Below are 60,948 nucleotides of genomic sequence, written 5' to 3' on the forward strand. Positions count from 1 at the left end.
TTCCTTTTTGACTTCCCGGATTTGCACAATCATTGTCAACATGAACCGCAACTTCTCGTTCGATTGAGCCTATATATCATCATATCACTGATCCACTTTTCTAACTTACTAATTTCTTTAACCGTTTTACTTCCACTCACCTTTAACCCTCTTTAACAATTCTTTCAAAAATATGATGATATTATTGCCTTTTGAATATGAAATGTTGCCTTTAATGAAGATTACAGTCTTGGTTCATTCACTTAGGTTTACTTGTTCACTTTTACATATTCAGTGCAACCTCATGATTGCTCTTTGATAATTGTATCCTGAACATGCCTTCTTTGTTACATGCTAAATGTTTTATATATTCTATCATATTTTTCAGGATGTCGGATAAAGGAAAAGCTATAGCCTCTACTTCCAAAAAAAGGAAGCGCTCTAAGACCTCTACACCCCCACCATCTGCTAACTATGCGAGGAATCCGCTGAATGAGGAGGAGAAAGAAAATCAGTTACTCCCGTCCACTGATCCAACCAAATTTCCAAATCTCTACTGCGAGCTACGCCTTTCCCGTTATGCAAAGAAGAATCTGAATATTGAGAAGAAGCTGAATCTTCCCAATGATGTGAGGCGTGCCATAAACGCCCGTATTTCTGAGCTGGGCTTGGATTTCGTCGATAGGGACTTGGGACGGATTAACATCTTATGGGTCAAGGAATTTTACTGCAATTTCTTTCGACCGGGCTTGGATTCAGTATTCTTGAGGGGCAGAGAGATCATGATCACTGAGGATGCCTTGAGGGATGCACTGCTCTGCAGAGTTGGCACTCCTGAGACTTGTGCCTACCAGCAGGCAGAGGTAGCTCTCCTCTCCATGACTTTCGACTATGAGGCACTTAGGCGTGTGATTGCTACACCAGATGCTTCTTGGGTAATGGATTCGAGCAACACAAAGCCCAAGGGCATGCTATTTGCACATCTGACTAGGGAGGCTAGGACTTGGCAACAAATATTTGCCCACTATGTCTTCCCTACCACTCACTTTTCGGAGATTCCGATGGATATGCTGGTCTTGATTGGGTGTGTCATGGAGGGGAAGAAAGTCTATTTTCCCCGACTGATTAGGCATAGCATGTGGAGAGCTCATATTCGCGGCTTGTTACCGTTTCCGACACTGGTTACTAGCTTAGCTGAGCTAGCTGATGTCCCGTGGGAGGACGATGACGTGACACCACCACCTCCAGATGACGACGACAAGGAAGTTACTATTCCCTGGGGTGTGTGGGTGCACGAGAGGCCCCCGACCAGCCGCCGTTCTTGAGCTAGAGCGGCAGTCGAGGCAGCTACACCATCTTCTTTGCCAGCAGCCCCACCTCCTTCAGCACCCGAGCCCACTTACCTACTAGTTCAGCGTCTGTTTCGGTTCTTGGAGCGCGAGAGGCTTCATGTCAGACGCCGACTGGATCGGATGGATCAGGCACTCATCTCCCTTGGCGCTGAGTTACCTCCGCTTCAAGACTCTCCGACCTCCGATGAGTAGGATCATCAGGAGGAGGACGCGGAGGCACCGGTTCAGCAGGATGGCCCTGACACTACAGAGCCGCCACAGACTCAGGAGGAGCCGGTCCCACAGCCACAGTCAGAGCCAGAGCCTATCGTTGTACCTCCCACTGATCCTCCGGTTTAGCATCGAGGACGATGCTTGGTTTTAAGTGTGGGGAGGGCACCGGTAGCATTATTTGGGAACCGGTGAACTTTTCGGCCTAGTTATCTCATTTTGCACATCTTTGTATATATTTTGACGCATTTCTAGTTTGCTTTGGATATTTTTATTGCTTATTTTGGATTTTAGATATTTTGATGCTTTTGGATATTTTTAGATGTTTTGGATGATAGATTCCGTACTTTTAGTTTGATTCTTCTTTATACATTTTGTTTATCTTTGTTTTTAGTTTGTAGTTGTGATTAGAAATCATACTTTGGATTGCAAATATTGAGTCACCCTTTTTGCATAATATATTGGCTCTAAGTGAAAAAGGAAAGGGTGAACTAAGAAAATTTTTGAACTTTTCAATCACAACAATGCTTAGTCAAACATTGAGATTTTTCAAGAAGTTTAAATATAGGGCATTGACCCAATTGATTGAAAGAGAATTTTTTTTTTTGAAACTTGCTTGAATTTCATACCTTGTGAAGCATGTATTGAATTGAGAACACAAGCTTGTGAGACTTGAGCCTATTGATGTGGTTACATTTTATAACCACTTATTTTCCATTCTTGTGTGAAATTGTTCTCTTTCCATGATTGTGATCCTTGATTTGCTTGATTCTATATATCCGTTTATTTCTTGTGTTTGTGCATTTATATGATTGAGGCCATTCTTTCATTAGCCACTTACCCAAATAGCCAACCTTTTACTCTCCATTGTTAGCCAATTTTGAGCCTATGCTTAACCAACTCATTCTTATTTTAGCACATTACAAGCCTAAAGCGGAAAACCAACGAAAAGTCCTTGTTTGGATCTTTGATTGACCTAGGCTAGTGAGAGTGTTTTATTATTCAAAGTTGGTGAGGCTTGGGAACATTGGATGGGATAAAAAGGGGCAGTACACTTTTATGTTTTGCATTGAATTTAGAGTATTTTGATAACCTTTTGTCACATTTAGCCTAGGAATTAGCATGATTTTGTTGTCTCTCCCATATTTGTGCTTAAGTGTAAAAACATGTTTTTTTTTAAGCCTTATTTTGATGAATTCTAGTTCTTCTTTGATTCCATAAGATGCCTTGATGTGTTTGCTAGTAATTCCAGGATTGAAATAGGCTAGGCATGGATCAAAGGAAGCAAGGAAGGAAGCATACAAGTGGAGAGAAGCATAAAAAGTCAAAGAAGCAAAGTCAGCCATGCACGCGCACGCGCACAAGGCGCTCGCGCGCACATCGCAGAATTAGCCAGGGACGCGCACGCGTACCGTGCGCGCACGCGTCGATGAGGGCACATGACCTCACTAATGCAACACGTGCCTGGCGATTTGAGAGGGTTCTGAACCCATTTTTGGCGCCAAATTGCTAAGGGAAAGGAATAAAATGATGAAGGATTAAGGGGAAGGGGGATCATCATTTTTTTGGACTTATCATTATCATCACCTTTTGACCAATAATCACTTTTAGTTTAGAGTTTTAGAGAGAGAAGCTCTCTCTTCTCTCTAGAATTAGGATTAGGAATTAGGGTTAGATTAGGATCTCATAGTTCTAGGTTTAATTCAAGTCTCCTTCTACTTCTACCTTCGATTGATGATTGCTACACTTTGGTTCTTCTCTCTATCCCTGTTCTCTTGTTGTAATTTCTCTTATTTTGTTTCTAGGTTTTGTAATTGAGATACTCTTGTTCTCTTTATTTCCTTTCAATAATGCAATTTGAGGTAATTCATGATAATTGTGATTTCCTTGGTTGTTGTTGTTGATCCTTTGTATTCAATTGTAGTTAGAATTCATTCTTGTTGTGATTGACTATACTTTTCTTTTGTGCCTTCCAAGTGTTTGATGAAATGCTAGGTTGGATTTTCGTATAGATTTTGTCCCTCTTGGCCTAGGTAGAGTGATTAGTGACTCTTGAGTTATCTAATTCCTTTGTTGATTGATAATTAGAGATTGCTAATTGATTTGAATGCCTCTAAAGCTAGTCCCTCCTTTAGGAGTTAATTAGGACTTGAGGAATCAAATTGATTCATCCACTTGACTTTCCTCCATGGTTAGGGGTTAACTAAGTGGTAGCAATGAACAATTCTCATCACAATTGAGAAGGATAACTAGGATAGGACTTCTAGTTCTCACACCTTGCCAAGAGCCGTTTATAGTTGTTAGTTTATTTTCATTGCCATTTACTTTTCATGCTTCTTATCCAAAACCCCAAAATAACTCATAACCAATAACAAGACACTTTATTGTAATTCCTAGGGAGAACGACCCGAGGTCCAATACTTCGGTTTATAAATTTTAGGGGTTTGTACTAGTGACAAACAACTTTTTGTATGAAAGGATTAGTGATTGGTTTAGAAAGTATACTTGCAACGAGAATTCATTTGTGAAATTCTATACCGTCAAAAATCCATTCGTCAAAATGACGCCGTTGCCGGGGATTTGCAATGGTTTTATGTTATTGGTTATTGTATATATGTGAATAGTGTGAATATGTTTGCTTTTGTTAGCCCTTGCTAGTTTAGGATTTAATTTTCTTGCTTCTTATTTGATTTTGTTTTCATTTTCTTCTTGCTATCATGAATTCTCACCTTGGCTATGAGTTTGGTTATCAACATGTTGTAGGAGATGAGGACTATAATGAAGATGTGTATCGAGAATGGGATGACCAAAGGTGGGAGGAGCCATATGCATATGATCAATCCTCATGGCAACAACCTCCACCAATGCACTATGAAGAAGAGCCATTCTATGATGCATACCAATCCAATGGCTATGGTGGCTCACCTTGTGACTTCCAAGCACCGCCACCATATGCCTATGACTCTCACCCTCAATATGAACCTCAACCATTCTCACAAGCCTTCCCATACCAAGCACCTTCCTATGATCCCTACCCCTCATATAACCAACCACCCCTATCATATTCTTATGACCATTATGAGCAAGAGCCCTTAGAACCACCACCCTATCAAGATCACTACCAAGAACCACCTCAATACACGCAATCTCCACAACCTTACCAAAAAGAACCACCTTCCTATTATGAACTCTCTCTCCAATACAACGAACCTTCCTACTCACCACAAGCCTCAATAGACGATCCTCTCACTTTGTTACTCCAAGGACAAGAAGCCATGAAGCGGGATACACTTGAGTTTGTGACCAATTTGACCAAGGTGGTGCACACTTTAGCCCACCAATGCTTGAATACTCAAGGTACTTCCGTGACCACATGTGAAAAGTCAAAAGAAGAGCAAAGTATGAAGGTGAAATTGGAAAATTCGGTGGAGAAAGAGGAGTCAAATTTTGTATTGGAGCAACTAGGGGAACTTATAATCATTGAAGAAAAGGAAGAAGTGGTTGAAGATTTAGGAGATGTTGAAAGTCCAAGGGAATGTAGTCTCATGGAGCACTCTTCCAAGGAGCTTGATATTGAAGTTGAAGAAGGTGCGCAACCTCCAAGGCATATCATCGTTGGAGACTTGGAAGAGGCTTATCAAGAGATGGATTCAATCATGGATGAATTTCTCTCTACAATGGAATCCTCTCCCATTGGACATGGAGTTGAAAGTATAAAAGAGTGTGCACAACCTCCCATACCCTTGGTGAGCAATGAGAAAGAGAGCTACCAAGAGGAAAACGTTGGCATGGTGTATATTGAAATTGAAGAATATGAAGAGGTTGATCAAGAGATGACCTCGTTCATCAATGAATTTCTATCCAAAATTGAATCGCCTCTCATTAAACAAGATGAAGTTCTTGAAGATAACACCAAGCCACGTAACAAAGAGGATGAGGTTGAAAGTGAAGAGAATTGTGAAGAGGTGGAAACAACTAAAGAAGAGCACAAGGAAGTAGACCTTGCATTGTCTAAGTGTGGGGAGGTCTCCCTTCCCGAGTCACCATCCAACACAACATTCAAGTGGGTAAAATTCTTATCCATAAGCTTTACTTTCTCGCTTGAATATGGTTTGATTGAAACGGATGGACAACTTAGAGCTCTTTGTGGACTTAAAGGAAAAAGAGAATTGTGTAGTGGTTGCAAGTTAGGAATTAGGCTCATTAAGGTCAAGGTTTCAAGGCATAGGAACGATGATTGAAAGAATACCACTTTGCATGGGTTTCAATGGAAGGCTTGGTATGTTAAAGAGAATTCTATATGTCAACCACCCGGAAAGAGAGAGTATGAAGACCAAATCGAAGACGGGTGCGAAAACAAGATATGGGATCCCGGTTCGCTATGTAAAGACCAACTATGGGGACTCATATCTTGGGTAGCACTGTGCCCGAACTTGATGAATATGGTTGGAAATTCTGTCAACCAATTGAGAAGTAAAGATCCTTGGAGATTCAAGGATGAGTACAAACATAAGCCACCATGACAATAAGCATCTCAAAATGTCCAACTTAAGGACTTAAACTAAAAGTGCTAGGTGGGAGACACCCCACCATGGTAAACTCTTTCCACTCTTTTAAATTTACTTGATAAGTGATTTGAGTTACCATTATAGGTAGATGTTTCATACAAATTTGTTTGTACAACTTAATTGTTAGCTTAGTCACATGCATGTTGTGTTTAGTAGTAGATGAATAATATCAAATATTGCATTTTTGTGAATTGTATGATGGTTGAGTGAATAAGAGTTGTGAACACTAAGGGGAGCACCCAGCAATTTTTTCTTCTGAAAAAAAAAAAAAGGGCGTGGACGCGCGCGCACAACGTACGCGTACGCGTCCCGGTGCGCATGCACCACGAGCCACACTCCCGAGAGTTGGGCCTCTCTTGGGCAAACATTGTGCCTTGAGCCCAACCTGACCCACGCGGACGCGCACTACGTGCGGGCGCGCCGACTATTAGAACATGGAAGTTCGCGGAGACGCGCACCTGCCGCGTCCGCGCCGATCTGCTGCTGCAAATGATTGAGCCAAACCCCAGAGAGTTAAGCCATTTCTGGGTTAGCTTTAGGCCCCAGGCCCAACCCGATCCGCGCGAGCGCATGCATTGCGCCAGCGCGCCATTTCACAATTCGTCAATGTACGCGGACGCGCATTTACCGCGCGCGCGTCCTTGTGTGTTGCCACCAATCCAGGCCACGAACCCGAGAGTCGGGCGTGCCTCAAGCCCATTCTAAGCCTCAGGCGCAATCTCATGTACGCGTGCGTGCACCGTATGCGCACGCGCCCCTGCTTAATATACCACCCCACGTTAGCGCGCACTGCCCGCTCACGCATGAATCTCCCTTTCCCTCAAATGTGCGCGGACGCGTACATACCGCGTGCGCTCAGGTCTGGTGCGCGACCCCCAGGCCAGTCTCCAGAGAGTTAGGCCTAAGTTAGGCCAACTCTAAGCCCCTAGCCCAACTCCATGCACGCGTGCGCGCACAGTACGCGCACGCGCCCTTTCCTATTTTGCTCATCCCCGCTTAAGCGCGTTGTACGCGCACGCGTAGGGTCCACGTTCTCTCAATGGACGCGGACGCGCAAGGTGCGCGCGCGCGCCGATTCAAAAATAGGGATAACCCTAGCTCGCGAAGCACACTGCGCAGTCGCGCAACCCTTTCCCCAACCTCCACCCTCTTCTTCTTCTTCTCTCCCCCAACTGCCGTCGCAGCAGCAGCGCCGGTCGCCGCCGCACGACCTACCTCCGTCACCGTCCTTGGCCATCAATTTTCTTCCCCTCTCACCGCCACCCGTCCTCTCTCTCTCCCTCTCACTCCTCTCACCCATTCCACCGTAATCAACCCATCACCGCCGATACCACCCATCACCGTCGGCGACAATCACCGGCAACCCCTCTCTCTTTCTCCATCAACACTTTCTTCTTCACTCTCTCCATCTCTCAAATCCCCTTCATCTACCTTCACTCTGCCCTCTGCCCCGCCAACCATCTGCCACTCACCGCCGTAACCGCCACCAACCGCGGCGGCGCTCTGCCCAGTCCAATCCCTCTGCTTCCATACCCCCCCTGCCCTACTTCCACTTCCCATCCTCACTCTGCTCCCAGGTTCCTGCTACAACTTCTGTTAAAAATTTTGATTACTGTTAGCTTACTGTTAGTTAGCTGAATTCAAATTTTGTATGTTAGGATAGATAGATATAATTGCTGTTAGGTAGCTAGGGCTGGATAGAGGATTTTAGGCCTGATAATTGCTCCGTATGTGCATATCTGCTGCTTGCTTCCTTGGGTACGGAATGTTGGTTTTGGGTTGATATTCCATGCAATATGTGTTGCCAGATAATATCTGTTTGCTGCTGTGCGTGATTGATGTTATTTTTTTGTGCTAATTGTGCTATTTTGCTATCCGGGAACGTCCAATTTTAAGCCGGAATGCTGCCCAATTTTCAAGGAAATTAGTTTCATTTTGATCTTTATTTCAGTTTTGGGCAAATTTCTGTTTCCTTTTTGACTTCCCGGATTTGCACAATCATTGTCAACATGAACCGCAACTTCTCGTTCGATTGAGCCTATATATCATCATATCACTGATCCACTTTTCTAACTTACTAATTTCTTTAACCGTTTTACTTCCACTCACCTTTAACCCTCTTTAACAATTCTTTCAAAAATATGATGATATTATTGCCTTTTGAATATGAAATGTTGCCTTTAATGAAGATTACAGTCTTGGTTCATTCACTTAGGTTTACTTGTTCACTTTTACATATTCAGTGCAACCTCATGATTGCTCTTTGATAATTGTATCCTGAACATGCCTTCTTTGTTACATGCTAAATGTTTTATATATTCTATCATATTTTTCAGGATGTCGGATAAAGGAAAAGCTATAGCCTCTACTTCCAAAAAAAGGAAGCGCTCTAAGACCTCTACACCCCCACCATCTGCTAACTATGCGAGGAATCCGCTGAATGAGGAGGAGAAAGAAAATCAGTTACTCCCGTCCACTGATCCAACCAAATTTCCAAATCTCTACTGCGAGCTACGCCTTTCCCGTTATGCAAAGAAGAATCTGAATATTGAGAAGAAGCTGAATCTTCCCAATGATGTGAGGCGTGCCATAAACGCCCGTATTTCTGAGCTGGGCTTGGATTTCGTCGATAGGGACTTGGGACGGATTAACATCTTATGGGTCAAGGAATTTTACTGCAATTTCTTTCGACCGGGCTTGGATTCAGTATTCTTGAGGGGCAGAGAGATCATGATCACTGAGGATGCCTTGAGGGATGCACTGCTCTGCAGAGTTGGCACTCCTGAGACTTGTGCCTACCAGCAGGCAGAGGTAGCTCTCCTCTCCATGACTTTCGACTATGAGGCACTTAGGCGCGTGATTGCTACACCAGATGCTTCTTGGGTAATGGATTCGAGCAACACAAAGCCCAAGGGCATGCTATTTGCACATCTGACTAGGGAGGCTAGGACTTGGCAACAAATATTTGCCCACTATGTCTTCCCTACCACTCACTTTTCGGAGATTCCGATGGATATGCTGGTCTTGATTGGGTGTGTCATGGAGGGGAAGAAAGTCTATTTTCCCCGACTGATTAGGCATAGCATGTGGAGAGCTCATATTCGCGGCTTGTTACCGTTTCCGACACTGGTTACTAGCTTAGCTGAGCTAGCTGATGTCCCGTGGGAGGACGATGACGTGACACCACCACCTCCAGATGACGACGACAAGGAAGTTACTATTCCCTGGGGTGTGTGGGTGCACGAGAGGCCCCCGACCAGCCGCCGTTCTTGAGCTAGAGCGGCAGTCGAGGCAGCTACACCATCTTCTTTGCCAGCAGCCCCACCTCCTTCAGCACCCGAGCCCACTTACCTACTGGTTCAGCGTCTGTTTCGGTTCTTGGAGCGCGAGAGGCTTCATGTCAGACGCCGACTGGATCGGATGGATCAGGCACTCATCTCCCTTGGCGCTGAGTTACCTCCGCTTCAAGACTCTCCGACCTCCGATGAGTAGGATCATCAGGAGGAGGACGCGGAGGCACCGGTTCAGCAGGATGGCCCTGACACTACAGAGCCGCCACAGACTCAGGAGGAGCCGGTCCCACAGCCACAGTCAGAGCCAGAGCCTATCGTTGTACCTCCCACTGATCCTCCGGTTTAGCATCGAGGACGATGCTTGGTTTTAAGTGTGGGGAGGGCACCGGTAGCATTATTTGGGAACCGGTGAACTTTTCGGCCTAGTTATCTCATTTTGCACATCTTTGTATATATTTTGACGCATTTCTAGTTTGCTTTGGATATTTTTATTGCTTATTTTGGATTTTAGATATTTTGATGCTTTTGGATATTTTTAGATGTTTTGGATGATAGATTCCGTACTTTTAGTTTGATTCTTCTTTATACATTTTGTTTATCTTTGTTTTTAGTTTGTAGTTGTGATTAGAAATCATACTTTGGATTGCAAATATTGAGTCACCCTTTTTGCATAATATATTGGCTCTAAGTGAAAAAGGAAAGGGTGAACTAAGAAAATTTTTGAACTTTTCAATCACAACAATGCTTAGTCAAACATTGAGATTTTTCAAGAAGTTTAAATATAGGGCATTGACCCAATTGATTGAAAGAGAATTTTTTTTTTTTGAAACTTGCTTGAATTTCATACCTTGTGAAGCATGTATTGAATTGAGAACACAAGCTTGTGAGACTTGAGCCTATTGATGTGGTTACATTTTATAACCACTTATTTTCCATTCTTGTGTGAAATTGTTCTCTTTCCATGATTGTGATCCTTGATTTGCTTGATTCTATATATCCGTTTATTTCTTGTGTTTGTGCATTTATATGATTGAGGCCATTCTTTCATTAGCCACTTACCCAAATAGCCAACCTTTTACTCTCCATTGTTAGCCAATTTTGAGCCTATGCTTAACCAACTCATTCTTATTTTAGCACATTACAAGCCTAAAGCGGAAAACCAACGAAAAGTCCTTGTTTGGATCTTTGATTGACCTAGGCTAGTGAGAGTGTTTTATTATTCAAAGTTGGTGAGGCTTGGGAACATTGGATGGGATAAAAAGGGGCAGTACACTTTTATGTTTTGCATTGAATTTAGAGTATTTTGATAACCTTTTGTCACATTTAGCCTAGGAATTAGCATGATTTTGTTGTCTCTCCCATATTTGTGCTTAAGTGTAAAAACATGTTTTTTTTTAAGCCTTATTTTGATGAATTCTAGTTCTTCTTTGATTCCATAAGATGCCTTGATGTGTTTGCTAGTAATTCCAGGATTGAAATAGGCTAGGCATGGATCAAAGGAAGCAAGGAAGGAAGCATACAAGTGGAGAGAAGCATAAAAAGTCAAAGAAGCAAAGTCAGCCATGCACGCGCACGCGCACAAGGCGCTCGCGCGCACATCGCAGAATTAGCCAGGGACGCGCACGCGTACCGTGCGCGCACGCGTCGATGAGGGCACATGACCTCACTAATGCAACACGTGCCTGGCGATTTGAGAGGGTTCTGAACCCATTTTTGGCGCCAAATTGCTAAGGGAAAGGAATAAAATGATGAAGGATTAAGGGGAAGGGGGATCATCATTTTTTTGGACTTATCATTATCATCACCTTTTGACCAATAATCACTTTTAGTTTAGAGTTTTAGAGAGAGAAGCTCTCTCTTCTCTCTAGAATTAGGATTAGGAATTAGGGTTAGATTAGGATCTCATAGTTCTAGGTTTAATTCAAGTCTCCTTCTACTTCTACCTTCGATTGATGATTGCTACACTTTGGTTCTTCTCTCTATCCCTGTTCTCTTGTTGTAATTTCTCTTATTTTGTTTCTAGGTTTTGTAATTGAGATACTCTTGTTCTCTTTATTTCCTTTCAATAATGCAATTTGAGGTAATTCATGATAATTGTGATTTCCTTGGTTGTTGTTGTTGATCCTTTGTATTCAATTGTAGTTAGAATTCATTCTTGTTGTGATTGACTATACTTTTCTTTTGTGCCTTCCAAGTGTTTGATGAAATGCTAGGTTGGATTTTCGTATAGATTTTGTCCCTCTTGGCCTAGGTAGAGTGATTAGTGACTCTTGAGTTATCTAATTCCTTTGTTGATTGATAATTAGAGATTGCTAATTGATTTGAATGCCTCTAAAGCTAGTCCCTCCTTTAGGAGTTAATTAGGACTTGAGGAATCAAATTGATTCATCCACTTGACTTTCCTCCATGGTTAGGGGTTAACTAAGTGGTAGCAATGAACAATTCTCATCACAATTGAGAAGGATAACTAGGATAGGACTTCTAGTTCTCACACCTTGCCAAGAGCCGTTTATAGTTGTTAGTTTATTTTCATTGCCATTTACTTTTCATGCTTCTTATCCAAAACCCCAAAATAACTCATAACCAATAATAAGACACTTTATTGTAATTCCTAGGGAGAACGACCCGAGGTCCAATACTTCGGTTTATAAATTTTAGGGGTTTGTACTAGTGACAAACAACTTTTTGTATGAAAGGATTAGTGATTGGTTTAGAAACTATACTTGCAACGAGAATTCATTTGTGAAATTCTATACCGTCAAAAATCCATTCGTCAAAATGACGCCGTTGCCGGGGATTTGCAATGGTTTTATGTTATTGGTTATTGTATATATGTGAATAGTGTGAATATGTTTGCTTTTGTTAGCCCTTGCTAGTTTAGGATTTAATTTTCTTGCTTCTTATTTGATTTTGTTTTCATTTTCTTCTTGCTATCATGAATTCTCACCTTGGCTATGAGTTTGGTTATCAACATGTTGTAGGAGATGAGGACTATAATGAAGATGTGTATCGAGAATGGGATGACCAAAGGTGGGAGGAGCCATATGCATATGATCAATCCTCATGGCAACAACCTCCACCAATGCACTATGAAGAAGAGCCATTCTATGATGCATACCAATCCAATGGCTATGGTGGCTCACCTTGTGACTTCTAAGCACCGCCACCATATGCCTATGACTCTCACCCTCAATATGAACCTCAACCATTCTCACAAGCCTTCCCATACCAAGCACCTTCCTATGATCCCTACCCCTCATATAACCAACCACCCCTATCATATTCTTATGACCATTATGAGCAAGAGCCCTTAGAACCACCACCCTATCAAGATCACTACCAAGAACCACCTCAATACACGCAATCTCCACAACCTTACCAAAAAGAACCACCTTCCTATTATGAACTCTCTCTCCAATACAACGAACCTTCCTACCCACCACAAGCCTCAATAGACGATCCTCTCACTTTGTTACTCCAAGGACAAGAAGCCATGAAGCGGGATACACTTGAGTTTGTGACCAATTTGACCAAGGTGGTGCACACTTTAGCCCACCAATGCTTGAATACTCAAGGTACTTCCGTGACCACATGTGAAAAGTCAAAAGAAGAGCAAAGTATGAAGGTGAAATTGGAAAATTCGGTGGAGAAAGAGGAGTCAAATTTTGTATTGGAGCAACTAGGGGAACTTATAATCATTGAAGAAAAGGAAGAAGTGGTTGAAGATTTAGGAGATGTTGAAAGTCCAAGGGAATGTAGTCTCATGGAGCACTCTTCCAAGGAGCTTGATATTGAAGTTGAAGAAGGTGCGCAACCTCCAAGGCATATCATCGTTGGAGACTTGGAAGAGGCTTATCAAGAGATGGATTCAATCATGGATGAATTTCTCTCTACAATGGAATCCTCTCCCATTGGACATGGAGTTGAAAGTATAAAAGAGTGTGCACAACCTCCCATACCCTTGGTGAGCAATGAGAAAGAGAGCTACCAAGAGGAAAACGTTGGCATGGTGTATATTGAAATTGAAGAATATGAAGAGGTTGATCAAGAGATGACCTCGTTCATCAATGAATTTCTATCCAAAATTGAATCGCCTCTCATTAAACAAGATGAAGTTCTTGAAGATAACACCAAGCCACGTAACAAAGAGGATGAGGTTGAAAGTGAAGAGAATTGTGAAGAAGTGGAAACAACTAAAGAAGAGCACAAGGAAGTAGACCTTGCATTGTCTAAGTGTGGGGAGGTCTCCCTTCCCGAGTCACCATCCAACACAACATTCAAGTGGGTAAAATTCTTATCCATAAGCTTTACTTTCTCGCTTGAATATGGTTTGATTGAAACGGATGGACAACTTAGAGCTCTTTGTGGACTTAAAGGAAAAAGAGAATTGTGTAGTGGTTGCAAGTTAGGAATTAGGCTCATTAAGGTCAAGGTTTCAAGGCATAGGAACGATGATTGGAAGAATACCACTTTGCATGGGTTTCAATGGAAGGCTTGGTATGTTAAAGAGAATTCTATATGTCAACCACCCGGAAAGAGAGAGTATGAAGACCAAATCGAAGACGGGTGCGAAAACAAGATATGGGATCCCGGTTCGCTATGTAAAGACCAACTATGGGGACTCATATCTTGGGTAGCACTGTGCCCGAACTTGATGAATATGGTTGGAAATTCTGTCAACCAATTGAGAAGTAAAGATCCTTGGAGATTCAAGGATGAGTACAAACATAAGCCACCATGACAATAAGCATCTCAAAATGTCCAACTTAAGGACTTAAACTAAAAGTGCTAGGTGGGAGACACCCCACCATGGTAAACTCTTTCCACTCTTTTAAATTTACTTGATAAGTGATTTGAGTTACCATTATAGGTAGATGTTTCATACAAATTTGTTTGTACAACTTAATTGTTAGCTTAGTCACATGCATGTTGTGTTTAGTAGTAGATGAATAATATCAAATATTGCATTTTTGTGAATTGTATGATGGTTGAGTGAATAAGAGTTGTGAACACTAAGGGGAGCACCCAGCAATTTTTTCTTCTGAAAAAAAAAAAAAGGGCGTGGACGCGCGCGCACAACGTACGCGTACGCGTCCCGGTGCGCATGCACCACGAGCCACACTCTCGAGAGTTGGGCCTCTCTTGGGCAAACATTGTGCCTTGAGCCCAACCTGACCCACGCGGACGCGCACTACGTGCGGGCGCGCCGACTATTAGAACATGGAAGTTCGCGCAGACGCGCACCTGCCGCGTCCGCGCCGATCTGCTGCTGCAAATGATTGAGCCAAACCCCAGAGAGTTAAGCCATTTCTGGGTTAGCTTTAGGCCCCAGGCCCAACCCGATCCGCGCGAGCGCATGCATTGCGCCAGCGCGCCATTTCACAATTCGTCAATGTACGCGGACGCGCATTTACCGCGCGCGCGTCCTTGTGTGTTGCCACCAATCCAGGCCACGAACCCGAGAGTCGGGCGTGCCTCAAGCCCATTCTAAGCCTCAGGCGCAATCTCATGTACGCGTGCGTGCACCGTACGCGCACGCGCCCCTGCTTAATATACCACCCCACGTTAGCGCGCACTGCCCGCTCACGCATGAATCTCCCTTTCCCTCAAATGTGCGCGGACGCGTACATACCGCGTGCGCTCAGGTCTGGTGCGCGACCCCCAGGCCAGTCTCCAGAGAGTTAGGCCTAAGTTAGGCCAACTCTAAGCCCCTAGCCCAACTCCATGCACGCGTGCGCGCACAGTACGCGCACGCGCCCTTTCCTATTTTGCTCATCCCCGCTTAAGCGCGTTGTACGCGCACGCGTAGGGTCCACGTTCTCTCAATGGACGCGGACGCGCAAGGTGCGCGCGCGCGCCGATTCAAAAATAGGGATAACCCTAGCTCGCGAAGCACACTGCGCAGTCGCGCAACCCTTTCCCCAACCTCCACCCTCTTCTTCTTCTTCTCTCCCCCAACTGCCGTCGCAGCAGCAGCGCCGGTCGCCGCCGCACGACCTACCTCCGTCACCGTCCTTGGCCATCAATTTTCTTCCCCTCTCACCGCCACCCGTCCTCTCTCTCTCCCTCTCACTCCTCTCACCCATTCCACCGTAATCAACCCATCACCGCCGATACCACCCATCACCGTCGGCGACAATCACCGGCAACCCCTCTCTCTTTCTCCATCAACACTTTCTTCTTCACTCTCTCCATCTCTCAAATCCCCTTCATCTACCTTCACTCTGCCCTCTGCCCCGCCAACCATCTGCCACTCACCGCCGTAACCGCCACCAACCGCGGCGGCGCTCTGCCCAGTCCAATCCCTCTGCTTCCATACCCCCCCTGCCCTACTTCCACTTCCCATCCTCACTCTGCTCCCAGGTTCCTGCTACAACTTCTGTTAAAAATTTTGATTACTGTTAGCTTACTGTTAGTTAGCTGAATTCAAATTTTGTATGTTAGGATAGATAGATATAATTGCTGTTAGGTAGCTAGGGCTGGATAGAGGATTTTAGGCCTGATAATTGCTCCGTATGTGCATATCTGCTGCTTGCTTCCTTGGGTACGGAATGTTGGTTTTGGGTTGATATTCCATGCAATATGTGTTGCCAGATAATATCTGTTTGCTGCTGTGCGTGATTGATGTTATTTTTTTGTGCTAATTGTGCTATTTTGCTATCCGGGAACGTCCAATTTTAAGCCGGAATGCTGCCCAATTTTCAAGGAAATTAGTTTCATTTTGATCTTTATTTCAGTTTTGGGCAAATTTCTGTTTCCTTTTTGACTTCCCGGATTTGCACAATCATTGTCAACATGAACCGCAACTTCTCGTTCGATTGAGCCTATATATCATCATATCACTGATCCACTTTTCTAACTTACTAATTTCTTTAACCGTTTTACTTCCACTCACCTTTAACCCTCTTTAACAATTCTTTCAAAAATATGATGATATTATTGCCTTTTGAATATGAAATGTTGCCTTTAATGAAGATTACAGTCTTGGTTCATTCACTTAGGTTTACTTGTTCACTTTTACATATTCAGTGCAACCTCATGATTGCTCTTTGATAATTGTATCCTGAACATGCCTTCTTTGTTACATGCTAAATGTTTTATATATTCTATCATATTTTTCAGGATGTCGGATAAAGGAAAAGCTATAGCCTCTACTTCCAAAAAAAGGAAGCGCTCTAAGACCTCTACACCCCCACCATCTGCTAACTATGCGAGGAATCCGCTGAATGAGGAGGAGAAAGAAAATCAGTTACTCCCGTCCACTGATCCAACCAAATTTCCAAATCTCTACTGCGAGCTACGCCTTTCCCGTTATGCAAAGAAGAATCTGAATATTGAGAAGAAGCTGAATCTTCCCAATGATGTGAGGCGTGCCATAAACGCCCGTATTTCTGAGCTGGGCTTGGATTTCGTCGATAGGGACTTGGGACGGATTAACATCTTATGGGTCAAGGAATTTTACTGCAATTTCTTTCGACCGGGCTTGGATTCAGTATTCTTGAGGGGCAGAGAGATCATGATCACTGAGGATGCCTTGAGGGATGCACTGCTCTGCAGAGTTGGCACTCCTGAGACTTGTGCCTACCAGCAGGCAGAGGTAGCTCTCCTCTCCATGACTTTCGACTATGAGGCACTTAGGCGCGTGATTGCTACACCAGATGCTTCTTGGGTAATGGATTCGAGCAACACAAAGCCCAAGGGCATGCTATTTGCACATCTGACTAGGGAGGCTAGGACTTGGCAACAAATATTTGCCCACTATGTCTTCCCTACCACTCACTTTTCGGAGATTCCGATGGATATGCTGGTCTTGATTGGGTGTGTCATGGAGGGGAAGAAAGTCTATTTTCCCCGACTGATTAGGCATAGCATGTGGAGAGCTCATATTCGCGGCTTGTTACCGTTTCCGACACTGGTTACTAGCTTAGCTGAGCTAGCTGATGTCCCGTGGGAGGACGATGACGTGACACCACCACCTCCAGATGACGACGACAAGGAAGTTACTATTCCCTGGGGTGTGTGGGTGCACGAGAGGCCCCCGACCAGCCGCCGTTCTTGAGCTAGAGCGGCAGTCGAGGCAGCTACACCATCTTCTTTGCCAGCAGCCCCACCTCCTTCAGCACCCGAGCCCACTTACCTACTGGTTCAGCGTCTGTTTCGGTTCTTGGAGCGCGAGAGGCTTCATGTCAGACGCCGACTGGATCGGATGGATCAGGCACTCATCTCCCTTGGCGCTGAGTTACCTCCGCTTCCAGACTCTCCGACCTCCGATGAGCAGGATCATCAGGAGGAGGACGCGGAGGCACCGGTTCAGCAGGATGGCCCTGACACTACAGAGCCGCCACAGACTCAGGAGGAGCCGGTCCCACAGCCACAGTCAGAGCCAGAGCCTATCGTTGTACATCCCACTGATCCTCCGGTTTAGCATCGAGGACGATGCTTGGTTTTAAGTGTGGGGAGGGCACCGGTAGCATTATTTGGGAACCGGTGAACTTTTCGGCCTAGTTATCTCATTTTGCACATCTTTGTATATATTTTGACGCATTTCTAGTTTGCTTTGGATATTTTTATTGCTTATTTTGGATTTTAGATATTTTGATGCTTTTGGATATTTTTAGATGTTTTGGATGATAGATTCCGTACTTTTAGTTTGATTCTTCTTTATACATTTTGTTTATCTTTGTTTTTAGTTTGTAGTTGTGATTAGAAATCATACTTTGGATTGCAAATATTGAGTCACCCTTTTTGCATAATATATTGGCTCTAAGTGAAAAAGGAAAGGGTGAACTAAGAAAATTTTTGAACTTTTCAATCACAACAATGCTTAGTCAAACATTGAGATTTTTCAAGAAGTTTAAATATAGGGCATTGACCCAATTGATTGAAAGAGAATTTTTTTTTTTTGAAACTTGCTTGAATTTCATACCTTGTGAAGCATGTATTGAATTGAGAACACAAGCTTGTGAGACTTGAGCCTATTGATGTGGTTACATTTTATAACCACTTATTTTCCATTCTTGTGTGAAATTGTTCTCTTTCCATGATTGTGATCCTTGATTTGCTTGATTCTATATATCCGTTTATTTCTTGTGTTTGTGCATTTATATGATTGAGGCCATTCTTTCATTAGCCACTTACCCAAATAGCCAACCTTTTACTCTCCATTGTTAGCCAATTTTGAGCCTATGCTTAACCAACTCATTCTTATTTTAGCACATTACAAGCCTAAAGCGGAAAACCAACGAAAAGTCCTTGTTTGGATCTTTGATTGACCTAGGCTAGTGAGAGTGTTTTATTATTCAAAGTTGGTGAGGCTTGGGAACATTGGATGGGATAAAAAGGGGCAGTACACTTTTATGTTTTGCATTGAATTTAGAGTATTTTGATAACCTTTTGTCACATTTAGCCTAGGAATTAGCATGATTTTGTTGTCTCTCCCATATTTGTGCTTAAGTGTAAAAACATGTTTTTTTTTAAGCCTTATTTTGATGAATTCTAGTTCTTCTTTGATTCCATAAGATGCCTTGATGTGTTTGCTAGTAATTCCAGGATTGAAATAGGCTAGGCATGGATCAAAGGAAGCAAGGAAGGAAGCATACAAGTGGAGAGAAGCATAAAAAGTCAAAGAAGCAAAGTCAGCCATGCACGCGCACGCGCACAAGGCGCTCGCGCGCACATCGCAGAATTAGCCAGGGACGCGCACGCGTACCGTGCGCGCACGCGTCGATGAGGGCACATGACCTCACTAATGCAACACGTGCCTGGCGATTTGAGAGGGTTCTGAACCCATTTTTGGCGCCAAATTGCTAAGGGAAAGGAATAAAATGATGAAGGATTAAGGGGAAGGGGGATCATCATTTTTTTGGACTTATCATTATCATCACCTTTTGACCAATAATCACTTTTAGTTTAGAGTTTTAGAGAGAGAAGCTCTCTCTTCTCTCTAGAATTAGGATTAGGAATTAGGGTTAGATTAGGATCTCATAGTTCTAGGTTTAATTCAAGTCTCCTTCTACTTCTACCTTCGATTGATGATTGCTACACTTTGGTTCTTCTCTCTATCCCTGTTCTCTTGTTGTAATTTCTCTTATTTTGTTTCTAGGTTTTGTAATTGAGATACTCTTGTTCTCTTTATTTCCTTTCAATAATGCAATTTGAGGTAATTCATGATAATTGTGATTTCCTTGGTTGTTGTTGTTGATCCTTTGTATTCAATTGTAGTTAGAATTCATTCTTGTTGTGATTGACTATACTTTTCTTTTGTGCCTTCCAAGTGTTTGATGAAATGCTAGGTTGGATTTTCGTATAGATTTTGTCCCTCTTGGCCTAGGTAGAGTGATTAGTGACTCTTGAGTTATCTAATTCCTTTGTTGATTGATAATTAGAGATTGCTAATTGATTTGAATGCCTCTAAAGCTAGTCCCTCCTTTAGGAGTTAATTAGGACTTGAGGAATCAAATTGATTCATCCACTTGACTTTCCTCCATGGTTAGGGGTTAACTAAGTGGTAGCAATGAACAATTCTCATCACAATTGAGAAGGATAACTAGGATAGGACTTCTAGTTCTCACACCTTGCCAAGAGCCGTTTATAGTTGTTAGTTTATTTTCATTGCCATTTACTTTTCATGCTTCTTATCCAAAACCCCAAAATAACTCATAACCAATAACAAGACACTTTATTGTAATTCCTAGGGAGAACGACCCGAGGTCCAATACTTCGGTTTATAAATTTTAGGGGTTTGTACTAGTGACAAACAACTTTTTGTATGAAAGGATTAGTGATTGGTTTAGAAACTATACTTGCAACGAGAATTCATTTGTGAAATTCTATACCGTCAAAAATCCATTCGTCAAAATGACGCCGTTGCCGGGGATTTGCAATGGTTTTATGTTATTGGTTATTGTATATATGTGAATAGTGTGAATATGTTTGCTTTTGTTAGCCCTTGCTAGTTTAGGATTTAATTTTCTTGCTTCTTATTTGATTTTGTTTTTATTTTCTTCTTGCTATCATGAATTCTCACCTTGGCTATGAGTTTGGTTATCAACATGTTGTAGGAGATGAGGACTATAATGAAGATGTGTATCGAGAATGGGATGACCAAAGGTGGGAGGAGCCATATGCATATGATCAATCCTCATGGCAACAACCTCCACCAATGCACTATGAAGAAGAGCCATTCTATGATGCATACCAATCCAATGGCTATGGTGGCTCACCTTGTGACTTCCAAGCACCGCCACCATATGCCTATGACTCTCACCCTCAATATGAACCTCAACCATTCTCACAAGCCTTCCCATACCAAGCACCTTCCTATGATCCCTACCCCTCATATAACCAACCACCCCTATCATATTCTTATGACCATTATGAGCAAGAGCCCTTAGAACCACCACCCTATCAAGATCACTACCAAGAACCACCTCAATACACGCAATCTCCACAACCTTACCAAAAAGAACCACCTTCCTATTATGAACTCTCTCTCCAATACAACGAACCTTCCTACCCACCACAAGCCTCAATAGACGATCCTCTCACTTTGTTACTCCAAGGACAAGAAGCCATGAAGCGGGATACACTTGAGTTTGTGACCAATTTGACCAAGGTGGTGCACACTTTAGCCCACCAATGCTTGAATACTCAAGGTACTTCCGTGACCACATGTGAAAAGTCAAAAGAAGAGCAAAGTATGAAGGTGAAATTGGAAAATTCGGTGGAGAAAGAGGAGTCAAATTTTGTATTGGAGCAACTAGGGGAACTTATAATCATTGAAGAAAAGGAAGAAGTGGTTGAAGATTTAGGAGATGTTGAAAGTCCAAGGGAATGTAGTCTCATGGAGCACTCTTCCAAGGAGCTTGATATTGAAGTTGAAGAAGGTGCGCAACCTCCAAGGCATATCATCGTTGGAGACTTGGAAGAGGCTTATCAAGAGATGGATTCAATCATGGATGAATTTCTCTCTACAATGGAATCCTCTCCCATTGGACATGGAGTTGAAAGTATAAAAGAGTGTGCACAACCTCCCATACCCTTGGTGAGCAATGAGAAAGAGAGCTACCAAGAGGAAAACGTTGGCATGGTGTATATTGAAATTGAAGAATATGAAGAGGTTGATCAAGAGATGACCTCGTTCATCAATGAATTTCTATCCAAAATTGAATCGCCTCTCATTAAACAAGATGAAGTTCTTGAAGATAACACCAAGCCACGTAACAAAGAGGATGAGGTTGAAAGTGAAGAGAATTGTGAAGAGGTGGAAACAACTAAAGAAGAGCACAAGGAAGTAGACCTTGCATTGTCTAAGTGTGGGGAGGTCTCCCTTCCCGAGTCACCATCCAACACAACATTCAAGTGGGTAAAATTCTTATCCATAAGCTTTACTTTCTCGCTTGAATATGGTTTGATTGAAACGGATGGACAACTTAGAGCTCTTTGTGGACTTAAAGGAAAAAGAGAATTGTGTAGTGGTTGCAAGTTAGGAATTAGGCTCATTAAGGTCAAGGTTTCAAGGCATAGGAACGATGATTGGAAGAATACCACTTTGCATGGGTTTCAATGGAAGGCTTGGTATGTTAAAGAGAATTCTATATGTCAACCACCTGGAAAGAGAGAGTATGAAGACAAATCGAAGACGGGTGCGAAAACAAGATATGGGATCCCGGTTCGCTATGTAAAGACCAACTATGGGGACTCATATCTTGGGTAGCACTGTGCCCGAACTTGATGAATATGGTTGGAAATTCTGTCAACCAATTGAGAAGTAAAGATCCTTGGAGATTCAAGGATGAGTACAAACATAAGCCACCATGACAATAAGCATCTCAAAATGTCCAACTTAAGGACTTAAACTAAAAGTGCTAGGTGGGAGACACCCCACCATGGTAAACTCTTTCCACTCTTTTAAATTTACTTGATAAGTGATTTGAGTTACCATTATAGGTAGATGTTTCATACAAATTTGTTTGTACAACTTAATTGTTAGCTTAGTCACATGCATGTTGTGTTTAGTAGTAGATGAATAATATCAAATATTGCATTTTTGTGAATTGTATGATGGTTGAGTGAATAAGAGTTGTGAACACTAAGGGGAGCACCCAGCAATTTTTTCTTCTGAAAAAAAAAAAAGGGCGTGGACGCGCGCGCACAACGTACGCGTACGCGTCCCGGTGCGCATGCACCACGAGCCACACTCCCGAGAGTTGGGCCTCTCTTGGGCAAACATTGTGCCTTGAGCCCAACCTGACCCACGCGGACGCGCACTACGTGCGGGCGCGCCGACTATTAGAACATGGAAGTTCGCGCAGACGCGCACCTGCCGCGTCCGCGCCGATCTACTGCTGCAAATGATTGAGCCAAACCCCAGAGAGTTAAGCCATTTCTGGGTTAGCTTTAGGCCCCAGGCCCAACCCGATCCGCGCGAGCGCATGCATTGCGCCAGCGCGCCATTTCACAATTCGTCAATGTACGCGGACGCGCATTTACCGCGCGCGCGTCCTTGTGTGTTGCCACCAATCCAGGCCACGAACCCGAGAGTCGGGCGTGCCTCAAGCCCATTCTAAGCCTCAGGCGCAATCTCATGTACGCGTGCGTGCACCGTACGCGCACGCGCCCCTGCTTAATATACCACCCCACGTTAGCGCGCACTGCCCGCTCACGCATGAATCTCCCTTTCCCTCAAATGTGCGCGGACGCGTACATACCGCGTGCGCTCAGGTCTGGTGCGCGACCCCCAGGCCAGTCTCCAGAGAGTTAGGCCTAAGTTAGGCCAACTCTAAGCCCCTAGCCCAACTCCATGCACGCGTGCGCGCACAGTACGCGCACGCGCCCTTTCCTATTTTGCTCATCCCCGCTTAAGCGCGTTGTACGCGCACGCGTAGGGTCCACGTTCTCTCAATGGACGCGGACGCGCAAGGTGCGCGCGCGCGCCGATTCAAAAATAGGGATAACCCTAGCTCGCGAAGCACACTGCGCAGTCGCGCAACCCTTTCCCCAACCTCCACCCTCTTCTTCTTCTTCTCTCCCCCAACTGCCGTCGCAGCAGCAGCGCCGGTCGCCGCCGCACGACCTACCTCCGTCACCGTCCTTGGCCATCAATTTTCTTCCCCTCTCACCGCCACCCGTCCTCTCTCTCTCCCTCTCACTCCTCTCACCCATTCCACCGTAATCAACCCATCACCGCCGATACCACCCATCACCGTCGGCGACAATCACCGGCAACCCCTCTCTCTTTCTCCATCAACACTTTCTTCTTCACTCTCTCCATCTCTCAAATCCCCTTCATCTACCTTCACTCTGCCCTCTGCCCCGCCAACCATCTGCCACTCACCGCCGTAACCGCCACCAACCGCGGCGGCGCTCTGCCCAGTCCAATCCCTCTGCTTCCATACCCCCCCTGCCCTACTTCCACTTCCCATCCTCACTCTGCTCCCAGGTTCCTGCTACAACTTCTGTTAAAAATTTTGATTACTGTTAGCTTACTGTTAGTTAGCTGAATTCAAATTTTGTATGTTAGGATAGATAGATATAATTGCTGTTAGGTAGCTAGGGCTGGATAGAGGATTTTAGGCCTGATAATTGCTCCGTATGTGCATATCTGCTGCTTGCTTCCTTGGGTACGGAATGTTGGTTTTGGGTTGATATTCCATGCAATATGTGTTGCCAGATAATATCTGTTTGCTGCTGTGCGTGATTGATGTTATTTTTTTGTGCTAATTGTGCTATTTTGCTATCCGGGAACGTCCAATTTTAAGCCGGAATGCTGCCCAATTTTCAAGGAAATTAGTTTCATTTTGATCTTTATTTCAGTTTTGGGCAAATTTCTGTTTCCTTTTTGACTTCCCGGATTTGCACAATCATTGTCAACATGAACCGCAACTTCTCGTTCGATTGAGCCTATATATCATCATATCACTGATCCACTTTTCTAACTTACTAATTTCTTTAACCGTTTTACTTCCACTCACCTTTAACCCTCTTTAACAATTCTTTCAAAAATATGATGATATTATTGCCTTTTGAATATGAAATGTTGCCTTTAATGAAGATTACAGTCTTGGTTCATTCACTTAGGTTTACTTGTTCACTTTTACATATTCAGTGCAACCTCATGATTGCTCTTTGATAATTGTATCCTGAACATGCCTTCTTTGTTACATGCTAAATGTTTTATATATTCTATCATATTTTTCAGGATGTCGGATAAAGGAAAAGCTATAGCCTCTACTTCCAAAAAAAGGAAGCGCTCTAAGACCTCTACACCCCCACCATCTGCTAACTATGCGAGGAATCCGCTGAATGAGGAGGAGAAAGAAAATCAGTTACTCCCGTCCACTGATCCAACCAAATTTCCAAATCTCTACTGCGAGCTACGCCTTTCCCGTTATGCAAAGAAGAATCTGAATATTGAGAAGAAGCTGAATCTTCCCAATGATGTGAGGCGTGCCATAAACGCCCGTATTTCTGAGCTGGGCTTGGATTTCGTCGATAGGGACTTGGGACGGATTAACATCTTATGGGTCAAGGAATTTTACTGCAATTTCTTTCGACCGGGCTTGGATTCAGTATTCTTGAGGGGCAGAGAGATCATGATCACTGAGGATGCCTTGAGGGATGCACTGCTCTGCAGAGTTGGCACTCCTGAGACTTGTGCCTACCAGCAGGCAGAGGTAGCTCTCCTCTCCATGACTTTCGACTATGAGGCACTTAGGCGCGTGATTGCTACACCAGATGCTTCTTGGGTAATGGATTCGAGCAACACAAAGCCCAAGGGCATGCTATTTGCACATCTGACTAGGGAGGCTAGGACTTGGCAACAAATATTTGCCCACTATGTCTTCCCTACCACTCACTTTTCGGAGATTCCGATGGATATGCTGGTCTTGATTGGGTGTGTCATGGAGGGGAAGAAAGTCTATTTTCCCCGACTGATTAGGCATAGCATGTGGAGAGCTCATATTCGCGGCTTGTTACCGTTTCCGACACTGGTTACTAGCTTAGCTGAGCTAGCTGATGTCCCGTGGGAGGACGATGACGTGACACCACCACCTCCAGATGACGACGACAAGGAAGTTACTATTCCCTGGGGTGTGTGGGTGCACGAGAGGCCCCCGACCAGCCGCCGTTCTTGAGCTAGAGCGGCAGTCGAGGCAGCTACACCATCTTCTTTGCCAGCAGCCCCACCTCCTTCAGCACCCGAGCCCACTTACCTACTGGTTCAGCGTCTGTTTCGGTTCTTGGAGCGCGAGAGGCTTCATGTCAGACGCCGACTGGATCGGATGGATCAGGCACTCATCTCCCTTGGCGCTGAGTTACCTCCGCTTCCAGACTCTCCGACCTCCGATGAGCAGGATCATTAGGAGGAGGACGCGGAGGCACCGGTTCAGCAGGATGGCCCTGACACTACAGAGCCGCCACAGACTCAGGAGGAGCCGGTCCCACAGCCACAGTCAGAGCCAGAGCCTATCGTTGTACCTCCCACTGATCCTCCGGTTTAGCATCGAGGACGATGCTTGGTTTTAAGTGTGGGGAGGGCACCGGTAGCATTATTTGGGAACCGGTGAACTTTTCGGCCTAGTTATCTCATTTTGCACATCTTTGTATATATTTTGACGCATTTCTAGTTTGCTTTGGATATTTTTATTGCTTATTTTGGATTTTAGATATTTTGATGCTTTTGGATATTTTTAGATGTTTTGGATGATAGATTCCGTACTTTTAGTTTGATTCTTCTTTATACATTTTGTTTATCTTTGTTTTTAGTTTGTAGTTGTGATTAGAAATCATACTTTGGATTGCAAATATTGAGTCACCCTTTTTGCATAATATATTGGCTCTAAGTGAAAAAGGAAAGGGTGAACTAAGAAAATTTTTGAACTTTTCAATCACAACAATGCTTAGTCAAACATTGAGATTTTTCAAGAAGTTTAAATATAGGGCATTGACCCAATTGATTGAAAGAGAATTTTTTTTTTTTGAAACTTGCTTGAATTTCATACCTTGTGAAGCATGTATTGAATTGAGAACACAAGCTTGTGAGACTTGAGCCTATTGATGTGGTTACATTTTATAACCACTTATTTTCCATTCTTGTGTGAAATTGTTCTCTTTCCATGATTGTGATCCTTGATTTGCTTGATTCTATATATCCGTTTATTTCTTGTGTTTGTGCATTTATATGATTGAGGCCATTCTTTCATTAGCCACTTACCCAAATAGCCAACCTTTTACTCTCCATTGTTAGCCAATTTTGAGCCTATGCTTAACCAACTCATTCTTATTTTAGCACATTACAAGCCTAAAGCGGAAAACCAACGAAAAGTCCTTGTTTGGATCTTTGATTGACCTAGGCTAGTGAGAGTGTTTTATTATTCAAAGTTGGTGAGGCTTGGGAACATTGGATGGGATAAAAAGGGGCAGTACACTTTTATGTTTTGCATTGAATTTAGAGTATTTTGATAACCTTTTGTCACATTTAGCCTAGGAATTAGCATGATTTTGTTGTCTCTCCCATATTTGTGCTTAAGTGTAAAAACATGTTTTTTTTTAAGCCTTATTTTGATGAATTCTAGTTCTTCTTTGATTCCATAAGATGCCTTGATGTGTTTGCTAGTAATTCCAGGATTGAAATAGGCTAGGCATGGATCAAAGGAAGCAAGGAAGGAAGCATACAAGTGGAGAGAAGCATAAAAAGTCAAAGAAGCAAAGTCAGCCATGCACGCGCACGCGCACAAGGCGCTCGCGCGCACATCGCAGAATTAGCCAGGGACGCGCACGCGTACCGTGCGCGCACGCGTCGATGAGGGCACATGACCTCACTAATGCAACACGTGCCTGGCGATTTGAGAGGGTTCTGAACCCATTTTTGGCGCCAAATTGCTAAGGGAAAGGAATAAAATGATGAAGGATTAAGGGGAAGGGGGATCATCATTTTTTTGGACTTATCATTATCATCACCTTTTGACCAATAATCACTTTTAGTTTAGAGTTTTAGAGAGAGAAGCTCTCTCTTCTCTCTAGAATTAGGATTAGGAATTAGGGTTAGATTAGGATCTCATAGTTCTAGGTTTAATTCAAGTCTCCTTCTACTTCTACCTTCGATTGATGATTGCTACACTTTGGTTCTTCTCTCTATCCCTGTTCTCTTGTTGTAATTTCTCTTATTTTGTTTCTAGGTTTTGTAATTGAGATACTCTTGTTCTCTTTATTTCCTTTCAATAATGCAATTTGAGGTAATTCATGATAATTGTGATTTCCTTGGTTGTTGTTGTTGATCCTTTGTATTCAATTGTAGTTAGAATTCATTCTTGTTGTGATTGACTATACTTTTCTTTTGTGCCTTCCAAGTGTTTGATGAAATGCTAGGTTGGATTTTCGTATAGATTTTGTCCCTCTTGGCCTAGGTAGAGTGATTAGTGACTCTTGAGTTATCTAATTCCTTTGTTGATTGATAATTAGAGATTGCTAATTGATTTGAATGCCTCTAAAGCTAGTCCCTCCTTTAGGAGTTAATTAGGACTTGAGGAATCAAATTGATTCATCCACTTGACTTTCCTCCATGGTTAGGGGTTAACTAAGTGGTAGCAATGAACAATTCTCATCACAATTGAGAAGGATAACTAGGATAGGACTTCTAGTTCTCACACCTTGCCAAGAGCCGTTTATAGTTGTTAGTTTATTTTCATTGCCATTTACTTTTCATGCTTCTTATCCAAAACCCCAAAATAACTCATAACCAATAACAAGACACTTTATTGTAATTCCTAGGGAGAACGACCCGAGGTCCAATACTTCGGTTTATAAATTTTAGGGGTTTGTACTAGTGACAAACAACTTTTTGTATGAAAGGATTAGTGATTGGTTTAGAAACTATACTTGCAACGAGAATTCATTTGTGAAATTCTATACCGTCAAAAATCCATTCGTCAAGGATCAGTAGCACGTTCAAAGTCCAAGCAAGTCGGACGTACCAGCTCCGGTCACCATTCACCAACCGGACACATCGGATCCGACTAGCACAGAAGATCTCGTCCGAGATCGACCTACAGTCTCAGGTAACCCTCGGAACATTGGCGCCGTTGCCGGGGAACCTGGAAGTCATCCCATCACCATGGCGGACAACCATGACAACGACCACGACTCAGATCTAGAAAATAGAACACTGCACAAAATTGCGGACGCCCCACCAAAAGACACTCTGGAATCCAATGGAGACAAAAATTCAGCTAAACCGGGAGCAATAGAAGCCCTTCAAGATCGCTTGAAACAACTTGAAGAAGAAACCCAACGACAATGAGAAATCGGAAAAGATCTACAAAAGGAAGTACGGCGACGTCGAGAATTGGAAGACAAGTTACATCAATTAGAAGCCAATCTAAAAGCCCCTCGGGTCACTCCTGAGAAAAGCTCACGCAAAGAACAGGATCCGTTCACCAGGGAAATTATGAAAACCAAAATTCCAAAAGACTTCAAACTCCCGGATATGATTTTGTACGACGGCACCACCGATCCCAACCATCATCTCAGCAATTTCAGAAGCAGAATGTACCTTACCGATGCCTCAGATGCTATTCGCTGCAAAGCCTTCCCGACAACCCTCACAAAGACGGCGATCAGATGGTTCGACAGCTTACCTCCCAAGTCCATCTCAAACTTCGACGACCTAGCCGGAAAGTTTCTTGCCAGATTCTCCATCCAGAAAGATAAAGCTAAACACGCCCCCAGTCTACTAGGGATCAAGCAAGGAGATCGGGAGAGCCTCCGCAACTACATGAAAAGATTCAACAAAACATGCATGGACATACAAAGCTTACCCACAGAGGCCGCCATCATGGGACTTATCAACGGCCTACGAGAGGGACCTTTCAGCCAGTCTATATAAAAAAAGTACCCGACCTCCGTAGACGAAGTGCAGGAACGGGCAGAAAAATACATCAACATAGAAGAAAACGCTCGGTTAGGAGAGACCTCAAAATCGGGGACCTCCTACCGTGACAGAGACAAGGAATCTAAAAGAAAAGAAGACCGACAAGGGGAGAAAATTAAAAAATACCATAATTATACCCCCTCAGAGCATCCCTAGTCGAAATATACAAAGAGGTATGCCATACAGAAAAAATCCCTCCAGCACGGCCCCTCAAAGGAAAAAGGGGAGGAGGAAATCGGAAGAAATATTGTGAATATCATCGGGTCAGAGGACACGCCACCAACGAATGCTTCGACTTAAAAAATATCATAGAAAAATTGGTAAGGGAAGGAAAATTAGATCGATTCCTGGCCACCCGAGATGATGATCAAAGAAAAAGACGAAGGGATGAAGATACCGAGCAAACAGAACGATCACTTCGGACACCAGAAAGACATGTCCACATGATACATGGCAGATTTGCAGCAGGAGGGATCTCCAAATCTTCCCGCAAAAGGTATCTCAAAGAAGTATATCATGTCGAAGGAGAGGAGGAAGCACTCAACATCCCAGCGATAACATTCACTAAGGAGGACGCGTCCGACATCATCACAGGACACGACGATCCCATGGTCATCACCATCATATTGGCAAACGCCAACCTACACCGCACCCTAATAGACCAAGGGAGTTCTGCCATTCAAGACAGCCTTTGACAAACTCGGCTTAGAAGAAAAAGAACTTAAGGCATATCCAAACAGTCTGTTCGGGTTAGGAGATACCCCGGTTCGACCACTGAGATATATATCACTACATACAACCTTTGGAAAAGGAGACCAATCCAGGACCCTCAAAATAGACTACATCGTAGTCGATGTAAGTTCAGCTTACAATGGTCTCATAGGTCGGACAACACTCAACCAACTCGGCGCAATAGTCTCGACCCCACACCTATGTATGAAGTTCCCAACTCCAAAAGGGATAGCCACGATAAAAGCTGACCAAAAGATGGCACGTCGCTGTTATAACGAAAGCCTAAACCTCAGAGGCAAAGGAGAAGAGTTCCACGCAATCGAGTTGGGCGGAGTTCAACGACGAGAAGATCTTCGCCCCCAACCAGATGGCGAGATAGAAAAAATTCAGATCGGGGACACCTCAGAAAAAACAACTAATATCGGCACAATCCTCAAAGGAGATTTAAAAGAGTTGCTAATACAATTCTTACGAGATAATGTCGACCTCTTTGCATGGAAAGCCGCGGACATGCCAGGCATAGACCCTAAGCTAATGTGCCACAAGTTGGCGGTCTACCCAGGATCTCGACCGGTACAGCAGAGACGAAGAAAGCTTGGGCCAGAGCGATCCCAAGCTGTGGAAGAGCAAGTACAGGCACTACTGGAAGCCGGACTTATAAGAGAAGTTAAATACCCGCTATGTCTAGCCAACGTCGTCTTGGTGAAAAAATCGAACGGGAAGTGGCGAATATGCACCGATTACACCGATCTCAACAAAGCTTGTCCGAAAGATCCATACCCACTCCCAAGTATTGACGCCTTGGTAGATGCTTCCTCTGGATATAAATATCTCTCGTTTATGGACGCATATTCAGGATACAACCAAATCCCATGTATCCACCAGATTAAGAAAAGACCTCGTTTTTAACACCAAAGGCAAACTACTGTTACATCGTGATGCCCTTCGGTCTCAAGAACGCAGGAGCTACTTATCAAAGACTAATGAATAAAGTTTTTTCGGATCACATCGGAAACATCATGGAGGTCTATGTGGACGACATGCTAATAAAAACACAAAGCGAAGAGACACTATTATCCGACCTGGCTCAAGTATTCGACACCATAAGGAAGCATGACATGCGACTCAATCCCGCGAAATGCACCTTTGCAGTAGAAGCAGGCAAATTCTTAGGCTTCATGCTCACTCAAAGAGGAATTGAAGCAAATCCAGACAAATGTCAGGCCATACTCAACATGAAGAGCCCAACCTGTGTTAAAGAAGTACAGCAACTCAACGGGAGACTGGCCGCCCTATCCTGATTCTTAGCAGGAGCCGCGATAAGATCTCTTCCCTTCTATGCTACTTTAAGAAAGGGAAAACAATTCGAATGGACAATAGAGTGCGAGCAAGTCTTCCAAGACCTCAAGAAGTTCTTAGGACAGCCACCTATCCTATCCCGATCGCGAGTTGGAGAACCACTCATATTATACCTCGCAGTGGGAAACAAGGCAGTAGCATCAGCATTAGTCAGAGAAGACAAAAATGGACAACAACCCGTCTACTTCATTAGCAAGGCACTACAGGGATCCGAGCTGAACTACCAGAAAATAGAAAAATTTGCCTATACTCTTATCCTAACATCTCGAGGACTCTGCCCGTACTTCCAGGCTCACACCATTAAGGTTCGAACTAACCAGCCCATAAAAGTAATATTGCAAAAAATAGATATAGCAGGCAGAATTCTACAATGGGCAGTCAAGTTGTCAGAGTTTGACCTCCAATATGAAGCTCGGACAGCCATCAAATCACAGTACCTGGCCGATTTTATCGCAGAATTCACAAATGCCCCAGAAACCCCCCACAGAATGGAATCTTTACGTGGACGGTTCTTCAAATAAAACTGGAAGTGGTGTGGGTGTGATAATAGAAAGCAACCAAGGAACCCAAGTTGAGCTCTCCCTTAAGTTCGGGTTCCCGGCCTCAAACAACCAGGCGGAATATGAAGCATTATTAGCTGGTTTAAAGCTGGCTAAAGAAGTCAGAGCTCAAAAACTCAACATTTACAGCGATTCACAAGTGGTCACATCACAAATAACAGGGAGCTACCAAGCCAAAGATCCCACCATGAAAAAGTATTTGGATAAAACCAAGGAACAGCTCGGACAAATAGGGGAGTATAAGATCTACCACATACCCCGCGAACAAAATGCTCGAGCTGATGCACTCTCAAAACTAGCCAGCACCAAACCAGGGGGCAACAATAGAAGCCTCATCCAGGAAATGTTGCAGAACCCGTCAATCTCGGAAGAGAAAAAAGTCATGACTATAACAAGTTAGGACCAAGGATGGATGACCCCTATAGTCAACTACCTCAGAACAGGAACGCTCCCCACAGAAGAAAAGGACGCAAAAAGGCTAAAAAAGGAGGCACAGTATTACACCATGATAAACAACATCATGTACAAAAGAGGAATCTCAATACCTTTACTAAAATGCGTGCCAACCTCGAACACAAGAGAAGTGCTAGAAGAAATACACGGTGGTATCTGTGGCAATCATCTCGGAGCACGAGCTCTCGCCAAAAAAGTGCTCCGGGTAGGATTTTATTGGCCAACTCTACAGAAAGAAGCCACAGAATTTGTAAAGACATGCCCACCATGTCAGAAACATGCCAACTTTCACATCGCCCCGCCAGAAGAGCTCATCAGCGTGACCTCGCCTTGGCCGTTCGCAAAATGGGAACTCGATCTTCTCGGCCCCTTCCCACAGGGATCAGGACAAGTTAAATTCCTCATAGTAGGGGTAGATTACTTTACAAAGTGGATCGAGGCAGAGCCCCTATCCAATGCCACCGCTCAAAGAAGCCATAAATTCTTATATAGAAACATTATCACAAGGTTCGGGGTTCCATATTCAATAACCACAGACAATGGCACCTAATTCACAGATGCAGGCTTCAGAAAACTAGTAGCCGACTTGAATATAAAACACCAGTACACCTCCGTCGAACATCCACAAGCCAATGGACAGGTCGAAGCTGCTAATAAAGTCATATTGGCCGGATTAAAACGGAGATTACAAGATACAAAGGGAGCCTGGGCAGAAGAGCTTCCACAGGTCCTGTGGGCATATCGAACAACGCCACATTCCACCACGAAGGAATCCCCCTTCCGATTAGCATACGGAATAGAGGCGATGATTCCAGTAGAGATTGAGGAAGGGTCGCCTAGAGTAGTTCACTACAATGAGGGAGCAAACCCCCAACTTCAGAGAGAAGAGCTCGACTTGTTACCCGAAATCCAAGAAAGAGCTCGGATCAGGGAAGAAGCTCTAAAACGCCGAATGGCTTCCAGATATAATCAAAAGGTAGTGCCGAGAAGTTTTGCAGATAATGATCTCATCCTAATCCGAAATGATATTGGAACAACTCGACCAGGAGAGGGAAAGCTGGCAGCAAACTGGAAAGGACCCTACCGAGTTGTAGAAGTACTTGGAAAGGGCTACTACAGACTGTCTGAACTCGATGGATGAGAGCTTCCCAGGTCATGACACGCCTGCAACCTCAGAAGGTACTACAGTTAGAAAAGATAAAAGATCTCATCATTGGATGCACTCTTTTTCCTGAAAAGGTTTTTTAATGAGGCACCAAGTTGAGACTCAGACAATCCCATATGTATATATTTGCACTTTTTCTTTAAATAAAATATATTTTAGATATTCTACAAAGATTTCAAGACGCATTAATCTGAAGCATTTATCGTCCGATTATAAAGCAACAGATCGGCAGAAAGTGAAAAAGAATTTCACTGCACGATCACGATAAAGACAACCGTCCGATAAAGGTGAAAACGCGATTCACCCAAAGGACGATCTAGAGATGACAACCACTTTCTACAAATCGGCAAAGATGAACACAAAATAATGTAAGAAGTTATCGAAAGTGATCTAAAAAAGAACCTGACGAGGTCTTACGGATCGCTAAAATAATAACTTAAAGACTGGTCAAACATTAAGAAGTCGAACCAAGTCAAACCAAGTTATAAGTAAACCCTGGAAAGAGGTCTGGCCAACCCTATTAAAGAGGATTACTTTAACTTAGAAGAGCCCGACATAATAAAGTCAGCCCAAAATGAAAAGTTATTAAAGTAGTCCCTGAAAGAGATCTGCCAAAGATCCAAGAAAGAGGACTACAAAAAAAAATAACTTAAGGGGAGACCGACATAACCAAGTCGTACTCCTACTACCAAAAAGTTATCAAAGTAGTCCCTGAAAGAGATCTGACAAAGATCCAAGAAAGAGGACTACAAAAAAATAACTTAAGGGAGACCGACATAACCAAGTCGGACTCATACTACCAAAAAGTTATCAAAGTAGTCCCTGAAAGAGATCTGACAAAGATCTAAGAAAGAGGACCACAAAAAATAACTTAAGGGAGACCGACACTACCAAGTCGGACTCCTACTACCAAGAAGTTATCAAAGTAATCCCTGAAAGAGACTTGACAAAGGTCCAAGAAAGAGGATTACAAAAATAACTTAAAAAGAGATCGACCTGACGAAGTCAATCTCCTACAAACAAGTTATAAAAGTAATCTCTGAAAGAGGAGATTACAATAATAACTTAGAAAGGGACCAACGCAAACACTACAAGAAAAATACTCATTCAGCCACACTTTTTTTAAGCTACATTTCAAAAGCGTAGCCTATTCATAGAATAGGCTACGCTTTTCTCCGTGTTTCTCTTTTATAAGAGAATAGGAAACACAATTATGGCATCATTTAAAAAGTGTAGCCTTAGATACAATAAAAATCACTTATAAAGCGTAGCCTTTTGTTGATATCTATAGATGCCATTTTCGTACCAAAGAGAATGCTTTTAAAGAGTAACCTATTTATTATGTTTTGGGTGCACTTCAAAAGTGATGCCTAATGTATTTAAGACCTAATGCTGACACTTGGTGAAATTTTTTCCCCTTTTCACCCAAAAGCACACGCATGACCTTCAATTCGATCGCATCTTCAATTTCAGAGAGCTCACCTTCGCCATTCTCCTCAAAAGCACAAACCCTTCACCATTGACACTCATCACCTTCATCATTCTCACCATCGCCATTGACCATCGCCCCCCACTCACCACTCACCACTCACCACTCACCGCCAGTCGCCATTCACCACTCACCACATCGCTGCACTAACCATCTCCTCTTTGCGCATAAACCCTTCACCATTGGCACTCATAACCTTTTCCCTTCTCACCGTCGCCATTGACCGTCGCCCCCACTCACGACTCACCACATCGCTGCACTGATCGTTGCTCCTCTTCGCCGTCCTTCACTGATCGTCGCTGTGCTGCCCTCACCGTCGTCATCTCTGCACTTCTCATCGTCCTCTCTGTGCTCACATCGTCGGATAGGTATGTATTGATTTGCATTTGGTTCTGAAATTTCAGAGGTTTAGGGTTCCGATTTTTGGGGTTCTGTGAATGGGGTTTCGATTTGGATTTGATTTGGGATTCAACTCTCATAATTAGATTTTATTGTTGATGATTAAGGTTCTAGTTTTAATTGATTGCCTATTCAGCTGCCGTGTTTATGAGAGGCAAAGGGATGAGTTTATAAGAATGAGATTACAACTTAGAATACCCGCAATTGAAAAGGGTTTTTTTACATGTGAAGATTCTGTACAGTATTTTGAAAATGGATTTCATATTTTTTATATTTAGATGCAAAGAGGTTTTGTTTAGGAATCCAATTTTTGAGCTTTGCATGTGGAGTTTTCATGTTGTTGAGGGTGTTGCATATTGGCAAGTCTGAGACACGTGGTCACGATTTCATCCTCAATGCAAAGTTTGCTGAAATTGATGCTGCAAACTATGACGGGCTGCTGTTACCGGGTGGAAGAGTGCCAGAGTATCTTGCTCATGATCCTCTTGTTGTGGCACTGGTGATCAAGTTTTTCAGTTCTGGAAAAGCACTTGCTTCCATTTGCCACAGACAGTTGATTCTAGCAGCTGCAGGTGTAGCTAAAGGTCGCAAGTGCACCGCTTTTCCTCCTGTTAAACCGGCATTGGTTGCCTCCGGTGCTCATTGGGTTGAACTAGACACCATGGCAGCAATAGTGGTGGATGGTAATCTCATTGCTGCCGCCACTTATGAAGGGAACCCTAAATTTATTCAGCACTTTGTGAAGGCACTTGGAGGCAACGTAAGTGGCTCCAATAAAAAAATCCTCTTTATTTGTGGGGTACATTCAAATGATTTTCAGGCACACAACTGATACGGACTTAGTTTAGACATGTTTTATTTTTTTTTTCTCTATTGTTGAATGATTGTTGAATTGGATAGTTAGATACATTGTTTTATCTACTAATATACTGTAACATTACAGTGCTTGTGAATCTTTAGAATGTATTTACTATGCTTTGCTAGAATATTTTTAGTTTAGGGTGTCAGTAGTTGAAAGGTCAATTTATTAGTATTTATGTTGTTGATATTTTAAGGGTTTGTGCGAATGATATATTGCTTCAGAAGGACTCAAACATAGAGTTTTTGAGGTCTCACTTGCTGATCTTCAAGGGGATCAGGACCACACCTTCAAGAAGATTAGATTGAGAGCAGAAGATGTACAAGGAAGGATGTGCTCACAAATTTCTGGGTATGCTATATTGCTTAGCCTCCTTTAACCTATTTATTATCTTGTATGGTTGTAAGCTTATTGAAACTTTTCCTTTAATCTACAGGGCAAGGATTTTACTACTGACAAACTGAGGTCACTTGTTAAGAAACGGTAAACTTTGATTGAAGCTCATGTGGATGTGAATACCACTGATAATTACACTTTGAGGATGTTCTGTATTGGGTTTGCTAAGAGACATTTTAACCAGATGAAAAGAACCTGCTATGCTCAATCAAGCCAAATTCATCAGGTGTGTTAACTATATGGCATAAGCTATGTTTATTCTATTTAGGCAAAACTTGTGCAGTGTCTACATTGATTTTATTTTCTCAAATTAGCATGATGTGAACTCTTCACATTAATTTGTTGACGCTTTAAACACAATTCAATTTGGGAAGGAAGGTAATATACCTAAAGTTTGTTTATTTATCATCAATCTTTTGTATTGACTAAAATTGTAAATAGTTGGATTTTTCTCTATTAAACTTACAAGTGACAACTAACTAACAAACAACATCCACAATGAATGGTCGAGTCAATCGGATTTGATTAGCCATTCGATTAGTTAATCTTAATCATGAATCACACAACATGGCACTTGGCAAAGAGATGCTCATTCACCACACGTGACACCTTTTCTTGTTTATTGCTTCTGTCCCACGAATGGTTTCTGATTCATTCAAATATGTATTACATAAGGATAACCAAGAAAAAAAAAGGAATTTCACTTACCAGGAAAAAAAAAAGATAGAATTAAAGCTCAATCTATTAATTCTGGAAGAAAGCTCACTTGATTTAATGCTTGTTGCTTCTTTCCCTCAGATTATGTTATCCTAGTGTATAAGAGAAAATATTAATTTCTCAAAGTATGACAAATTAATTGGCAATGCTTGACTTTTTTGCAGATGAACATCACGAGATTTCTGAGCACAAGGAATGTGTAGCAACTGTAATTTTCGTGTGTAGAAGTAGAACCCACTACACTAGCCACTAATATCGGGTTGCCAAGAAGCTCTAAAGAACAATCGTCATTAGGAATGTGTGTATAGTCACAGATAATTAGTCACAGGTACAGTATAGTACTTAATTACTTATTTCACATTTCCAATGGATATATATGTGTGTATACATATTAATGTAAAGTTGAACGTACATATTAGGAGGTTAATAAAAAGAGTAGTAGGTTTGGTAAGCTTTCACTGCTATATCTTTATGCCTTTTAGGATGGCCGTGAATGCTATAAACAATGCTTGTAAGAGATATTGGCATTTGGAATTTGATGAGTTATAGGTTATTCTTTTATTGATGGGGTGATTCTTTTGTTGTTGCCTGTCAAAGTTGCTGCCTTTAGGCTTTATAAATTAAAAAAGGATTCACTTGGTTGCTGAAATTGATTGCAGATTTGAGTTATCTTCTGTGGTCACCACATTTTAAAGCAACAGCTCAAAGAGAAAGCGACAACTTTAAAAGATGAACTTGGAGACATGAAGGCCAAACAGTAGCAACAAGAGGAAGAGATTCATAGATTGTGGAATATGGTTTAGTTATTAGAAGATACTTATGTAGGATATAATATTTTAGTTTTTCGTAGAGTATTAATAGTAAATTCTAAGTGGTCTCTTGCTTATTTTGATATGACTATACTTAATTTAGTGTGAGATGTATGAATATTCAAAATTAACTTCATTTCAATACTTTTGGTTCATTATAAATATATTTTGTTTACAGATAATTTTATTATTTAAATAAATTATTTAGTATAATTTTGTATTTATTTTTATTTTATTTTATTTAACTCATTTAATTAAAAATACAAAATTATATATGTAATTATATTATTAAATATTATACTGTACAAAAAATTATTGGAATATTAATTATATATATATTAAAAATTAAAAAAAAATAATGAGGGACCTAAGGCTACACTTGTATAGAGTAGCTATAAGTATATTATTTGTTACGTTTATAAAGTGATGCAGTAGCCTTGAAAAGTGTAGCCTATTCTTTTGAATTCTAGTAATCATTAGTGCTGAAAAGCGTAGCCTTTGGTCCTGAATAGCATCACTTAAAAAGCGCACCCTATTTTCAAAGGCCAGAAGCGTAGCTTTTGATACAGAAAAGCGTAGCCTTTGAGAATAGGCAACGGCCGAATAGGAATCACCCCAAAAAGCGTAGCCGTAGCCCAGAAAGCGTAGCCGTAGCCTAAGGCATCATTTTTTTCCACTTTTGGCTACACTTTTCAAGTGTACCTGAATGGGTGTTTTTCTTGTAGTGAAAGGAACCGGCCACAAATACAGAAAACCGAGAAACAAGTTGGACCCCACAAATCGTAACTTCAAAGGATTCAAGCTACAAACAACAAAGTAATCCAAGGAGGTCGAGCAGCAAGATTTCGAACATCAATAGAAAAGCAAAAAGATGTCAAGTCAAACAACTACTTCTACTTTATAAAGTTATAAGGCCTGGAAGGCCACCAAAACCTACCACAAAGAGATAACAAGTTACCTTTTGTTTTTCAAAATAAAAAGTTGCTAGACAAGCAACTAGAAAGCGTCAGCAAATAAATAAAAAAGTTCTAAAAGAGCCCACAAGTCGGGCCAACTACATAAATTTTTAAAGAAGAGATCAGCAAACATCAGGAACCTTCTTGGCAGCATCAGGACAAGGAGAAGGAGGGCGAGTCTGGATCGGCACAGCATCCACAGTTCCATCCTCCCGATTCAGGATCTGGCAATCCGAGTCGGGCACAGCAGGAGGAACCGAAGAGGTCGGCACTTTGGTAGAAGACACAGGGGGAGGAACAACATCATCATCATCACCCTCATCGTCAGGGACAATCTTGCCATCCCTGACTATATTATCCAGGCTAAAAAGGGTGAGATCGGCCTCGGGAGCAATGACCCGAACTTGCTCCTTCAAGTTCTCGTAAGCAGCAGTCACGCTGCCAACGAGATGACCTTGAAGCTCAGAATAATCTTCCCGGGCATGGTCGAGCTCCTCCCTCAGGCGCAGCACCTCTCGATAAGAGGTAACGTAACTATCCTTGTGCATCAAGACTGCGTCCTCAGCCAACCTCAACGAAGCTGCCAATGACTGAGAACTCGCCTCCTCATTCTTCAAGTCTTTCTCCAGCCTGGCCACCTTCGTCTCAAGCTCCTCCTTTAACTCCTTCATCCGATCAAACTCTTGTTTCGCCTCCTCCATAAACGTTTTAGTGGCGTGGAGAGGGAGGTTCTGAGCAGTACGATATATGGCAGCCGACATATACGCCATCTTCACATGATTTCGGGCCATGAATTCCAAGTGATGAAGGATGGATACATCGTCCATGGAAAGAGCGCCGTAGGGACCGATTTGTTGATCCACGAATTCAATAGCATTAAAATCAGGAGCATCGAGGTCGAAGGGCTCAGCAGTCTTTTGTTTTTTATTTGTAAGAGCAACAGAAGGAGCAGCAGAGGCGACGTGAGGATCTACCAAACGAACTCGGGGTGTAGGGATCACTTTCTTCACCCCGGCAGAACTCTGCACTGATGGCTTCTCGCGCGCCTTGGAGGATCCCTCCCCAGCTGCCCTGGCAGCAACATTTCTGGCAGCAGTCGCCCTCTGTGCCCTCTTAAAAGCTTTCATAGCTTCATTATTCTTCATGGCCTCTGCAAACAAAACAGAAAATTCAGCTACAAGTCGGATAAGTCAGAAAAGACAGCTACAAGCAACATAAACAAGATAATAAAAGAAACACAAGATACCCAGTTCAGTTTGAAGAAGAGAAGGATTGGTTAGAAATTTCTTTGTGTCAAGATGGGGAGGTTGACCCCAGCGTTCTTTCAAGATAGTCACAAAGGCTCGCTCAGCCTCATCCAACATCTCCCACGAATACCGGAGACCCTCACATCTTTTTGCCATTCCAAGGGAAAAGCAGGTTCGTCATTCTCATCCAGAAAAAAGGGTCGAGCTCCTTCAACAGCTCGGACCTTGAAAAAGTAGTTTTTAAAATCACGGAACGACTCGTCAAACATGGAAAAAACCTTCTTCCCTTGGGTAGAACGAAAGGATATCTAAGCTGACTTCTTTTTTACCACACCGGGCTTAGTCAAGACAAACAGATAGAAAAAGAGAGATTGGGAAGCAGGAATACTAAAACCGTCGCACAGCAATTGGAAAATTTTTATGAAACCCCAGGAGTTGGGGTGAAGTTGAGAAGGGGAAACATTACAAGACCATAACAGGTCGGTTTCAAATTGAGTAAAAGGAAGGGTAATACCCAGTTGACCAAAGAAAAAATCGTAAGCATAAAAGAAGGGGTGATTGTCAATAACTCGAGTCGAGAAGCATACTCTCTCGTCAGAAGAAGGAGGAACAAGCTCATAGTTCTTCTCGTCACCAAAATTACTACAGACACTATGAAACTGCCTAAGCTGAGCATAAAACTCAGAATCAACCAGCGAGACACACATGAGAACCATGGAGTCCACCCAATCGGCCATACCCGCAGGGACCTGGGAAGGCATCTCTACAATGTTATTTCGAGAAGACATGAGGTCAACTAAATCCTACAAAAAGAAAAGAAGAATGGATTACTTAAAAACATCTCGGACATGGGGCAAAACATCTCGACGGGCGAATAAACAAAAAAGGGAAAACCCCAAGACTTAAGACAAAAAGTCTTGGGGCATCCCTTGGAGGCAGTAAACAAGCAAGGTCTTCAAGTTATTTCTACAGCCTACATCCCAGCACTCATCAAAATAAAATCCAGAAAGAAAACAAAGGAAGCAAAAACGCAAAAGGTCCACCCTTCTACAGTTTATCAGGAAAAGCATTGCTCCTACAGTTTACCAGCAAAAAACACTACTTCTACAGTATATCAGAAATACCAAAAAGGCCAAGCAGCAAAGGCGCAAACTTTTCAAGCAAAAAATCATCAGCCAAGGCACAAACAGAAACGGCGGCAACATGCAAAAGAAAAAAGATTCAGGCAAACAAGAAAAAGATTCGCACCAAAAAATGAAGAAATTCCAGAGCATGCAACAAATCAAGCATGATAAAAATAGAAAAGATCCAAACTTTCTCCAAAAAGAAGATCAAAAGGAAAACTCCATCGCAAAGTCAAAAACAACGAGGAAAATACGAAATGGGACTAACCTGGAAACGGAAGAAGTTTTGAGGAAGAGTGGAAGCGTAGAGATAAGGGCTGCCCAGAAAAACGCCAAGCGACGCCGCAAGCACAAAAAAGCAGAAGCGCAAGCGAAAGACAGAGAGCAGATGAGAGAAACAGAAAACGAGAGAGTAAAGGGAGAAGTTACGAAGAAGAAATGAAGAAGAGAAACCGTTTTTTATCGCGAAATTCAAAATAAAAGCCAAGAGAGAATGAAGGGCAAAATTAATGCCAATTAAATGCGGATATTAAAACCGCTTGCGTTCCCAAAAAAAGCGCTAATACAAAAGCGTGCGCTTTTAGAGGAAAACGTTCTACATTCAAAAAAGACTTTACAAAGAAACGAATCGACAAATGCTTGAGTTCGACTTTAAGAAAGACCGAAGTCAAGGACTCGACCTCAAAAAGAAGATCGAGCTCAAGCAGGGGCACTGTTCATACCCTGGGTCGAGCTATCCGACCTGGGATGATTCGAGATAAAGCGACCAACCTCTTCGGGTCAGACTATCCGACCTCTTCTCAAAGAGCTCGGCCAAATCGACAGGAGAGCCCAGATTAAGGGCCCAAATAGAGGAGCACGACCCGAATCCTAAGGCGGCCTAAGCCTATAGAGATGAAGGCGGTTCCGTTGAAGATACGCTGACCTCAACTCAAAGATAAAGATAAGATAAGATAACTAACTTATCTTATCCAAAAGGTCACATCTCACCATTATAAATACACTGGAGCACCCAGGTATAACTCATACTCTGATTCTACATAACACCTGTTTAATACCCATGCTAACTTAAGCATCGGAGTCTCTTGCAGGTACCCCCCACCCTTCGGTGGCAGAGGATCAGTAGCACGTTCAAAGTCCAAGCAAGTCGGACGTACTAGCTCCGGTCACCATTCACCAATCGGACACATCGGATCCGACCAACACAGAAGATCTCGTCCGAGATCGACCTACAGTCTCAGGTAACCCTCGGAACAACAATTAATAAGATAAATTTAGGTTTAATTACTCTGTTGGTCCCTATAATTTTATCAAAATTTCAATTAGGCTTTATACTTTTTTTTAATTGGGTCCCTACACTGCTTTTAATTTTGTAATTACGTCATTTTCATGTTAAAAAATGTTAAAATTAACATAATATTTTTACCAAAATACATACAGTCAAAGATTTAATTAAGTTTTTAATTATAAATACCTTCGATTTGCAAAAGAATATTCAGTTAACTCTAATTTTTTTTTTTACACTAGGAAGGACTTAATTACAAAGTTAAAGCAGTAGGGATCTAATTAAAAAGAAAAAAAAATATAGAGATCTAATTTAAATTTTGGTGAAACTATAGATACCAACAGAGTAATTAAGCCATAAATTTATTAAGGAAATAATTATTGCACATTAAGATTGGTGTTTGATTTATAGTCATTAAATTTAAAGATAACAAACATGGAAAAATTAAAAATAAGTTTAGCTAATATGTGCATTAAAAGTATATGACAAGACTATTATTAATAAAAAATTTTAAATATTTTTTTAATAAATACAAAAAAAGCATTGAAAATTTTAAATTTTTTATATTTTTAAATAAAAAATTTAATTTACAATTTTAACATGTATTCTTAGAATACAAATTAGTTAAATTCATTAAAAATATATAAAAACTGTATTTAAATATATAATAATTATAAATTAGGTGAACAAAGGTAAAATAAAAATTGAGATTAATTAATATTATTCTATCATTTATTATACAGTAAAGTAATTATAAAAAAATTAATTTACCTAATTTTTAAAAAAAATAATTTTTAGACATTATTAATATAAAATAATTTTATACATATATTTAATTAAATAATAAAACAAGAAAATAATTATTTTTTATATTAATACATAAATAATTTAAATTTTAAGATATATAATCATCTAAAAAATTAAATATACTTGTAAACTACTATGTAAAAAATTAAATATACTTGTAAACAATTACTTTTTATATTAATGTTATGTAAATTAAACAAGATAAGCCAAATTTTACTTTACACGTATCTCGTTTGTAAATGAGATATGTATATTATTATAAAAGAACGATTACAAATAATCTAAATTCTAATACTTAAAAGATTACACAAAAGTCTTATTTAAATTTATTTTTAAATTTGTAACAGGTACAAGAAATACGTATATTTAAATTTTTAATATTTAAAAAGTACATAAAAATTTTATTTAAATTTATTCAACTTCCAATCTTTTTAATTTGGTATCTTCTTTCATCACTTATTTAAATTTTTCGTTTATTTTTTTTAATTCCTATAAATTAGATTTGAAACTGCCCATTATTCTGTTTAAAGTAATTATACGCTAAAAAATTAAAATATTGGATTAATATATAGACTTCAGCTTTGCTCTTCTAGAGAAATATCGTTTCGAATGAATATGAAAATGTGTCATTTTAAATTCTCTTTAAAAAATAGTGGGTGGTTTCAAATTTAATTAATAATAAAAATACATTTAAAAAAAGTAGAGTTTAAAAATTTGAATGAATTATAAGGAAATAAAGAAGATTGGTTGCTTAAATAATATAATAGAAAATTAGTTGATACAAACATTGAGAACATAAAACATGGAAAATTAGAAAACATTCGGGAAGAGGATTTTGACGCTAACAAAACAAACAAACTGCTCCTATATTTGAATTTTTTTCAAATTTAACAATATAACTGTAATATTTGTTAATATTCCATTCGATTTAAATAGTAATAAAATATATTGATTTTTTAAATTTGATCTAAATTAAATTATTAATATTTTTATTATTTTAAAAATTATATTTTTATACTTACAAACACATATTTCGTTTATAACGTAAGTGAATTAATTATGAATATATCTCATTTATATTCTAAACTGTAAAGGATATGTGGAGTATGTCAATTCACACATATCACGTGTCTTATCTCGTTTACAATATAAACGAGATATAATTAATTCGTTTACACGGTAAACGAGATAAATAATATAATGCAAAACGTAAATTATGTCCAAATTACATATATTGATAAATAAAATATTTAAAATATTTATTTTAAAAAAATCCTCCAAATTAAACTCTAGAGAAAAAGAAAAAGATAAAAAATTCGTCTTACAAATAGTCCTCTCGTATATTGTACTCAAGGTTCTGAAAATATGTTCGAATCTGGTTGAACTGTGAACTATAGTTGTCAGAACCGAACCGGTGATCGAACCAGTAAAGTTACTGGGTCACTGGATTACTGGTTCAATTGGTGGGTCACTGGTCGAACCGGTTAATCCGGTATAATTAAATAATTATGTAAAATTTAATTATTTTTTCTTTATTATAAGTATTTTTATTTTATTTTTATAAAAATAATTATCATTTTTAAATTTTAATATTTTATTAATTAATTTATATTTATTGTATTATTATATTATTATAAGTAAAAATTTACATACAGTTAATTTTCATGTGAAGTTGATATTTAAAAACAGTTAGATAATTTGACAAGTTTAATTAAATATCATCTAACGATTTTCAACTATCAACTTCATATAAAGACAACTGCATGTGAGTCTTTACCTATTATTATATACTACAAGTATTTATTAAAAAAATAATATTAATAGATATCATATAATCATGAAAAGAAAAAATAAATTATGATTAATAATTTTTTTTATCTTTTTAATATATATATATATATATATTAATAAAATTTAATTAAAATTAATTGAATATAAGTAAATAGAAAATTGCTATATATATTATAATTTGGATATGTATTAGTCAAAAGCAATGTAGCTTGGTGATCAGATTGTCCTTCTTGTTGCAACCCTGGAGTGAGGAGTTCGAACCCTATGTGAGTCATTTTGTAGCTTGGTGGACGCTGGAGCTTATAGAGACCATGGTGGACTTGCAGAACCCAGATACATCGTAGTTTCGCCTTCAGTTGGGACCAACCGGTTCGGTTCGGTTCGGTTTTTACCAGATTTGACCGGTTTTAACTGGTTCGTTACGGGTTCAACTGGTTTATTCCGGTTCTCTGCCTTGAACGATCCTAACCTTGGATCGGACCGGTACAGGATCCGGTTTATCGGTTTTCCAATTGAACTGATCGGTCCGGTCTGATTTTTGCAACTATGCTGTGAACCAACGAGATTTGTGATTCAGTTAGAAACTATAACCACCAAAATTGAAAAGTATTGTTGAACCGTTGAATCGGTCGAAAATCAGTCGGTTGAACCGAATCGAAACCCGTCTAGTTTTCAGAAATTTCTCCAAACGACGCTGTTTTGTTTCAAACTTCAAAGAAACTCTAACCAAATTGCAGCACCGTCGCGACCTTACTCACTCACTCACTCCTCCTTCCACCTCAAACGGCAACCCTAGCCTCCACTCACTCACTCACCCTTTCTTAACCAGTTAACCCTAAAGGCCTCCCCAGTCCTGCAATTCATCAACTCATCATCAACACTCATCAGACAGCCACCACTAGCTGCAGCAGGCAGCAGTCCTACCATCGCTGAACTCCTCTCCTCTCCTCTGCCAGAGCTCGTCGTTGCCGCCGGATTTGTGACTGATAGAGGGTGCCGTCGCCGAACGTCTCTGCTACTCACCCTCTTCTCCTCGCGGTGAAATCTCTGCTCGGAGCTCTTCTTCGTTGCCGTCGCAAACTGCTCCTGCTTGGTTGTCTTCTCCTCGCTGTAATGAGCTCTGTTCCCGGCGCATCTCTCTTCAAGCTCTCTCTCTCTCTCTCTCTCTCTCTCTCTCTCTCTACGAGGTCACTGTCAGCGCCGCGTTACTCCGAGCTCACACTCTCTCCGAGCTCACTTTGTCACCGCCGTTCCTCCCTCGGCGTCTTACCAGTAGGCTATTTCTTCAGTTTCATCTTTATCTTCTAGTTAATTTTTAAGATTCTGAGCTGAGTTTGTGTTCTGAAATTGGATTCTAAAGTTATTGTTGTTGTGATTTTGAAGTTATTGTTGGCATGAAGTTTTTTAGTTGTTATAGTTGGTTCTGTTGTTGTCGAATTTGTGTTGCTGTTTCATTGTAGTTACTAATTTGCAATCATATAATTTCCATGGTTTTGAAAACTGGATCGGGACCGGCCAATTGGACCGGTTCAACTGTGAACTGGCAATACAAATGGTTTGATTCTCTGCTCAAAATCGCTCATTCTAAAAGCGGACACAAACTGCTGAGCCGGCCGGTTCGACTGGATTGGAAACCGGCCGGTTTGGATGGAACGACCCCGTTTCGCTTAAATTCCTAGAGAAAAAACACAGAACGCGGGCTCAGTGCTGTGCCTCCCACTACCCCTCTTTCGTTCCTTCCTTTGTTCTTCACTAATCAAGTAATCAGAAAGCTCAACTCAAAGAAAGAAAAAGTGAAAACCCTAGGTAGCCTCCACTGCCGGCGTCCGTCGTTGTCCGAGGCTACTCTCTTCGTCCTTCGGCGTTCTCCAAGTCTCCAACCGCTGTCCGCTCTCAGATTCACCAGTCGCAGGCGCGCAGCCTCTTCCTCGAGCGTCCGTTGTCTTTGTCTGCTTGCCGTCGTCTTCGTCTGCTGACTCTGCTCGCCGTGATGCTCGCCGTTTCAGACCGAAGGTCAGTGCTCACTGCTCACTTGTTCTTCGTTTTTTTTTTTAAACTTTTTTAATGCTCTGTTCAGAAAGCAAATCACAGGATGATTAATTGATTATTGAATGTTTTGTGATTTTATTGAAGAAAACCCTTCTCCATTCAAATCTCCTTCCTTCGAGTTCAGAGATCAGAAGCTCAACCAAGAGAAAAACCCTAGCCTCCACCACCGCCGCAAGGAGCAGTCGTGTTTGCCACCGTCCGCCGCAGTCAGGGCTTGTCTCTTTGAGTCTTCGTCCGCCGCAGTCAGTGCTCACTTGTTCTTGTTTCTTTTTTATGCTCTTTTCAGAAATCATTGAACGATTATTGAATGTTTACGTTTTTATGGAATGATTATCTGGTTAATGATTATTGATTAGCTCTGGCTGCTCTGTTCTGCTGTTGTTTTGTGTTTTGTGATCTTTTTGGGTAGTGATGTGCTGGTTTGTGTTTTACTGTTTTGTGATTTAATTATGCATAAATTGTGACTGTCTTAATAATTAATTGAACTCCAATATTTTGTTCAAAACATTCCCAACCTTGCTGTCCTTGAATGCTGGAAATAGACTGCTTCTGCCTGGGTTGTGGAAATTAGAGCTTTTATTCTAGCACAATAGCATTAATAAATCTAGCCTTTGAATTATTAGTGACTTTTGTGTGTCATTAAGCTTCACAAATTATGCTGCATTATGACTGGCTTAATTCTGAGATTAATTTATTTGTCTTACTTTAAGGTGGATATATGAGTTTTTAAATATGGTGATATGGTGAAACAATTTTATTTTTGATTTACTATCTTATTTTCCCATATACAAGTCCTGAACTATACTTTTGTTGTACACTGCATCCTGCATAGGTTTTTGTTGCATTGAATGGTGCATTTCAATATTTCATACACTTTTGGAGTACTTTGCAAACATGTATAATGCAGCAGTTGTTAGTTAATTAGATTTGGACTTGAAACAGTATATTTTGTATACTAGCTGGGCTACTTAATCTTAGTCTTAATTAAAATATAAGGTTAAGGATTTTACAACTTTTGTATTTCTAATTTTACATGTTAAAAACTGATTGTACTAAGAAGCTAGTTAAAAGCATATTTTTTAAAGCTTTGGACTAAAACTGTACGCAAATACATGAAAAGTAGTTTATTTTACTGAAATTGTAGAGTTTTTGAAGAGAAAAGGGTTCATTTCTTGAATGATTGATGCTTCTGTTATTTGAAACTTCAGAGATATAACTACAAAACGATTTTTTCGGTTGAACCACGGTTGAACCGGTTAAACTAATAAACCAATGAACCAATGACTAAAACAGTTCGATGACCGGTCCGGTTCTCAGAACCCTGATAATTTCTGTTACTGATTTTAGATCTGAAATTGTAGTTGATGATTGCTGAATTATTGCTTGATTCTGGCAAGATTGAAAGCATATCTGGTTGTTAGCGATGATTGAACCATCTTAGAGCTTTTCCTTCCATAACTTGAATCATTGAAGGATTAGCTATGCTCCAGTGCTGTTCTGTACTCTCTATATTCTGTATTTTTAGTGTTGATTGAATGATTAGTTCACTGCTGTTTTTTTTAGTTAATTTTTGGAAAAAGATTGTTAATCTTTGTTAAAATTCTGCTGAAATTTTGCTAAAATTGTGATCAGCTGAAACTTATGCTGAAAATTTTGCTAAAAGTTTTTCAGAGTTTCTATTTGTTCATTATGATCAGTCTTTTGTTAGAGAAGAAATAAATGTCATCTTTGTTTTTAATGAAGAAATAGATGAATTGAATTAACTGAATAAACTCAATTAACTAGATAAGTAGATGATCGGATATTTATTATTGGTTTGGTTAATCCAATGAATTTTTTTTGTTTCTTGTGACTATCAAATTTCATATAATATTATAAATTTTATACTTATATAAGTTTCGGCCTTTGATATTTGTTTTTTTATATTTGATTCGTGTTGTATTTAAATGTGATTGAGATTTTAATTGGAATTATACTTTTAATTTGTATATATTTAAGATTTATATCAGAATATATTTATATTTTTATTTATAATTTGATATGTTATTTTATTATAATTCGGTTATTTCAGTTGAACCACGGTTGAACCGGTTGAACTTCTAAACCGATGAACCAATAGCTGAGCGGTTTGATGACCGGTTCGATTTTCAGAACTTTGATTGTACTTGTGAGTTGTGACTGCCACGGTTTTAGAGTCCTTTTCACTGTTTCTCTAACGCCACCGCTAACCACTCAAAACTGCTGCCGAAACAACCATGCTCTCCATTGCAACCCTCAACCCTTCAACCCCATTCAATCACTCCCCAGGTTGCATTGTCCGCCGTATCCTCAACCGTCACTCTCTCCTCCCATCCACATTCTCACTACCATCCAAATCGAATCCCTATTGCTCTTCCTCCTCCTACAGACCCCTCCGCGTGCGCGCCATTGACGCCGCTCAGCTCTTCGACTACGAGTCAAAGCTCGCCAAGGAGTTCACTATCTCCCAGCCCCTCAAGATCGCAATTAGTCCGCCAGGGCCACACCGTCCTCGCCCACTCCCGCTCCGACCACTCTGCCGTAGCCAGAAAGCTTGGCGTATCGTTCTTCCAAAACCCCGACGACCTATGCGAGGAGCATCCCGAAGTGATCCTCCTCTGCTCCTCCATAATCTCAACGGAGCGCGTGCTCCGCACGCTCCCTCTCCAGCGCCTCAAGCGTAGCACTCTCTTCGTTGACGTTCTCTCCGTCAAATAATTCCCCAAGAAACTCCTCCTTGAGCTCTTCCCCCTCCGATTTCGACATTCTCCGCACTCACCCGATGTTCGGACCTGAGTCCGCACCTAACAGATGGACCGGCCTCCCATTTGTCTTCGAGAAGGTTCGTATCCTCGACGAGGAGCACCGTGTTTCTCGCTGTGAGAAGTTCCTCAATGCGTTTGCCAGAGAAGGTTGCAGGATGGTGGAGATGAGTTGCGAGGATCACGACCGTTATGCTGCCGGTTTGCAGTTCATTACTCATACCGTTGGAAGGATTCTTGAAGGGTTGATGTTGGAGTCGATGCCGATTAATACGGAAGGGTACAAGAGTTTGTTGGGGTTGGTGGAAAACACTGCTGGGGATAGCTTTGATTTGTATTATGGTTTGTTCATGTTTAATAAGAATTCTTTGGAGGTGCTGGAGAAGCTTGATTTGGCGTTTGAGGATCTCAGGAAGCAGCTCATTGTGCGGTTGCATCACGTGGTCAGGAATCAGTTGATGGAGGACGGTGAAAGGTTGCAGCAGCGGGATGGAAGTAACAGCCATGCATTACTCCGGCAAGTTCGTAATGGATCTGCATTGCTACATTCTAGGTATTTGATATTTGGAACTTGAAAAATCTCAGGGATTTTGCTACATTGTGTGAATATTTCTGATTGATGTTTTAGAGAGTGTCCGTGTTTGTTGAGATTGAGAGCAAGCAACTTAATCATTTTGAATTTGGAAGATGTTCTTGTGATGGGAAAATGGTTAATACATAATAATGATTAATGAGTAATGATGCTAATAATGCAGATCCAATGATGATGCGCTGCTAAGTAGTTCCGTTTCAAACAATTATAGCTTGTCTGATGAGAACACAAAGCTTAAGATTGCAATCGTTGGTTTTGGAAACTTTGGTCAGTTCCTTGCAAAAACTATAGTTAGTCAAGGTCATGAGGTTTTGGCGTATTCTAGATCAGACTATTCTGATGTGGCTCGGGAGTTGGGGGTTTCATATTTCAGCGACGCAGATGATCTTTGTGAGCAGCATCCAGAAGTGATCTTACTCTGCACTTCCATCCTTTCGACGGTTAAAGTTCTTAAATCATTACCTTTCCAAAGGTTGAAGAGAAGTACATTGTTTGTTGATGTACTATCCGTCAAAGAGTTCCCTAGAAACCTCTTCCTTCAACACTTGCCTCCTGATTTTGATGTTCTCTGCACACATCCCATGTTTGGGCCGGAGAGTGGAAAGAATGGCTGGAAAAACCTTCCTCTTGTTTATGACAAAGTTAGAATTGGGAACGAAGAATCAAGAATATTGCGATGTTGTCAGTTTCTCGACATTTTTGCTAGTGAAGGATGCCGGATGGTTGAAATGTCTTGTGCTGAGCATGATTGGCATGCAGCTGGATCCCAGTTTGTTACACACACAACAGGAAGATTTTTAGAAAAACTGGGGTTAGAGACAACACCAATAAACACAAAGGGTTATGAAACTTTGTTGAGTTTGGTGGAAAATACCATGGAGGATAGTTTTGATCTGTACTATGGTTTATTCTTGTATAATTTAAATGCAATGGAGCAACTAGAAAGATTCGATTTGGCTTTTGAATCATTGAAGAAGCAGCTTTTCGGACGATTGCATAGGATCTACCGAAAGCATCTATTTGAAAATGAAGAACAGATCCTTGCTTTGCCAGAGAGGTCTACGCTGCCAGAGAAATCTGAAGGCAGTAATGTATCATCACCTCTTTCAAAAACTGTAGACACCAAATGAATTAATGCCAAAGATTTCCATCTCATTGGTAAGCATTGCAGACCCCAATTATTCTAATAGTAGGTTTAAATAAATTTGTTAATTCTAAAATTTCACATTCAATCATTCTTGGAGTTTGGCTGCTCTGTCCCATTGAAATTAAAAGAAAAATGTTGTAATTTTCAATATATTTTAACTCCCCTATATTTCTTAGTTTTCATTCCATGTCTAGCTTGCTGCATCGATACCAGTGGTGCTGGATGATCATGTATTTAGGTGCCAATGCAGTTATTGGCGTTAATTGTAGACTTAAGAGTTCTGAATCCTAAGTGAGATAAAGCGCAGTCTAGTGGATAAGCATCCCGTGTTAGCGTAGGGTTCGGGAAAGAGTCGCACCAAAGGATATGATGTTCGCAGCCTAACCTAATAATTAAATCAGTGGCTGTTTTCACGGCTTTAACCCGTGATCTTGGGTTCACACGGAGACAACTCAATCTTTGTTCTAAAGCTCCCCTTCCGAATCTGAAGTGAGATATTCATTGAAATGAAAAATGTAGATACTTTAGATAAAAGTTGGATGCCTATAGGAATTGAGTGACTTAAAATGCAAATATTCACTTGGTATAACGTAAAAGCAGGAAATGATCATGAAAACTGCTGTGAAGTGTGATCACGGACAATGCTGAGGGATGGCAAAAAAATCCGCGCCCATGGATGCCCGCTGGGATTACCTGTGACGAGGAGGTTAACGGGGACCCTTCAAAATTTCTACGGGGACGGAGACCCACCCCCATGAATAAATGGTGACGGGTGCGGGGATCGAGGTACCCGCCCCACGGGACCTACGAAATCTCCACGAAAAATAATTTACTTAAATGTCCTTATGTATATAAGTTTTGTAAGTAACTCTAATTCATTTTATTTTAATTTATATGTTGGAAATTTTATGTGTATGTTATTATGTTAAATTTGTGTTTGAATTATGTGTGATTTGATATATTTGGTTGAATTATATTAGATTTTATTATATTTGTGTTAATTATCTTTTAAAAAAAATTAAAACTTAATAATATCCAATTATTCATAAATTTTGAATCATCTTGTTAGTAACAAGTTTAACATTAATGATAGGTATATTTCAGGGCTAAGGTTATCTTTGGATTGAATGCTCTTGTGGGAAGAACCATACAATCTGGTTCTGCAGTTGGACCATGGAACTTCTCCAATGCCGAATCTTTTATCCGTTACACTGCAAGAAAGAATTACAGCATTGCTGGTTGGGAATGTGGTAAGTGTTAAGTGTATGCGCCCTCATTACATATATGCTAAAGTAGTAAGCATCAGTGTAATTGATTCAATAAGACTAAAATTAAAAATGGTGATTTTAAGACTCATTATTTTTGTCACATAGCAGGATTTCACATTGAGTTTCTAACACAAACATTGCAAGTCTTTGTACTCATTTTTATTTTATATATCTAAACAAGACATCTTTTCACCATTGGGTAGAATGTGTGATCTATATGGTAAGTCTACACCCTCAACCAATGGTAGAAAGGTATGTGTGAGTTTGTATAATGAGCACACACTATTTTTCTGAAGAGAATGACACTTGAAAGCTAAAATGAAATAGTCCACAATAATGTGCTGCTTAGGGTAGGGTACCTATAATAATCTGGATTTGGCACAAAAGTAGTAGTGTTTAGTAAACCATAGTTTCCTCCAACCAAACTCTGTCTGCAGTATGTTCTGGTGTCATAAACAGCTGACATTCCAAGCTGAATCCAAATACCTGTGTTATGATGTATTAACATTAGAGCAAATGCTTGTAGAATCTCCAATGACAAAAAATAAAAAAATAAAAAATAAAATAAAATAAAATAAAAATGGAAAAAAAAAAATCAAGGTTAGTTAAACTAACCAGAAGCTGTAGACAAATGCATCAGACACAAGATGGTGGCCACTGTTGTAAGCCCCTCCTGCCTCACCAACCCATGCTTTTGCTTTGGTTGCTGATTTTTGAAGTATGTTTTTGAGGCCACTGAATGTGCTAGCCACTCATCAAGATATGATGGATCAAGAATTTTTTCAATTAGGTGCTCATCATGTAAGATAAAGTAGTAGCTTTTGTTATAACCAAAATTCATAAACATTGGTCAAATATTATAACATTAGTATTCCTATTTGGTGGATGATACCTGGTCCAAGGTTATATGTGTGATGAGATACCACATCAACAGATTTACCAGATTTGTTTACAAATTCCTGGAACCAATTTGCATCATAGAAGCCACCTGGAGAAATGACCAGTGGCATATGCCTAATCCCTCTATATACATCATGAATTATGTTTCTTAAAGCAGCAATATCAGAAGCATATTGATTTGCAGAAACACTTGTTCCAACTCCACTCCCACACAATTCATTGCCTGCACAAGCAAGAAGGAATTCATTTATACAATTAATTCTATTGAGGGAGACATGCTATTTTTGTTTTGCAAAAAGTACTTGAAAGACTTGCAATGTTTGTGTTAGAAACTCAATGTGAAATCCTGCTATGTGACAAAGATCATTTTTAATTTTAGTCTTATTGAATCAATTACACTGATGCTTGCTACTTTGGCATATATGTAATGAAGGAGCATACACTCACCAAATTCCCAACCAGCAATGCTGTAATTCTTTCTTACAGTGTAACGGATAAAAGATTCGGCATTGAAGTTCCATGGTCCAATTGCAGAACCAGATTGTATGGTTCTTCCAGCAAGAGCATTCAATCCAAAGATAACATTAGCCCTGAAATATACCTATCATTAATGTTAAACTTGTTACTAACAAGATGATTCTTGTTTAGTGCTAAAAAGATAGACAGAGAGAGACACAGAGGGAAGGAAACAACTTAAAAGGGAGAACTGATTTTTACCCTGCATTTTGGAAAAAGCTGTTTAGCTCATCCATCTATGCATTGGTAAGCATCCTTCAGTGAATCCAAGTAACTTAGAGGAGCTGTTAAACAAAAGGAGTACATGGTTTTGCACTTTCTTCAGTCCCATATATGACCTTATCTTACAAGGTGCCCCCTACCCTAATATTCAGAAGTAATGATCCTTAATAAGCTCCTAGGAAAAAGGTGGTCCCCATATGAATAAAAGAAAGAAGAGGTAACTTCTTGTGAATATTATAGAGATGTCTATTCTTTCTTACCTTTTACTGCGTTTAACAATATTTTGTTGTTGAGGTCCCGCAAGAAATGAAAATTAAAAGGTGTAAATTCCTCGCTCTCACTTTTATGCTACATACAGATTCTAAATGTATGAATGTTAGTCTGAGAAGTCACTACAGCATCATTCCATAAATGGGAAAAAAGAATATTATCACAGAATGATATTCAGAGCTCAAGAAAAAAGAAGGTATAACACAGCAGCAGAAACAATCTTTAGTTATCATTATGTTGGAATAATTTGCAGCAGTGAAAAATTTAAGCGGAAAAAAGAATAATAATTAGACAGATTCAAATAGCACAGTACAAAGAAAGAAAGAAAGAATACCAGGTTGAGAAGAGAAGCATGACCCCAGCGACATGTTCCATAGTCACATTTCTGAGGACGCCACCAATCAAGAGTCGCACAGACAAAATCATCATCAATCCTTCCAATGTGAGATTTCCCAAGTATCATTATTCCTTTCACTGCCTCATGTCCACTACTTTCCCTTCCATGCATAGCATTCACTCCAGTGAAGCTCAACAAACTCTCCACCAAGTAGAACAGACCCACAAACCTTATCATCAAAGAACCCGCACTTCTTTTTCTTTTTTGGTTAACAGTGTGCACTTAAGTTGGAACCATTTCAGCATGTATAATGTTAGGGACTTGGGAGAACGAATACAGGCCCAAATTTAAATGGGATTAAACATTAAAATTGTGGGTCTTAACGAAAAGCGAATGTTGTGGGTCTTATGCATCTTTCCGAATCACTATCAAATATTTAAAACCTTTCTGCAGGCACCAAAACTTAAGCCAACCAGGTGTACCACTTTGGACTTACATTGACCACAAACGAACAATTTACAAAAAAGAAAAAAAATTATTAATCCATTTTTTTTTCTCGAAAAGGATTATATGATCTATTAGAATTTTGATTAATCGAATTTCACCTAACCAGCAAAGGAAATTATTTCACAACGATAAAGTACTAAAATAAACAATGTACTACTTAATTATTAAATTGATATTTCAGCTTAGTTAACGATAGGTATCAGGATTTTGCATTGTTCATTTGCAGTGATACTTAATTGTAAATTATTATAGGATAGATCAACAATTCATATGGTATATAATTCACTATATTATAAAATAGGAAGCAGTTCTGGTATTCTTACGTACAAGCGAAATTTTATTGTTCTGTTCAATATAACCACTAAGATACGCTATAAATTATTCATTAAGTGGAGATACAAGAAAGCTTTCATTGAGTGAAAATAACGAGAAGGAAGTTCAAAGATGTCACGCAATCGGTTAAAAAGTTATTATGTTAATACATTTCTCACCATTTTTAAACTAACAACTTTTTTTTTACCAAAGATAGGAGACTCAAACCCGCAACCTCTTAATTGAATATGGGGAGACTATGCCGTTTGAGCTATAACTCATTGGCCACTAACAACTTCTTTAATATCATCATTATAATATTTATGTTATAATATGTAATTTATAAACCAAAATTAAAGTATTATAATTTTAAAATTTAACATTTTAAAAAAGAAAGCGTCGAAAAATTTCGATTATTAAAAAATAAACATCAATGCTAATAGTACATCACTTGATTAATATAAATGGCCTGTTATGTCAATTTTAGAAAATATATAAGTAGATATTGGTAGGAAATTTTAGTCTTTAATAATTTGGACTTCTTTTGGACATATAGTAAAAATATTTAGATGACAAAAGATCTGAAATTATATACAACTAGATTTAGATCTGTGTAAAATTAAAATAAAGGAGGAGGGTTGTGTTAGGTCTTCGGTAACCAACATAAAAATATAGTCGAACCCCATGACATGAATCAAAGACATTATTGCACTAAAGCTAGGTCGTTGCCCGGAAGCAACGCGCCGTATGGCTCGAGTACGGTGTCAAAGCAAGAGCCGCTGCATCGGTGCCCGGATGTAGTGTTAAATGAGAAAGGGTTCTCGCGTTTTCGTGAACGGACGAGGGTAAATAAGCTAGTTCACAAAGTAAAAGGTAAAGTTCGAAGCGACAGAAGGTTGAGATTTGGGACATGGAACATAGGCACTTTAACAGGAAAGTCCATGGAGGTGGTGGACACCATGACAAGGAGGAAGATTAACATTATGTGCCTACAAGAAACGAAATAGGTTGGTGCAAAGGCTAGGGAGTTGGATACTTCTGGTTTCAAACTTTGGTACACAGGAAAGGTGAAGAATAGGAACGGGGTTGGAATAATTGTGGATAAGCAGTGGAAGAAGGACGTAGTGGATGTCAAGAGGGTGGGAGATCGGATCATCTCTATCAAACTTGTGGTGGAGGGAGGTGCTTTCCATGTGATTAGCGCTTATGCACCGCAAGTGGGTTCGGACGAACAACACAAGATAAGGTTTTGGGAGGATCTAGAGAGTTTGGTTCAAGGCATACCTTTGGGAGATAAGATTTTCTTAGGAGGAGATTTAAATGGCCATGTTGGGAGAGAAGTGACTGGATATGGGAGTATTCACGGAGGCCATGGTTTCGGGGTGATCAATGCCGAGGGTAAAACTATTTTAGACTTTTTCTCAACCTTTGATCTTCTCATCGTAAATACATGTTTTAAAAAGAGAGACGAACATCTTATAACCTATAAGAGTGGCATGACAAGCTCTCAAATCGACTTCTTCTTGTTGAGGAGAGTCGACCGAAAATTTTGCATTAACTGTAAAATTATTCCGGGAGAGAGTTTGACAACACAACATAGGGTGCTCGTCATGGATTTTCGCGTTGAGCAAAAGTTGAGAAAAAGACATTATACGAAAAATCCAAGGACGAGGTGGTGGCGGATGAAAGGTGAGGAACAAAGAAACTTCCTAAGACGGGTAGGAGAAGAGGCAAAGTGGGATAGGAATGGAAGCGCGGAAGAGATGTGGAGGGAGATGGCAGAAGTTATTAGAAGAACAGCAAAAGAAAGTTTTGGTGAATCTAAAGGAATAGGACCAAGAGACAAGGAGTCCTGGTGGTGGAATGCGAGTATACAAGAAAAGATAAAGATAAAAAGGGAATGCTTTAAAGAGTGGTCTTTATGCCGCAATGCAGATAATTGGGAAAAATATAAGACGGCTAAGAAAGAGACAAAAGTGGCTGTAAGTGAAGCAAGAACAAGAGCATATGAGGGTCTCTACCAGTCTTTGGGCACGAAAGAAGGAGAAAACTGTATATATAGAATCGCAAAGAGCCGGGAAAGAAGAACGAGAGATTTGGATCAGGTTAAGTGCATAAAGGATAAGGATGGAGAGGTGTTGGCTCAAGAGGAGAAGATTAATGAAAGGTGGAAGAGCTACTTCTATGAGTTATTTAATGAGGGACAGAAGACTCTTCCGAGCCTTGGTCGATTATGCACAAGGGAAGAAGATCAAAACTTTGACTACTATCGAAGGATTCGAGATTTCGAGGTAAAAGAGGCTCTAAAGCAGATGAAAAATGGCAGGGCAGTAGGACCTGATAATATCCCGATTGAGGTTTGGAAGGGTCTTGGAGAAAAAGGCATCAACTGGTTAACCAAGCTTTTTAATGAGATTTTAAGGTCAAAGAAGATGCCTGATGAGTGGAGAAAGAGCACCTTGGTACCTATCTACAAGAATAAGGGGGATATACAAAGCTACAGAAACTATAGAGGGATTAAGCTTATGAGTCATACTATGAAGTTATGGGAAAGGGTGATAGAACGGAGGTTGAGAAAAGAGACACAAGTAACAGAGAACCAATTTGGATTTATGCCAGGAAGATCTACCACTGAAGCGATATACCTATTAAGAAGGATGATGGAGAGGTATCGTAGTAATAAAAGGGATCTACATATGGTGTTTATTGATTTGGAAAAAACGTATGATAGGGTACCAAGGGAGGTCTTATGGAAGGTTTTAGAAAAGAGGAGAGTAAGGATCGCATATATTCGGGCAATTAAAGACATGTATGATGGAGCCACAACTAGTGTGAAGACTCAAGGTAGTGTGACAGAGGAATTCCCTATTGGTATAGGATTACACCAGGGATCATCCTTAAGTCCATACATTTTCACATTAGTCTTGGAAGTACTCACAGAGCACATCCAAGAGCCTGTGCCATGGTGCATACTTTTTGCCGATGATATCGTCCTTATGGGAGAGTCAAGGGAAGACCTAAATAAGAAGTTGGAGTTATGGAGAGAAGCTCTAGAAGTGTATGGTCTGCGCATAAGCCGTAGCAAGACGGAATATATGGAATGTAAGTTTAGTCTGAGAAAGGAAAACCCCAATATAGAGGTGAAGATTGGAGAAAACATCCTACGAAAAGTTAAAAGTTTTAAGTATCTTGGGTGCATCATACAGGATAATGGAGAGATTGAACAGGATGTAAATCATAGGATCCAAGCAGGTTGGTCAAAATAGCGGAGTGCATCTGGTTTTATATGCGGCAAAAATGTGCCTTTAAAACTTAAAGGTAAATTCTATCGCACCGCTATAAGACCGGCTATGCTATATGGTACGGAGTGTTAGGCGGCTAAAGGGGAACACGAACACAAGCTGAGTGTGGCAGAGATGAAGATGTTGAGATGGATGAGTGGTCATACGCGATTGGATAAAATAAGGAATGAAGATATAAGGGAGAGAGTTGGAGTAGCACCCATTGTGGAAAAGATGGTTGAATCGCGCCTCAAGTGGTTTGGACATGTGAGAAGAAGACCGATAGAACATCCAGTCAGGAGGGTGGATGAGATGGAAGATGGACAAAGGGCGAAAGGCAGAGGAAGACCTAAGAAGACCATCCATGAGGTGGTCAAACGAGATCTACATGTAAACGGTCTCTCTGTAGACATGATATATGACAGAGCAAAATGGCGTCGTTTGATTCATGTAGCCGACCCCACTTAGTGGGACAAGACTTTGTTGTTGTTGTTATATATAAAAATTATTTAATAAAAAACTTAAAAATTAATATTAAATTTATTTTTATTAAGTTATTTGAAAAATTTATATTTACGTAGAATTACTTATATAAATTAACTAATTGTTTGTATTAGTAACTTAAATGTAATAGTTTATGATTTTATTTTGTTTTTTGTAGTGTAACTTCTGATTACAAGAATAAACCTCCCTCTAAAAAAAATTATAATTAGTTAGATAAATATTATTAATTATAGTTATTCATGTACAAAAACACATTAATAATAATATCAATATATATGAATACAATTGGAGAAAAAATAAAGTTGTATTTATATTTATAACTATAGATAAAATTGCTAGATATTGTTAGAGTATAACTAGGATCAATTAGATTAATTAGCATTATTTAGCATATTTAAATATTTATTATAGGATATTAAGTCTTTATTATTTCGATTCTTTTAGCACTTATAAATACCCTTCAATATTGTATCATTCTCAACAACCTGAACAATACACTCTTCATATTACTCTCTTAGTTCTAACATGGTATCAAGAGCATAGGTTCTTTTTTTTTCATGAATATTTGTTCATAGCCCTTCTGTTTTTCTCTTCCGACAGTGTCGATCCCACGAAAATTAACGGACTAAGCAAGCAATGGTTGATTAGCTATTCTAGTTAGACAAATTAAAATGAGGATTTTGATTATCAATTACCATAAAAGACAATAAAATAAAAAAGCAAACAATGAACGATTGAGAAAACAGTATGAAAATGGAGTTAAGGTTTTGGAGATGCTTAAAT

General features: G+C 40.5%; 3 protein-coding genes across 6 annotated transcripts; 2 read left to right on the forward strand and 1 right to left on the reverse strand.

Moving 5' to 3' along the window:
* Positions 1 to 35,823: 35,823 nt before the first annotated feature.
* On the forward strand, positions 35,824 to 36,656 carry LOC110264316 (protein DJ-1 homolog D-like). Its single transcript, XM_088492814.1, has 2 exons — positions 35,824 to 36,249; positions 36,573 to 36,656. The coding sequence occupies exons 1-2, from the start codon at positions 35,824 to 35,826 to the stop codon at positions 36,654 to 36,656; spliced, it is 510 nt and encodes a 169-aa protein (XP_088348940.1).
* A 9,546-nt stretch (positions 36,657 to 46,202) lies between these two features.
* Positions 46,203 to 52,963, forward strand: LOC107610051 (arogenate dehydrogenase 1, chloroplastic-like). Of its 2 annotated transcripts, none has more exons than XM_088493329.1 (5): positions 46,203 to 47,493; positions 47,614 to 47,771; positions 49,601 to 50,862; positions 51,065 to 52,059; positions 52,243 to 52,963. In XM_088493329.1, the coding sequence occupies exons 3-4, from the start codon at positions 50,330 to 50,332 to the stop codon at positions 52,029 to 52,031; spliced, it is 1,500 nt and encodes a 499-aa protein (XP_088349455.1). In that variant the 5' UTR covers positions 46,203 to 47,493; positions 47,614 to 47,771; positions 49,601 to 50,329; the 3' UTR covers positions 52,032 to 52,059; positions 52,243 to 52,963. The 2 variants fall into 2 exon arrangements, with proteins under 2 accessions (XP_088349455.1, XP_088349456.1); XM_088493330.1 differs by having other exon boundaries at positions 52,649 to 52,963.
* Positions 52,964 to 53,404: 441 nt separating this feature from the next.
* LOC107607566 (heparanase-like protein 3) lies at positions 53,405 to 55,942 on the reverse strand. 3 transcript variants are annotated; one of them, XM_088493331.1, is made up of 5 exons: positions 55,559 to 55,940; positions 54,664 to 54,817; positions 54,209 to 54,439; positions 53,932 to 54,060; positions 53,405 to 53,802 (listed from the first exon to the last, which is right to left on the reverse strand). In XM_088493331.1, the coding sequence occupies exons 1-5, from the start codon at positions 55,796 to 55,798 to the stop codon at positions 53,630 to 53,632; spliced, it is 927 nt and encodes a 308-aa protein (XP_088349457.1). In that variant the 5' UTR covers positions 55,799 to 55,940; the 3' UTR covers positions 53,405 to 53,629. The 3 variants fall into 3 exon arrangements, with proteins under 3 accessions (XP_088349457.1, XP_088349459.1, XP_088349458.1); XM_088493333.1 differs by having other exon boundaries at positions 54,664 to 54,806; positions 55,559 to 55,693; XM_088493332.1 differs by having other exon boundaries at positions 53,628 to 53,802; positions 53,932 to 54,067; positions 55,559 to 55,942.
* Between the last annotated feature and the right edge of the window lie 5,006 nt (positions 55,943 to 60,948).

Source organism: Arachis ipaensis, chromosome B7 (genome assembly GCF_059453495.1).
Source record: "Arachis ipaensis isolate K30076 ecotype BB chromosome B7, ASM5945349v1, whole genome shotgun sequence".
Classification (NCBI taxonomy): domain Eukaryota; kingdom Viridiplantae; phylum Streptophyta; class Magnoliopsida; order Fabales; family Fabaceae; genus Arachis; species Arachis ipaensis.

Bases quoted from the DNA above. Each gene is read 5' to 3' on its own strand.
- LOC107610051 (XM_088493329.1), top strand. From the start codon at position 50,330: ATGTTCGGACCTGAGTCCGCACCTAACAGATGGACCGGCCTCCCATTT. The intron at 50,863-51,064 runs GTATTTGATATT...CTAATAATGCAG, and splicing joins TCTGCATTGCTACATTCTAG to ATCCAATGATGATGCGCTGC.
- LOC110264316 (XM_088492814.1), top strand. From the start codon at position 35,824: ATGTTGTTGAGGGTGTTGCATATTGGCAAGTCTGAGACACGTGGTCAC. The intron at 36,250-36,572 runs GTAAGTGGCTCC...ATATTGCTTCAG, and splicing joins TGAAGGCACTTGGAGGCAAC to AAGGACTCAAACATAGAGTT.
- LOC107607566 (XM_088493331.1), bottom strand. From the start codon at position 55,798: ATGATAAGGTTTGTGGGTCTGTTCTACTTGGTGGAGAGTTTGTTGAGC. The intron at 54,440-54,663 runs GTGAGTGTATGC...TTGCTTGTGCAG, and splicing joins CATTGCTGGTTGGGAATTTG to GCAATGAATTGTGTGGGAGT. The intron at 54,061-54,208 runs GTATCATCCACC...ATGAGTGGCTAG, and splicing joins CACATATAACCTTGGACCAG to CACATTCAGTGGCCTCAAAA.